This window comes from Megascapheus bottae, chromosome 6 (assembly GCF_031878675.1).
Source record: "Megascapheus bottae isolate mThoBot1 chromosome 6, mThoBot2.hap1, whole genome shotgun sequence".
NCBI classification, from domain to species: Eukaryota; Metazoa; Chordata; class Mammalia; order Rodentia; family Geomyidae; genus Megascapheus; species Megascapheus bottae.
In genome coordinates, this window is record NC_143514.1 from 45762216 (window position 1) to 45834304 (window position 72089).

General features: G+C 37.6%; 1 protein-coding gene across 3 annotated transcripts; it reads left to right on the plus strand.

Moving 5' to 3' along the window:
• The first annotated feature begins 6687 nt into the window (after window positions 1–6687).
• Mysm1 (Myb like, SWIRM and MPN domains 1) lies at window positions 6688–51949 on the plus strand. Of its 3 annotated transcripts, none has more exons than XM_090334741.1 (20): window positions 6688–6762; window positions 10745–10820; window positions 12400–12470; window positions 14709–14786; window positions 14880–14903; window positions 16486–16564; window positions 19231–19329; window positions 21941–22686; window positions 26339–26469; window positions 27485–27588; window positions 29398–29475; window positions 32062–32150; window positions 34777–34831; window positions 35274–35324; window positions 35970–36044; window positions 37210–37398; window positions 38311–38443; window positions 42944–43049; window positions 43228–43285; window positions 50832–51949. In XM_090334741.1, exons 1-20 carry the CDS (start codon window positions 6701–6703, stop codon window positions 50862–50864), a joined length of 2337 nt encoding a protein of 778 aa, XP_090190867.1. In that variant the 5' UTR covers window positions 6688–6700; the 3' UTR covers window positions 50865–51949. The 3 variants fall into 3 exon arrangements, with proteins under 3 accessions (XP_090190867.1, XP_090190864.1, XP_090190865.1); XM_090334738.1 differs by lacking the exon at window positions 50832–51949 and adding an exon at window positions 44882–49277; XM_090334739.1 differs by lacking the exons at window positions 14880–14903; window positions 50832–51949 and adding an exon at window positions 44882–49277.
• The last annotated feature ends 20140 nt before the right edge of the window (window positions 51950–72089 follow it).

Below are 72089 nucleotides of genomic sequence, written 5' to 3' on the forward strand. Positions count from 1 at the left end.
AACCATAATCCTTAGAACTCAGCCTCCTGAGTAGTTAGGATTACAGGCACCTTTTTCAAGATGGCTCAAATGTTGCTTTTCCCCTGAAGACTTACCTGGGATATTTAATATTGGAAGCCTCTACTATGTGAACACTAGACTCAATGATCTTTTTTCCCTAGAAATGGGAACAACAATAAAAACACCAAGAAATGAACAAGCTGTCTCCCAAAGGATTCAAAACAAATGCAGTTGAGATATGAGACATGCACTTTATTGACTGAATGCTCCCTTACAGCAACTGCCAGGGTTTATAGGCTGTTTATGGTGCCTCCTGCTAACTTTGTTTTAGGATCAGTGTAGGAATGAGAGGTTATGGATAGCTACATAAAGAAGTTTGTAAACTCATGACACGGATCTCATCCTCAAAATACACTTTCTAGACTCCTTATCCTATTGCATATTTTCTTTGTCCTAACATGTAAGCCCTTGCACAAAAGTATAAGCAGTCTTGTGTGTCTACTCTTTATTGTCTCAATCCTCTAGTAAGTTGCATTGGAATATATATAGTCAATGAATACTGATATGGAATTAATTGATTATCTTGAATCTTGGAGACAGTTGACTTCATAATGTAGAAGATATGCCAGTCATTCAAACACTGATGAGATATCTACTAAGGATCAGGAATGAATCACTTAGATATAATCCTGGTAGGCTGAAAAGATGCTCCAGCTCATGTGGACACATGCAAGGCCTCAAACAATCACCATCTAGAATGATGAACACCAGTCGGCACATGTTCAGTGACTTAGGGTCACATAGGAAGGAGAAGAATCACCAAAGGAACCAACACGAGTGTTAATTTTTTCACAGATAAAGGGTTGTTGTGCTTTTAAAAAATTTTTTAAGATAAAGCATGCTATTTTCTATAATAGCTGCACCAATTTACAAGGATTCCAATGTTTCCATACCTGTTCAGCATTTATCTTCTGATAATTTTTGATAGTGGCAATCCTAATGGGATAAGATATCATGGGTTTTATAATATATTTTTATTATTTGAATTATTCATTACTTGTGTATTTATAAATAAGTTTTCTGTTTTAAATTTGAAAATTTATGGTCTTATTATTCCCCACTGACTCATTAATCCAACAAAAGTAAATTAGATAACTACTACATAACAAGCATTGTGACAGATACCACAGATAGAGAGACGCAAAGCCATGTTTTCCAAACTTCTTATTCTCAGAATAGTGGGATAGACAGGCATATCAGACCATAAAAACAGTGACACCTAACATGTGGAACAAGAGAATGGAGGTCAACAATGAAAAACTGCAGGTCAAATGTAGCCCATTGGAGTGTTTGATATAATAGGTTTCTTTCTCTTTTAAGTTTTGAGCTGATTTTCACAATTAATCATGATTTCTAGCTTTCTTTACAAGAAAAATCAAAATAGCTAGTAACTTTGAGCCAGAGTTTCAGAAGGTCAGTAATAGGTCAAAGCTGAGTCAGATATTGTGGCTATTCAGAAATAGTGTGATCGTGTGAGATAGTGTCAGCCAGAATCCCCTTGAAAGTGTGGATGGGCTGGGAATGAAAAACAAGGTAGGGATGCCAGGCATTCTGACTGTGATTCCTACTTTAATAACCAATGATCACATATCTATGCAAACTCCAACACTGCCCTACCCTGTGGTGCTCAACAGATGTCAATTTATTCAATAAATATCTGGGGTATCAATCCAAGAATTTTACTCTTGGGAAAGATTATTTTATAAGCCATCTGACCATTTTCATTTTAGAAATGAAGAAACAAGAATCTACAGTGGTTGAGTAACTCATCCACTGTAATACTAAGAGAAAATGACTAGCCAATAAATTAGAGGAACAGTGGGAATCTGAACATACAACAGCGCAGTGGGCATTGTTGTTTTGCCTGTCCAGCATTCTTTCCCTCCTTTGTAAAACCATATACTTTGGTTTAAAAGGTGTCATTCTTCCTTAGTCTATGTGGTCCAGTTAGAACAGAGTCCTCCTGACTTCAAAATTGGCAAGGATTCATATTTGGTTATGCCTATCCACCTGGAGCTATTGGGAATGAAATATAAACCCTTTACTGGTGACTGAGAAGTCTGAATGATGCTACTGGTGCCCAAGCTAAGACAGCATGATAGATAAGCCACATTTCCAAGCTACCCACTTAACTATTCTGAGTCTGTTATCACATCTGTAAACAGAATAACAATTTCCATCTCAAAGGCCTGATGTCTGACTTTAAAGAGAATAAAATGTCTGGGCACACAGTAGGAGCTCATTAATGCTGGCATCTTCTTTTGCTCTTCCAAATAATGTCAGATGGATGTAGCATTACTGTAATTAAAATGTAAAAGTGCATTGGCAGACTTTCCTTATAACATACTGAGAACAGCTTTTTCAGTAGCTACCTTATGTGATTTCAGGGAATTGGAGAGGGCAAGGCAAATAAAATGCAGCTTGATTTCCTGGAACAATTCAAGGCATATCCAATGCCTGCCAAATGTAGCCTATGAATCTATGTCTGCATTCATTTGTTCTCTCACCTCTGTATAGATAAAGTGGTTTATCTCCATACATATTAGCTATTGTACTTTTTAAATTCAAACTCTTTTGAATCCCTGGCAGTCATTTAGCTGACAGTTTCAGCTCAGAAAGTAATAATAACATTAGGAGCAGTTGTACCACACTTCCTGCTTTTAAAGCACTTTACAAATCTGAACTAATTAGCATGAATACTAACATGCCAGCTTTTATGGATTACTGTTGCAATTATACTTTGTCTTTTCAATAAAGAAAACACAATGATCTTTTTTTTTCTGCCTGGAAATAGGGAGAAAACCCAAGAAGTGAATAAGCTGTCTCCCAAAGGATTTGAGACCAACGTAGTTGAAATATGAGACATGCCCATTATTGACTGAATGTTCCCTTACAACAAAGGTGAGAATTTAAAGGCATGGCACCTCCTGCTCACTTTGCTTTAGGATCAGCAAAGGGAAAAGAGCAAGGCAAAGGGATAGCTATATAAAGGGATTTGTAAACTAATGGGACAAGGCTCTCATCCTTAAAATATACGTTCTACTCATTTCTTGACTTCAACAACTTGAAAGATCCAGAAAGTCACCTATTTGTGATGTATTTTTCAACCAAATGTAAGGATACTAGCTCATGCAGCATTACAAAAATACCCTTTTTTTTCCATTGCAATATGAAAATACAACAGAGTAAGCATAGAAAGCCAGAAAGACTCACATGCGAATCCCAGACCTGGTAGTCATTAGCCATGAAACCATAATACTCTGAATTTTATTTTCCTCCCCTTTAAAATGGGGGAGTGATAATGCTTTCTTAGAAGGATTCTCTTTTTTTGTCAGCCCTGGGGCTTGAACTTAGGATCTGGGCACTGTCCCTGGGCCTCTCTGAGCTCAGGGATAGCACTCAACTACTATGACATAGTACCACTTCTGGCTTTTTCTGTGTATGTGAAACCCAGGGCTTCATGCACGGTAGACAAGCACTCTACCACTAGACCACGCTCCCAGCCTCTTGGAAGGTTCAAAAATGATACCTTCTTACATATCTGTGAAATCTGGTAGGTGGCAATATTGGCCCTTATATGCCCTGTCTGTCCATAAGACACTGTCTTCCTCTTTTATAGGACTATAGGTATGTTATACATTTTTAAATATATGATTATAGTTAGGGATAGAGCCCAGTGGTAGAGTACTAGCATAGTATGAAATAGGCCCTGGGTTTGATACCCAATACACCGTACACACACACACACACACACACACACACACACACACACACACACACACACTTTAAGGGGATTGGAACTAAAAATAAGGGTTTGTTTTATTGAGAAAAAGCTAAATATGCAGTCATCAGAATACCTTCTGAGTTTAACATGGTAGGGAGTTAGAAAAAGACCTAACTTGAATTTGGATCTTTTACTATCTATCTTTAGTACAAAAATGAAAAATGAAAGACATGGTACATGTACAGCAGTGGGACACGTGCGTGGGAAGTCTGTAGCCTGGCTGGTCCCCTCAATGTGAGTGGCCAGATCTCAAGACTTGTCAGGAATGATATGGCCACAATCCTGACAAACTATTCTTTGCATCAAGAATTATAACTGCCATCCAGGAGCATGGAAGAGAGCTTGCCCAGCAGGCATAAAACCCTAGGTTGGAGTCTTAGGTACCACATACACAGAAAAAAGCCTGAAGTGGTGCTGTGGATCAAGTGGTAGAATACTAGCCTACAGCCTCTAGTACAGCTGGGAGGCTATGCACACTCTACTATAACTGATTTATTGAGATAGGGTTTTCCTAACAGGGCTGGGATAACCAAGAAATTGGCTTCCCAACCTCTGCCTACCAAGTAGTTGGGATCATAGGCATGAGCTACCATAGTACCTGGTACATTTTTTTTGTAGGAAGACAAATCATAACATCTGAAGGTTGGCTTTTCTCAGGGTGTGGTGTTAAAAAAAACAGAGTATGTTTCCAACACAATTGTTTTAAGCCATTAATCATGAATTTTTGTGTACATATGCAACAAATATTTATTGAGATTTCTATAGTCAGGTCTGCTAAAGTCATAGGAATAAAGAAGTAAATGTTAAAAACAGGATCCTATCATAGCATAGATAGTCTGGCTAATGAGATGGAAAATGTTAGGATCTCTCTTCATACAAGAGCCAGAAATCTGTGATTGCCCTCCAGTTGTAAAGAAAAGGATATCACTTTTTGCTGTGAAGTTAGGTGCATTAATTCAGTTGTGAATTCATGTGGGAACTTCCAGTTACTTGAATATCTTTGCTCTGATGAGATGGCCTTCTGTGTTAACTCTGAAGACAGACAGACAGACAGACAGACAGACACACACACACACACACACTGGAAAAATATTTGCCATGGGAAAAATAACCACCTCTGAAGTTAGTTTTGGTTTGAATTTCTGCTCCATTGCTTGCCAGGTTTATGTATATTGGTAACTCTGCACCTCCTCTTGTTACCTTTAAGAAACTACAGGTAGCCTTTCGGAAGTGGCATAGGCCTTTCCTTTCTTCCACATATATTTCAGTGTCACCTGATGCTGTGGACCAGAGAAACCTTTACTACTGCACTGCAGGAGACACTGTAGACATTTTATGCTTAATTATTCTCTAGGAGGTGCTCTTCTCATTTAATATGATAAACATTTAGATGGTCCTGCCATGGCCCCAATCCCTGTTTGCTACATAAACTCTGTGGAAAACATACACAACAAATAAATCCTTGCTCTGAATTAAATTTGAGACGCTTCTTAAAATGCTTTGTCTGAACTATTCAGTTATTGTTGGGAGTGGCCATTGGATAAACCCTTTAACAACAGAAAGCATGTAGGTTCACACAGGGTCCACTTTCTGAAAATTGGCTCTCCCTTTTAACAAATCTTGAGCTTCATCTTCTGCCAGAACATTCAAAGTACAGCCCTGGGAACACAGGTGACTAGTAACAGACAGGAAATTATAAGAAGCTCATTCATTCATTGTTGCATTCATTTACCTTTTGGATGTTTATTGAGCACTTGTTGAATGGTCGTGTAAGAACTAGAGGACAGTCTTTGCCTTTCAGGAATTCACAATCCAAGGGAGGATGCGGACAAGTGAATCAATCATTTCAACAATAGAGTGACAGATGCTAAGATCAGGAACAGTAAAAGGCAATGCCTAATTTCTTAAAAAGCACAAATTCTTTGGCACATATGATGGTATTACTCAACCGTCAAAAAGGCCTGCATTCCTAATTTCTAGGAAACTGTCAGCTTTCTGAGCCTCAGTTTGTGTGTGTGTGTGTTTTAACCTGTGAAGTATAACTGATACTTATCAACCTTACTGGGGTACTATTGAAGGATCCATATTAATGAAAGTGATTGTGTGTGTGTGTGTGTGTGTCAACCATGAGGCTTGAACTCAGGTCATGGGCACTGTCCTTGAGCTCTTTTGCTCCAGCCTAACTCTTTACCACTTAGAGCCATACTTCCACTTCCTGTTTTCTGGTAGTTAATCGGAAATAAAAAGGGACTCTCAGAGACTTTCCTGCCTGGTCTGGTTTGAATCACTATCCTCAGAAACTAGCCTCCTGAGTAGCTAGGCTTACAGGTGTGAGCCATCAGAGCCCTACTATGAAAGTGATTTTTAAATTCTAAAGATTTCTATAAAAATGACAGAAGTTAAATTCTTGTACGTTTGTGGAATTTTGAAATGTAAGTCCTTCCACACTCACATCCACGTTAAAAAATTGTTGAAAGATAAAGAGCTACCGAGTTAAGAGGCAGAGACACTGACTTACAATTTACAGGCAAGGGTCCCTCAGTGCCACCTGCACACAGTTCACAAAGTAGATTTGGAAAGACATTGCTATGTATCTGCATTTTACACAAGAGAAAAGTATCTGTCCAAGAGCATTAAGAAATCCAGTCAAGGCCACTTTCCTAAGTTTTCACAGGACAACAGATTCAAGATAACCCAGACAGGCCTCTGGAAGAAATCTTTCCTCCGGAAGTCCCGCCTCCCTGGCTGGTGCTGGAGAAGGCTCAAATTCTCCTCCCGAGACACATCCGGTCCCGCCCCCAGCCTCTCTTTCTCTCGCGAGATCTCTCCAGAGGCCGGGCGAGGTCAGGTGCCATCATGGCGGCAGAAGAGGCGGATGTAGATGTCGAAGGGGACGTGGTGGCAGCCGGACACCTCGGGTGAGGCGTGGTAACTGGGTCTGGCCGGGGCGGGGAGGGACACAAGGGCTGGGAGAGTCGCCGGCGTTCTGCCGGGATCCCGGAAAGATCTCAGGTCGTCCCGGGACTGTCAGCGGGGCTCGGGTTTGGGCCCGGAAGTCGCCCCGCCGATCCAGGCTGCCGGCTTCCCGGAGCCCTAGGGGCCGGGCCTTGGGCTCCGGATGGGGGCTTTTCTCATTTTACCTCCTGCGAGGAGGGCAGTCATTCGGTCCCTTTCGTTCACTCCGTCTCAGCACCCACACCCGACGGTAACTGGAACCAGGCGCCGGCACGTGTGGACGGGACCTGAGCTCAGGAACCCTGTGCCATCGCTTGCCAGCTCCTGCCATCTCGGGCGGGTCGGGACATTCCCTCTTTCTACGTGAGGCTGGTGGTGACCGACGTGGAAAGGGTCAGGTGTCCGAGGTGAACAGTTTTAGCTTCGCCCTCCGTCTTCGCCGGTCCTACCGCTTAGCGGTGTGACGGGCAGCCTACCGGTCTTGAGTCTCAGATCGCTCAGCTGAAAACGGAATCTCACCAGGATGTCGTCCTCAAGTGAAATGACGGCAGACAGCTTGATCTTTCATGAAGATTTCATACCCAGTCATTAAAAATTACCGAGTAGTTGTACAGAGATGTCAGCTCCATAAGTCAGGGTATGGGTTACAGTACTTCTTGGTCAGTGCCACTCCTTCCATCGTCTCCTCAACACCCCCGCCCCCTACCCTCAAGTTACTAGTTCAGATCGAATATAATGTCTGTGTTATTTTAGATAGAACCCCCTTGGGACCACTTTCTTTTTTGTGTAAGTTTGTTTCCTTTTGGAAGAGGTCTGGACTGGGTAGGAAGCAGAAGACCTAAGTTAAGCATTGCCTTAAGTTACTTAGAACTGTCAATAACATTAAGTCCAACCTTACGAAATTCCTAATATTAGATTACTTTTTTATATGTAACTTTGACAAATTCACCCTGATATGAAGGTGACTCTAAATCGAGACGAGTGTTAGACCTACCCACGAAGCATGAAGGAGCAACAATTCTCGTGGCTCATGCCTATAATCCTAGCTATTCAGGGAACTGTGGCCTGAAGGATCATTGTTTGATGCCAGCCTGGGCAGAAAAAGAACCTTGTGATTCTTATCTATAGTTAACCAGGCACAAGCCATACTGGAAGGGTGGCCCAAGTGAACTGTTAACTATTTTTTTTTTTTAAATGTGAGGGATAGTTAAATTTTCAAAGTCATTTGAGTCTTTAAATAACATCATCCAAAGTTATGCAGGTCAATAGGAACTTTTAATAACAATAATTGCTTATATTTAAAAAAAACCCTTTGAATTTTGACAAAGTATTTTTGAATGCTTGATTTAATTTTCACAAGTCAGATAAGTAGGAAGGAATATATAATTTTAGTCTATAAAGAAGTAAATTTGCTTTGGAAACATAGTCATTGGATGGCATTAACTGTCTGCTGCTTCCATAAATTTATTGTAATTTTTCTGGCTTTACTTTTCTCCTTTTTTTCTATTGAGTATTAGATAGTGCTGATATCATAAAGGAAAATTACAAAGGTTATTGTTTCCTCATGGTCAGAGTCTTGTTTTATGCAATTTCAAGGAGCATCATTTACATTACGTTCTGGCAAAATGACGTCTGATAGTGTTGGAGCTACAGTAAATGATTTAGTTTGATTTGTTCTTCTTGAGGTGTATTGTTACAGCACAACATAACCTTTGCAGAACTCTTGAGAACTACTATTAGAACATACTATTTGTAAGATCTTGCTAAGTGCAAGATACCAAAGTTCAAGATGGCATTTGAACTTTTCCTTCTACCATTTCATCTCATCTTTTCTTGTTTAACTCATGAAATTGAGGTTTTTTTTTATAGAACTACTTACATATTGACCAACCTGGAGATAGCATTTCTTAAGACTTAATTTTGATATGAAATTTTACCAGTACTGTAGTGTTGCCAGTGTTCTGCCATTCTGACCTACAAAAAATGTCAGTTACCTAAGTTCAGCCTAATACTTGATACTTCCCAGATCTCTTTGTCCTAAGCATCAGACCCATTTGCTAACTCTTTGAATCTGTCTGTACTTGGGTATCTCACAAGCACCTGAGTCTCACTTTCCAACATTCCCAGCCAAACCTGCCTCTCTGATGTTCCTTGTGCAGTGAGTATTACCAACATACATTCAGTCGTCCAGAGCACAGACCTGAACTTTTTTTTTAAGCAGCTAATGGTAAAAATTATCTATAGGTTACGACCACCTTTTTTACCTTAACCACTCCTACTTTATTACTCCTTGGTTCCTTTTATTATTTCCTGAAGTTAGTCTTTACTACATGCAAATTTGATCATGATATTACCTTCACTCTCCAATTGGTTTTGTCATAAAATCTTCATTCCCTACCTACAGAAGACCTGTGTGATCCCTACTCATCTTCTTTGCTCATTCTATTAACACATGTTAATACCTTCTGTATTCCAAACCCTGAGTATATAACAGTTATAAAAATGCATGTCCTTGCTCTCACAAAACTAATATTCTTTATAAAAAAAACCATAATAAACTATGTGTGTCAGATGGAGGCAAATGGAGAATGATGAAGAAAGAAGAATAGCTTGTGTTTATCTCTTGCCCAGGAAAATACTAAAACCTGAAATTATGGGACCTCATTGCTAAGTATGGATATACCATAAGGGTTGGTAAAAGTGACAATAGTATTAGCAACAGACTCTAGGTTATATTTTAGGCTTATATTTCTGGGTAGGGCAATGAGAAAAATAGACGTGCCATTGGCTAAGACAACTTTCATAACAATGGGGACATTCTAGGTTTTGGAGGAGAGGTGATGTAGGCTTACACCTGTTAACTTGTGGTACCTACAGAAATTCAGATTGGTGTCCCTATGTATGCACCATAGCCCATTATAGTACTAATTAAAGCTAAAGGTATGGGTATGTTTATTGATAAGTTTTTGCTGTCTTAGAACTCCAAGATTCTTAGGTCTAAAGAAAAAATAATAAGTAATTTGACTCAGAAACTGTTGTTGGAACCTAGGACTCTCCTGGCAGAGGATTACAGTAGCACAAAACCTAGATACATAAGACCATATATGACAAGGTTAAATGAAAGGATCTCCAGGATATGGAAACAAGAGCTTTATATCATGTGATGTTGTTCTTAATGTACTATGTTATTTCTCTTCTCTATTGTTGCCCTTTGGTTAATCTCATATTGTAACTGACTTTATTACCTGGCATATTGTATATGCGTTTATTTGTTTACTTGAAATAGGAAAAGGAAGGGGGGAAACAGGGGAGGGGTAGGGGGAAATGGGGACAAAAACATGAAAAGGGGTATCAATGGGTGAGAAGTAATGCATCTTCTATCTGGCAAATATAACTGTAACCCCTCTATTAATTACCAAAAAAAAAAAGAAAAAAGAAAAACTGTAGTTGAAAACATGCAGAAGCAAAACGCTAAGTTATATCATAGATAGGGACCCCCAAAACTTAACTATTTCAATCTTTTATTTTTCATATAAAGTACACATTCATGTGTATTAGTTCAATTAAGTGAATGAAAGAATGAGATTGACTTCCTGTCAACGTAGGAATCCTCCAAATAACCCAAATTTTAAAATTTTATGAGATGGCATTAAGACTTCCTCACTACTTTCTATTTTGATTCTTCTAATTTCATTTTTTCCTTTGTTTTGAGGTGGTATTGGAGATGGTAGATGTTGTGGCTTAGATACAACTGAAGAATTTAGTAGCAGAGTGGAATGAATTTGTGATGGATCATTAGGGTTTTTTTTTCCCCCTCATAAGTATTTTTGTAGTGTTAAATCTGTTGAGGAGAAAGAATTATTAGCAAGAACAGCTAGCTGGTTCTTTTGTCGACTGGTTCTATTTACTAATATATTATAATTTTTTACTCCTTAATTATTACAGAAATGATGGAAATACAGCATCAGTTTTACAAGCTGATCACTATCTTGATTCATGGAGAAATGAGAATGGCCATATTGTAAGTATTTTGTTCAGAATTAGGTGACTTAAACTGTTATTCATTGCCTAAGTTCTTGTTCTCAAAAATTACAGAAGCAGTATCTGGAAATAAATTTATTATTTTAAGAATATGAGAACTGGCCTTTTTTTTTTTGACTTAAAAAAAAAAAGGTCTATTAAAGGTTATTCAGGGTCAGGGGACTTATGTACAAATAGTTACCACTTCTCAAGTTTGCAAGCCTTGGTTTCTTCAGTTTAAGAAATGGGGAATATCACAGGATTTTTGTTGTTGTCATTGTTATTATTTCACAATTATTTACTGAATACTTACCATGTGCCAGACACTGGGCCAGGTTTAGAGAATATAACTATAATCAAGGTAGGAATGGCCCTGCTTTCAAGGAACTTTTATTCTGTTCTAAATAACAGTCAGATGAAAAGCAGGTAGACAACCCTGTTACAAATTATGAAGGAAAAAAAAATCAAAGTATTGGCAAAATACTGAGCAGAAGGGGAATAATTGAGGTAAAGTTGTCAGTGAAGAAAATGTTGAAAAAGTAAGTTGAAAGTCATGGGAAGAATGGATAGATATTTGAAGGAATGAGAAGTGAAATTCTAGGCAGAATAAACAAATGGAAAAGCTGTAGATGAAAGAACTGTCATCTGTGTCCAGAAAGTAGTGACAGTTGAAAAGCGAAGTAAGATCTCTGCCATACCCAGCTTATGGTTTAGATCATGTCAAAGCATTTAATTTTTTTTATATAAGTGAACTGAAGCATTGATACATTTCATAAAGACTTTAATGCAGATATAAGCTCATTTTTATAACATTTATTTTGGTTGCTAAGTGAATATTAGATGGGAGGGATACAGAAATAGAATTATAATGATCAGTTAGGAAACATTTTCAGTAATCTAAACAGGACTTGATTGTGGCTTTGTCTTGGGTAATAGGAGAAAAGATAAAGATGGATAGATTTGAATTATATTTTAGAACTAGAGCTTTATGTTAGATTGGATATCAGAATTGAGGGTAAAGGAAAAAAAAATCCTATCTTTATAGATTCACTTAGTGAGTATTAGTATATTTTGCTAAGTTAAAAAGCTGGGGAAAAAGTAGATGGAGGCCTGATGAAGAATTGTCTTGAATGTGTTAGCTTTGAGAAGCCAATTAGATATCCAAGTGGAAATTTTTAGTGAATAGTTGATAAAGTAGTCAAGAGCCCAGAGAAGCACAAGATGAAAATATGTTACCTTAAGAGTTGAAAATATGGTGATTCATAGAGATGGTTGCTGAAGGAAACAAGTACTGAGTTTTGGACTGGGTTAAGTGTTTAGCAAAATGTCTAATGACATGTTCCTTTGTACATGATATCAGCCATGTGCCCTGGAATCCAGAAGACATGCCTCTAAGTCAGGTCTCTTTCACTGGAAATTCTAGCAGGGAGATGGATGTGGTAAAATGTTAATGCTTGTCTCATAATGTTATTGTGAGAATCAAAGGAATAAGCTGTTAATATTTGTTATTATAGCACTATGTGTTTTTACTTAACAAAACAAAATTAATAAAAACTAATAAAACTTTTGTTTTTAACTAGCCTTGGACTTTGGATACCTCCATCAGTGAAGAGAACAGAGCTGTAATTGAGAAAATGTTGTTGGAAGAAGAGTATCCTTTAATGATTATAAAGAAAGGAAAAGTTTCAAGGTTAAAAAAATTCTGTCAGTGTAAAAGTTACAGAATAGGGGCCGGGAGTGTGGCCTTCTGATAGAGTGCTTGCCTAGCATGTGCAAAGACTTTTATTTGATTCGTCACTACCACATACTCAGAAAAAGTTGGAAGTGGTGCTGTGGCTCAAGTGGTAGAGTGCTAGCCTTGATAAAGTCCAAGGACAGTGCCCAGGCTTTAAGATCAAGCCCCAGAACTGGCAAAAAAAAAAAAAAAAGACTGTAATTACTAGATGAGTTTTAGCAACTTAACTGTTATTATTACGTTACTCCCTGATATAGCAAACACCATTGTATTCTTCAGGTTCTACTTTATTGCCGGCTCTAAGATCTGACTCATTTCAGTTTTTGTTCTCTGTCAACTCTTTGATATAAGAGTTACTAAGGAGAAATGATAAAATATTTAAATCAGAACCTAAGTCTACACTTTCATTTTTTTTTTTTTGCTTAGAGAGCATTTATTTATTTATTTATTTATTTGTCTTTAGACAGGTTTATTGCACTTCCCCAAACCTGTTCATTTCCCCTTTTATCTTTACAAGTTTTTAAGGCATAAAAGTTGTTCTTTTTCTTTTTTTTTCTTTTATATATTTATTGTAATTAATAGAAGGGTTACATTATATTCACCAGATAGAAGGTGCATTACTTCACATACATTGATACCCTTTCTTAAGTCTTGGTCCCCATTTCCCTCCCCCCACTCCCACCTCTCATCTTGTTTCCCCCCCTTCCCTATCCAATTTCAAATAACCAAATACAAATATATCCGATATATCAGGTAATAAAGTGAAATACTGTAACAATATGAGATAACCAAGAGACAGCAAAAGAGATGAGAGATAACATAGTACCTTAAGGACAACAATCACTCATATGGCTTTAGTTTTTATATCCCAGAGGTTCTTTCATTTAGCATCATACTGTATGGCCTTATGTTTCTAGGTTTTGCTCTATTGCAAATCTCTGCTAGGAGAGCCCAAGGTTTCTACTGATTGTGACAAATGAGGGAAACCATTAAGCCTATGTTCCTTTGAGTCTGGCTTACTTCACTTAATATGATTTTTTTCTAAGTCTTTCCATTTCCTTACAGATGAGGCGATGTCGTTCTTTCTGACAGAAGCATAGAATTCCATTGTGTATAAATACCACATCTTGTTGATGCACTCATCAACTGAGGGACATCTGGGTTGGTTCTATATCTTTGCTATGGTAAATAGTGCTGCAATGAATATCGTTGTGCTAGTGGATTTAGTATGCCCTTGTTTCTGGACGGTTGGGTAAATGCCAAGTAGTGGAATTGCTGGATCATAGGGGACCTCTATGTTTAGCCTTTTGAGGCACTGCCATACTGCTTTCCATAGCGGTTGAACAAGTTTGCACTCCCACCAACAGTGTAGTAGTGATCCCTCCTGGCCACATCCCCTCCAGCATCTGTTGTTACTAGATTTTTTGATCCTGGCCATTCAACTGGAGTGAGGTGGAATCTTAAGAGTTGTTCTGATTTGCATTTCTTTTATGACCAGAGATGTTGAGCATTTCTTCATGTGTCTATAGGCCATTTTTGTTTCTTCTTCAGAGAAGACTCTTTATACACTTTCATTTTTAAAGTTATATTAGCTAAAACTCTTTATTTGTCCAAGGACACAAAATTAGACTTTGCAAAATTCTCAACTAATTCTCAAGTCTTAAAATTTATCAGTCTTATGTGGGAAGTAAATATTTGTGAATAATGTTTCAGGCTAATATAACAGTATTGTAGGTTCCTTTGAAGAACTTTGAGAAGAAATTTCTGTTAATTTTACAAATGAGAAAACAATTGTCCAGAATACCTTAGAAAACCAATTAGACTCACCTACTCTATCTCTCATACTTTAGAACAAAGATTTTAAATGTTGAGAATATTTTCCTATAAGCTACTTCTAATAAGAAAGATGAGAGAAACTGGCATTTCTGTGGCATCTGTTCTGTGTAGGCATAATGATGTATGATTTTCATGTGTAATTAACCCATTACCGAAACTGAGACATGTACACAATTTTATCATAAGGTTTTACTGACCTAGCAGCAGTTTTCCTAGAATGCAAGTAAGAGTTTTATGAGTCTGAGAATGCCCATTTTATAAATCACATAAAGGTAATCTCCAGTGACAATTTTTGAAAATTCTTTAATAATTGCATAGATATTATTTATCAAGCAAATCACATCCAGGAAAATTATGGCTTGATCAAAAGGAAGATGATAAAAAATACATGAGCAGGTAAAATCAATTTCTAATACTATTAAACATCTGAGTTGTATTTTTAGAAACTCCTTCACGAGCTTCCTTATTTTCTTTTTGCATGTCGTGCAGTCTGCAGAAAACAACAAAAATCATGTATGTATTTGTTTTATATTTTTAAACATTTGTGATTGGTTGGCATTTATAAGACAATTTTTTAAAAACTATAGTTGGCTAGTGGTAAAGTTCTTGTGATTAAAAAACAAATATCAGGGCCAGGAGTTTGGCCTAGTGGTTAAAGTGCTTGCCTAGCATGCATGAAGACCCAGGTTCAATTCCTTGGTACCACTTACATAGAAAAAAGCCGGAAGTGGGGCTGAGGCTCAAGTGGTAGAGCTCTAGCCTTGAGAAAGTCCAAGGACAGTGCTCAGGCCCTGAGCTCAAGCCCAGGACTGGCAAAAAAAAAAACAAAACAAAAAACAAATATCAAAACAGTGTTTGGTACAGAAGTTGGAATGTGTAATTTTAGGTTGATTGCTGAATTTTTTTAATGACTTTTTGAAGAGGAATACATATTATAGTAAAGATAGCTTCCTAGAGATATGTGGGAACCTTGTTAAAAAAATGCTTATCTACTATGAATTGGTTTGATTCCTATTCTGTCACCTAATTTTAAAATTTCAACAAAATTAATTTTGATTTGTGGCCTAGTGATAGAGTGCTGGCCTAGCGTGCATGAATTCCTGCATTTGATTCCTCAGTACCACATGCACAGAAAGAGCTGGAAGTGGGGCAGTGGCTCAAGTAGTAGAATGCTAGCCTTGATAAAACTCAAGGACAGTGCCCAGGTCCTGAGGTCAAACCCCAGCACTGGCAAAGACAAGTAAATAAATACAAATTTTATCCACAGAAGTTGCCATGTACCTTGTTATTCTAGGTACTTAGGAGGCTGAGATCTTGGGATCACAGTGCAAAGCCAGCCTGAGCAGGAAAGTCTCCAATCACCAAAAAGCCAAAAGTAGAGCTATGGCTCAAGAGGTAGGGTGCTAGTCTTGAGCAAAAAAGCACAGGGATAAAGCTCAGATCCTGAGTTCAAGTCCTGTGACCAGCACATACACATGCACAAAATTATCTACAGAAACTTTAAAAAATATCCTTATTCTATAATTGTATAAAATTTGAAATTATTTAATATTTATAGATTTTCAAGTTTATGATGTATTTAAGGGTAGATTTACCTGTTTCTAAATTCTTAAGAGTTTGAGTGCTAAGCAACCTTTGGTATTTGTATTTTCCTGAATAAACAAAATGAATGGAAAGGTTAATGGTGATATTTTTGTTATGGTTGTTTATTTCTTAAGACATTGATTTGTAAGAGAAATAAGTGTATTGCCATAATTTGAATTTCCTTTTGGGGTCAATATTTATGTGAATTTACACAAATGAACCAAAGAGTTATTTCTGGAACCATTTTAAGCTTCCATGTCCTTGTTACCCATTGACTTCCTTTGATGGTTTTTAGTGTTATACTCACTCACATATTATGAGTAGAGATATATAACAGAGTAAACCTATTTCCCTGGGTAGAGGCTGCAGCCTTTATTTTGTTTTATTTTTTAATTCATAGACTCAAAACAGTATTGATTTTAGCCTGTGGCTATCTATAACCTTTAGTTGCATAAATATAGAATGTTCTATTTCAGAAAAACTTTTTTGCAATTCCTCTTTTTCCCCTCAGGGTACACTCTCCTACAAAACCAGCCAGTTACTCAGTAAAGTGGACGATAGAAGAAAAAGAGCTGTTTGAACAAGGGCTGGTAAATAAAGCAATTTTTAATTTATAGTAAAATGATTCTAGAATCAGGTATTGATATAGTTATGTTAAATTTATTTGTAGAAACAAACTTTTTAATTGCTATTAATCTTACCTTTCTTTTTTTCATACTTGTAGTGTATGCACAAGAAAATTCCTTTTACTCTATTTCTAAGTTACTAAAATTGGATCAATATTTGACAGTTATACTTTTTTGGTAGTGATAAAACCTGAGAAATTGGCTGTTTCTATATATGATACCTGAAATAAAAGTACCTGAATTAAGGCAAAATTAAAAGGCCAAATATTTAATTGTTTTCTCTCGGAACAAAAACAAGTAAAAATTTGTGAATTTGAGAATGGTCAGTTGAATTCTTTTTTCTTCAACTGTTTGGCATGTATTTCACTGCACATATTTGAAAACCAGATACATTTATTTATTGTATAAATGTTTGACATCTTTTACATGTACACAACTTATATATAATGGAGGGAAATGTGGTATAGTAATTCTGAAAATACTCCTAACTATTAAGAAATCCTTAGCAAAATATTCAGATTTCTTTTTTCTTTTTGATGGTACTGAGGTTTTAACTCAGGGCCTTGCACAGGTGGGCTGCCTATGATGCTTTAGTTATTTTTGAGATAGGGTCTCACATTTTTGTCTGGGCTAGCCTGCATCTTGACCTTGCCATTTATTTTTTCAGTATGCCTGGATGGCAAGTACATGCCACTACACTCCCTGTTGGTTGAAATGGGATCTTATTAAACTTTTGTTGGCAGGATTGGTTTCTAGTTCCTCTAGATCTTTTCTCCCTGAATAGGTGGAATAATAATTATTAGCCATTATGTCCAGTTTCATTTTTTAAATTATCATTAATATTTGTAAATTATCAAGACTTCATTGTATACACTGTATTTACTCAGTATTATGTTAATTTTGAGATTTTATATATGTATTAAATAGAGCTTATAATTTATAGAAGATTTGGAATGTAAATTCAACGTTTTTATGAATGAGAAATACAATGCATTTTAAGACCATGTTATATATACTTCATGATGTTCTTAAATAAAAGTAGAATTTGTTTTTTGTTTGTTTGTTTTGTGGGTCTTGGGGCTTGAACTTGGCCTGGGCTCTGTCCTTGAGCTCTTCAGCTCAAGGCTACCACCCTACCCCTTGAGCCAAGCCCCACTTTCCCGTTTTCTAGAGGTTAATTGGAGAGAAGAGTCTCAGGTTCTTTTATGCCCTGCTGGCTTTGAACCAAGGTCCAAAAATCCTTAGATTTCAGCCTCTTGAGCTAGGATTACAGATGTGAGCCACTGCCCCCAGCCTGTTTTCAAATTTAATCTGTTTGAAATTTTTTTTCTATACTCTTGACACTTTTTACATCAGCATTTTAATATATTGCATCGTAGTCTTAACTTTAGCCAGTTATTTAAAGTTTCTGACAATTTTGCACAAGATCTTTAGTCTCTGTGTGACGTTAGATATATGTATGTTCTTTATGCAAATGACTTGTGAACTTAGGGTTTATTTTTTGTTTGTTGTTGGTATTGGTGGTAGTAGTAGGGACTTAATTTACATGTTCTAAAGTCCAAATGACAAGCTAAAGTTAACTAGATATTAAGTCTCCTTCATTTCTGAGATAAACAGTGTCTTTTCTTCTTCCTGTATTCTTTCAGAGATACTCTGTTCATATATAAATAAATGGGAATTTATTTACATGGAGATAAATAGAAATTATGTATTATAACATTTTAAACTTAAAAGGTTTTCTACACACAAAACCCAGTGAATTAGCGGTAATACATTCTTTTACCTTAGACCATTGACAAACTGTGTCTGAAGGGAATGCCTTCTTTTTGATATAGGACTATCTTACTCTGTTAAACATTTTGGAAGATTTTCTTTACTCAGTATCTCCCATTTTCTTTTCTAAGCCCCTATCATCCCTAGTGCTCATATTTACCCAGTTAATCTTGTCTTTAGAAGTGTTCTATGCTATCCTATTATTTACCTTCTTTTAACTCTAGACTAAAAGAATTGATTGTTCACTAAGTTAGTCATCTCTAAAATTGTCAAGGTGACTTTTATAGTTCAGAACCATATGGGAACCCTGTCATATTCTCTATTCTTCCCACTACTGTTTCAGGTGTTAGTAGATACGTTGAAAAAAAGATATTGGTAGTGATTCTGTTCCTTTTGTGAGTTGGTTTATTGTGATATTAGTATAAATAAAATTATTTGCTATGGGTTATTCTGTGGAAAATATTGATACAACTAGCATTTAAATAAAATGATTGCAATTAGTGTACATCATATTCATTTGATCCAACAAGTGGAAAATGTACTTTTCTTTTAGGCACTGGATACCTTAGATTTGGAACTTTAGAATGTTTAATCTGAGTGCATAGAGAAAGGTAATATATGATGTGTCATTTAGGTAGTTACAAAACATTGTGAGTAATTTTGTTCAATTTGGAATTCAAAGTTCAATGGGGAAAGTGAACTTTGATTTTAAAAGCTGATTCTATAGGTGGGGTTTCATTTTTGCTTTATAAAATAGTGGAAATAAAATTTTCATTTGTTGTTTTTTGAAATGTGGCAGTTGCTTGAAATATAACTAAGCCAAATGAAAGTAATATTTTTCCATTTTTGTATCACAGGCTAAATTTGGCCGAAGGTGGACCAAAATTGCAAAGCTAGTTGGAAGCCGTACTGTTTTACAAGTGAAGAGTTATGCTAGACAGTACTTTAAAAATAAGGTAAGCAGAATATAAATAACTTAGCTAACCTCAGTAATAATAGTTAAGATAAACTGATGAACAAAAATATTTAATGTAAGCATTCAAGTCCTATTGTTAAAATTTTACCAGCCAAACAAGCAGTCATCAGTATCCTATAAAGCAAATAATCTCCCAAAGAGAAACTCTTAAAAGTCTTATCTATGTATATGGTACCTAGGAATCAAACCCAGGTCTTTGTGCATGCTAAGCAAGCACTCTACCACTAGGCCAAAGTCTTGGTCCCCCACCCCCTTTTTTTTCCTGTGTGTGTGATACTGAGGAGTTGAACCCAGGGCTTTATGCTTGCTAAGCAAGCAGCTTACCACTAGGCCACACTCCTGGCCCTATAATCGTTTTTGTTTTGTTTTTTTCTACATGCCAGATAGGAAATATCTTATTGCCAGTCCTGGGGCTTGAACTCAGGGCCTGAGCACTGTCCTTGGGCTTTCTCAAGATCTACCACTTGAGGCAGCACCACTTCTGGCCTTTTCTATGTATGTGGTATCAAGGAATCAAACCCAGGTCTTTGTGTGTGCTAGGCAGGCATTCAACCTCTAGGCCAAACTCCTAGCCCCTAAGTATATATATTATTAAAACTTCAGAATAAATTTTTAGAGCTTAGAGAACATAAATGATAATATTATTGAATCTACTTAATGACAAGTTTTTCAATTGTTTATGAAGAATTAAAATTGTAATTACATTGATTAGAAAGACATAGTTGTAGCTGGGCATAGTGGCTCATGCCTATAATCCTAGCTACTCAGGAGGCTGAGATCTGAGGATCACAATTTAAAGCCAGCCCTGGCACTAAAATCCATAAGTCTCTTACCTCCAATTAACCACCAGAAAACTGGAAGTGGTGCTGTGGCTCAAGGGGAAGGGCAGTAGCCTTGAGCTGAAGAGCTCAGAGACATCGACCAGGCCCAAAATTCAAAAAGAAAAAAGAAAAAAAAAAGATGTAGTTTTGTTTTAATTCCTTATATATTCAGCTGTATGATTTTGATATATGGAATTTTTTTATATTTTCGTCATGGGGCTTGATCTCAGGGCTTAGGAACTGCCATTTAGCTCTTTTGCTCAAGGCTAGCATTCTACCACTTGGAGCCACAACTCCACTTCCAGATTTTGAGTGGTTAATTGGAGATACTTTTCTGCCCATGCTGGCTTTGAACCATGGTTTTTGGAATTTAGCCTCCTGAGTAACTAGGATTATAGGCATGAGCTGGTATATGGAATTTTTTTAATAAAAGATTTTGAGTTCTAGGTACAGTTATATACAACTTGGAAATATCTTAAGTGGAATGCGTTCTAATATAAATGTATTGTACCTTGTATACAAGATAGATCTGGCCTAGTATTACCTAGGAATAAGTAGTAAGTACTGGAATAGATTCATTATATTCCTCAATTTTCAACTACCAAAAGCAGTTTCAAAGTAGCTTAACAAGGTTGAGGTATTAAATACAAGAGTAAAAGCTTAACTTTGTTATTTTTACCCCCATGGTCCTCAATTATACTTAGAGACTAGGGGTAAAGGATATACTTGAGTATTATAACCAACTTAGTATTTTATGAAACCGAATGCAAAATTTAATCTGAAATTTTAAGATCGTAAACTGGAAGACTAAACATAACTAGGAAGGTTGTTAAAGCCTATTTTAAGTTGTATGTGCTAGTTTTCCTTTCCTTCTGCTACCTATTTATTTTCTACATAATAGGCTAGTTAACATCAAATACAGCATATTAGAACTTGATTTGGTAAAGGATCTATAAATAATTTCTTACTGAAAGCTACCATATTTCTTGATATCATTTACAAGGCTTATCAAAAACTTTATTATAAATATTTTTTTTCTTTTTTTGTACAAGTCTGGGACCAGAGCTTGGCACCTGACACTTTTGCTCTTTGGCTGGTGACGCTCTACCAACTGAACGTCAAAATTTTAATTTCAAGTTGTATTCAAGGATAGAGATGTAACTCAGTAAAAGAACACACTTCTAACATGACAAGGCTTTGTTTTCAGTCCTCACCAACCCATTCACAAATCAATGGGAAAAAGTCATGCTTCCTATTTCCTCTCATATTTTTCTATAGGAAAAAAAAATGGTATTTCAATCTATAAGAGGATAAATGTTTCTATAATAGGACATAATACAATGTAATTACACTGAAACTGCATTCAGTGAACCTAAAAATTTGGTTTATTTCTTTATTTAAAAGATACGTCGGGCCAGGAGTTTGGCCTAGCGGTAGAGTGCTTGCCTAGCATACACAAAGACCCAGGTTCAATTCCTCAGTACCACATACATAGAAAAAGCCAGAAGTTAGCACTGTGGCTCAAGTGTTAGAGCTCTAAACTTGAGAAAGCCCAAGGACAGTGCTCAAGTCCTGAGTTCAAGCCCCAGAACCAGAAAAAAAGAAAATGATATTCATAAATTTACTGAAAATATATGTCAGATTAAGGATGATGTACCATTAACATGTATTCAGTTTAATATTCTTATATCTAATTATGTATTATGTGTGCCAGGTCATTAAATTTCAAAGTCTTAATATTATAACGATTTTATTCTGATTCTTACTCAGGTCAAACTGGGTCTGGAGACAGAAATGTCAACTCAGAAGAGCAGCGCTGATCTACAGGTTAAAAATGAAGATAAAGAGACAAAGACATGGACACTGTCATCTCTCAGGGGGCGTGATGATCCCAACTTGAATGCTATAAAAATTGAAACATTATCTGATGACGAAGAAGTAGATATCACAGATGAAGTGGAAGAATTGATCCCGCTACCACTACAACAGAATTCTAGCAGTGGTCCCTCATCAGACATTGCTGATAGTAAGATGAATGAAAACAGTCATGGAGAATTCATACGCACAGAGTCTGGTCCCTTTCCGAAATCTTCCAAGGAATATTTTCAGAGTATAAAGCAAGATGATGTGATAGAAATGACATTACAGTCTGGAAAGCAAAATGACAATGACAAAAGTTCAGTTAAATTAATTGATCAGAAATGCACACAGATTAAAAGTTTTGATGGGCAAGGTGAAAATGGAATGCTAGATGATGCCAGACAATGGCTTTCTCTAGAGCCTTGTGAAAAGCAGAAAGATGTGAGTGATAATGAAATGCTTTTTCATTCTCTTTGCCAAATGGCAGAGGAAAGTCATGAGGAAGAAGAACTTAAGCCACCAGAACAAGAAGTAGAAATAGATAGAAATGTCATTCAGGAAGAAGAAAAACAAGCAATTCCTGAGTTTTTTGAGGGGCGACAAGCTAAAACACCAGAACGCTACTTGAAAATTAGAAATTACATTTTGGATCAGTGGTAAGAATTACATTTTATTTAGATGCTGTTTTAAAATCATTATACTCAAGTATTTTAATCAGGCCTGTGCAGAATTTAAAAAGTAATTTCTTGGGCCAGGAATGTGGCCTAGTGGAGCCCTTGCTTGCCTAGCATGCACAAAGCCCTACACAGAAAAAGCTGGAAGTGGTACTGTAGCTTAAGTGGAAGAGTGCTAGCCTTGAGTTTGAAGACGTTAAGGGACAGCAACCAGGTCCTAAGTTCAAGCCCTAGGACTGGCAAAAAAAAAAAAGAAGAAGAAGCAATTTCTTAGGGCAGTGTTGAGAAGCTATAAATATATAATAACACCTCTGTCCTAGGTGACAGTGTCTTTCCAGGTTTATTCATATGCCTTCACTATAGAGAAAGATACCATTTGGTGTTGAAGGCTTGTGTCATGAAGTATAAGCTAGATTGCAGAACTCTCATCCAACTTCATCAGAAATTTTTTGATGGATGAAGTTTGCCCTCTAAATTGTTAGTACATTTTACTGGAACTACATGAGAGAGTAATTTGAAGTTTTCTTAGTAAGTTATTAAGCAATCATTAAACACTCATAATTACTATTACTGTTGAAAGAATTGAGTTATATAAGGGCATCTTTACATAAGGATTCCCAGTTCCTCTGTAGGGATTCTGTTTTGTTTCTTGTTTTTTTCTTCTGTTATATCAAGAATCTTCCTAGCCAGGTGCCAATGGCAAACCCCTATTATCCTAGGTATTTAGGAGGCTAAAATCTGAGGATCACAGTTTGAAGCCAGCTTGGGCAGAAAAGTCAGATTCTTATCTCCAATACACTACTCAGAAAAGGCTGGACATGGCACTTTGGCCCAAGTAGTATTGTTCTAGCCTTGAGCATGAAGAGGCTCAAAAACAGCACTCAGACAGTGAGTTCATGCCCCAGGACCAGTAAAAAAAAATTAATAATCTTCTTATCCTATTACAGCAACTTTCTGTTGTGACCTCCAACTATTACCAAAAGAAACAAAAGAATTTGTTAAATCAATCACTGTTAATATAATTTAGACATTTGGCTTTTGAAGATGACTGTATGCTAAAAGCCTTTTGTTCTTGATCTTGATTCATGGTCATCTGTACTGATTAAAGTGCTAAAAGTGTAACTTTTGGCTAAGGATGATACCATAGTAGAGAAAGGAATGACTGCATATGTTTACTTAAGACATCTGAGATACAGTCTGTATATTTAAATTTATGATTATTTATTACTTGAAATTTTAGATTCTAAGTAAGGCAAAATAATTTACATGGATAATCCTGAGTCTTTATCATAGCTCATGAAACCATCTTAGTATTGCTGTTTAAACATGCTGATTTAATAGAACAGTGTGAAAGTCAAAAGAAATATTCTTCAACAGAATTCAAATATTTTCTCTTCAGAAAAAGGGACTGAGAGTAATGATTTACAAAGAGGACAAATGGTGAGAAGATTTGTTTGTAGATGAAAGTATCGTTCTACAAAAACAGATGCAGTAGTGTCTTTGTCTAGGGCATTTTTTAAAATTAACTGTTAAAGCAGTAACCAATGCTGTTATTGAATTCTTACCAAATGCCCTGCATTATATTTAAATTTTCTCTAGTCCTCTTGACAACTTTGTCCTCATTTTACAGATGAGGAAAATGAGATTCACAGGATAAGAGGATAAAGAACTTGTTCCGGGTCACCCTAGGTGAAGGTGATTTCAGAGTCTTTTTGTTGTTTTTTGTTTTGAGACAAGGTCTCTCTGTACAACCTAGTTGGCTTCACATTTATTGTGTAATCAGGCTGGTCTCAAACTTACGATTTTCTGGCCTGAGTCTTTTAAGTAATTGGAATACTGTCATCTACCACCACTGCCACTGAGTCTGCCATCTTAATTTGGTATTTCCCAGTCTTGATTTTGTGTTTTCATACTTCCAGTTCAGCCTTATTGATTCTGCCTTGTATCTTATATCCCTCCAGATCTTGCTTTCTTAACTCATTCAAGTCTGTTGAAGAGAAATGAGAGGACTTTGGACACTATCTCTAAAATATATCTTCTGGTTTTCTTTCTTCATAACCCATGTTTCATCTTCTCTCTAGAGTTTATTACCACTGAAAATGTATTGTCTTCTTACTTTGAGAATATTGGCAGCATAAGGACAGATTTTTGTGTTGTTTATTGGTACTTTTCTACTACCTAGGACAGTGCTTCAAATAGAAGCCTCTCTGTTATGGAGAAAAGATTATTGAATGTATATTTCATCTAGATGTCTTGATGAATAAAAGTCTCAATTTGCATAATCTTTAGATAAATCCAATATACTCCTATGATATTTTTTAGTAGACATGTTCTTTCTTGCTTTGCTGTTTTCAACTGTACAGTTTGTTTTCTTTTCTTTCAAGGCATCCTGAAATCTCAGCTTTTCTATGAAAGTTTCTGTCTTCTCTGGACTTCATAAAGTTTATTACTTTAAATTTGGTCTGTGACTAGAGATCTGGTTTTTACATTCTAGTCCCTTTATTATTCTTACTTTTTCATTTTAGCACTATTTCAGTCTACCATCTCTCTTACTGGATGAGAAGGTCTCTAGAGTCAGGCATTTAATGTTCATCCCCATGGCCCTATCTCTAGAACAATGCATGGTGCACAATGCACAAATGCACATAGTATAAAATAGATAATATCTTTGTCATATGATATATCTGAATACCTATTTAATAGTATCTGTTCTTAAATCCTGATTCTGTCACTTGGTTATGTAAGAGTGTTTTAATCTTGAACCCACTGGTTCTTTCACTTCTAAAATGAGAAGTTGTAAAGATAGTTGTGTAACTCACAGTAACTTATATGGAAACTCATTTCTATTAAGTTCTCTGTTACTATTAAACCTTAATTGTGCTTCCTAGCATGACTCCTTACATTTATTCAGTAAATACATGTCTTATTATATGAGCCTCTTTATTTCTTTCATAGTCTGTGAGTCTCTTGATTCTACTGGAGGTGCCTTGTATACCTATTTCTGTTTGTTGCAGGCAATGAGAATTTAATATTTATTTGGTATTATGATTCAAAATGAATATAAAACTTGCAGACATTTATGAGCTAGCTAAATGTTTCTTTGGCAGAGGTACTATAAAATGTAAGTAGTTATATTAAAAGTTAGAAAAGTGTAGAAGCTGAGGATATAGCTCACTGGTAGAACACTTGTCTAGCATGTGTGAGGCTTAAATTTTGTTTCCTAGAATCATAGTGGGGGAAGAAGTTACAAATGTCTTAATATTACATTCTTTCAATGTATTATTAAATACCCCTTTTATCTGAGGATTTTGACTTGAGTTTAGATCTGTGAAGCTTCTAAGTTCAAAATCCAGGAAAACTGGAGCTATAGAATTTAACATTGGGAAAAGAATGATATTTGTAAAAGAAAATCACACAATACATATACTTGGAAGTTATTGAGTCATTTAAAGAGATCTTATTTCAGAAAAGTGCACTTCGATACTAGATATTTTATTTACTACACATTTACACATTGAGAGGGGTAAAATAAGGTTTTCTTTTTAAGGTTTCTTTTATATTAAAAGTTTTCCCCAGGAATCTTTTTTCCTGATTTTATTCATCCAAAATAATTTTACTTCCATCTTTTAATTAGGGAGATATGCAAACCGAAATACTTAAATAAGACCTCAGTACGTCCTGGCCTGAAGAACTGTGGGGATGTTAATTGTATTGGACGGATTCATACATACCTCGAGTTGATAGGAGCAATCAATTTTGGATGTGGTAAAAATAAAAACCCAACAACATTTTTTTATCCTGATAGCAAATCTATGGTGGTTACAGTTCAAATAGATTTAAGTATGTAAAATTCATAATATACCATAGTTTTTTTGGAATAGATATGTTATACTAAGATTTTGCTGTAAAATTTCTCTTGGTTGAACTATTTCTTTTTATCTATGGTAAAAATTGAAAGTGTAATTTTAATAGAAAAATGTTTGATCTAAATAGAAATAATTTGGGAACATAGTTCTTTACCAAGTGAAAATAAAATTTTATGAAAAGTAGCGAAAACCTACTTAATTTGCAAATAAAGCCTGAGGCCAGTATAGCACTTTAAAAGATTCATTTATTGGGATCATTTTATACAAATATTCTAAAATACACAAAATTCTGAAATTTGAAATGCTTCTTGTCCCAAGTGTTTTTAATGCTTACTCAAACTTGTGCAATGTTCCCTCTAGAAATGGTATCTAGCAATGATTAAAAAAAAGGAAACAGTATAAAAGTCATAAAAAGCACTAAAATATTTTCATTGAAGAAAGTTTCTTTTACCCTAATCTTTTCAAATTTGGAGTTTATTAGTATGCAAATTTCAAAATGTATTCCACCCTTTAATTGATCAACATGACAAGAACTCCTAAAAAGCTAATAGCCATAGTTGCATATAGTCATAAGGTAAATGGAACCCTACCACTCATAGTTAAAGGAAAGGATTCTGTGTTTGTCTATGAAAGTGAAACAATAACTACAAAACATCCTGACAGAAATGATTTCATATTATATAGAGAATACACTTCTGTCTTGAGGTCTGCTTTTCAGTGGCCTGGTTTGCCTAATGCCCTGAATATTGAGACTATTACATTTTTTAATGCTTTATTTGGGAACTGCAGAATAGCTCACCAAATGTATGATTGTGAAATAAGAATCATAGGAGGTCAGCTATAGATGTATCTTCCTGCTTATAGAACAGATTTCACAAATGATAGCTTGTTTTATCTTTTTTGAATTTCAATAGAACAAGCTGTATATAACAAGCCACAACCTGTTGATAAAATACGAATCAGAGACAGAAAAGATACAGTAGAAGCTTACCAACTTGCCCAGCGTCTGCAGTCTATGGTAAGCAGTCAGCTTTGTTGCTTAACAATCTCTTCACTCTTTACTCTAGTAAGGTACTCTTATTTTTTTATATCTGCTTATAAATGACTATTGAAAGAAGCTGTTTTTTCTCGCACTTCACTTTTCTTGTTTCTATTCCAATTTCTATTAGGTATACAAGACAAAAGAAGCCATAGAGTTCTCAAAATTGACTTGCAAACCATTTAGAGCCATTCTGTTTTTTATATGGCCTTCAACTGTCCCATTTGATTTATAAATCTGTCTTTTAAAGCTATATGGTTCAGTTTCCTTTTTGCTTTCATTTTGGAATAACTGCTCATTGTGTTTCATATGCTGAAATCAGTGAGTTTTATAATGTTTAAAAATTAGTGAATCAGCCAGGCACAGTGGCTCATGCCTGTAATCCTAGCTACTCAGGAGGATGAGATCTGAGGATTGAGGTTTTTTGCCAGCCAGGGCACAAGAGGACCTGAGACTCTTTATCTCCAGTTAACCTCTAGAAAATGAGAAGTGAGGCTTGGCTCAAGGGTAAGGCGGTAGCCTTGAGCTGAAGAGCTCGGGGACAGCGCGCAGGCCAAGTTCAAGACCCATGACCAACAACACCAAAAAAATTGGGGCTGGGAGTTTGGCCTAGTGGTAGAGTACTTGCCTAGCACGCGCAAAGATCCAGATTCGATTCCTGGGCACCTCATATACATAGAAAAAGCCGGAAGTGGTGCTGTGGCTCAAGTGGTAGAGCGCTACCCTTGAGAAAGCCCAAGGACAGTGCTCAGGCCCTGAGCTCAAGCCCCAGGACTGGCAAAAAAGAAAGGAAGGAGGGAGGGAGGGAAGGACGGAAGGAAGGAAGGAAGGAAGGAAAGAAGGAAGGAAGGAAGGAAGGAAGGAAGGAAGGAAGGAAGGAAGGAAGGAAGATAAATTAGTGAATCAAGCTGGGAGTTTGGCCTAATGGTAAAAATGCTTGCCTAGCGTACGTGAAGACCTGGGTTCAATTCTTTGGTACCACATATGTAGAAAAAGCCAGAAGTGGAGCCTAAGTAGGCTCAAATGGTAGAGCTGTGAATTATAGTACGATCTTGTTAGTTTTGCATGTAGGGTAAGAGAAATAGAATAAAATTATAGATGGTTAAGTAGCTGTTTTATCAGTATTAATAATTTTACCTTGAATAGCTGTTTTTATCAGTATTAATAATTTTACCTTGAAATGCTTATCTAAGAATGTTTTAAATAACTAGGTAGAGATAGTATGAGTACTATAATGTCCTTTGATAGCTGGTCCATTTCCAACACCTCAATAATGAGGTTTAAAACTGAACATTACATTACATTAGTAAATGTAATCAATGAATTTTATAGTTTTTCATTATTTGTGTTAACAGGCTCCTGTTAACTTGTTAGTCTCACTTCTAAAGCCAGAAAGTAATTTTGCTTCTAGTTTTCAATATTATTCCTTTTTCTGTGTATTATTACAAAGTTGTTTTTACTGAAGAAGGTTGGAGGGAATCCATTTTGCTGATTATCTGTAGTATTTTATGGGTGGAACTGAAAATAAAAGAAGAAATGAAAGTAAAGTACAGAAAACCATCACCTGATCTAAATAAATGAATAAACCGTGCTGTTAGTTCCAGGCCTACACGTTGCCTTTTCTTCAGTCCTCTTCCTCTTAACTCACTATTAATGATGTTATTTTGAACACAAATTTGCAAGTTTACATAAAGTGATCATTTTAGATAATCATTGCTTTAAATTTTGTATGTTAATGTACTATTAATTCTCCAGGCTAATCTTTGCTTTATTTTAAACTCATTATAGCGTACAAGAAAACGGAGGGTTCGGGACCCCTGGGGAAACTGGTGTGATGCCAAGGACTTAGAAGGACAAACATTTGAGGTAACTTTGACCTATCACATGGCTCATCATTGAAACTATTTTGTTTGGTCAATATTTATTGGCAAGATATTTGTGTATTTTAATGTCATATATATTCCCATGTCAATTTGTCTATTTGGAATTTACCAATAAAAAATTAAATGGAAGGCATTGGTGGTGCAGGTAGCTAGGAACTTGCCTCATTTTCTCAACTTTGTCTTAATATATGCCAGCCAAGAAGTTTGTGTACCCACTTCATTCTATTAAATGCTTATTGAATAATATTGAAACACTAATTAAAATGATGTTCCATGCATTTGACATACAGAGCTCTAACTACTGAAATGTTATTAATGCTAATAAAAACTGGAGTCCTGGGGCTACAGGCATAGATCAAGTGATAAGTACTTGCCTAGGAATAATTGAGACCTTGAGTTCAAACTGCAGTCCTGCAAAAAAAAATTAAAACCTAATGTAATAGGAAAAGGCATGACAAGAAATAACTGTGCTGTTTTTTTTGTTGTTGTTGTGGTTTGGTTTTGCCAGTTCCAGGGCTTGAACTCAGAGCCTAAGAACTGTCCTTGGGCTTTCTCAAGGCTAGAGCTCTACCATGTGGTACCGAGGAATCAAACCCAGGGCTTCATGTATGCTAGCCAAGCACTCTACCACTAGGCTAAACTCCTGGCCCTGAATGTGCTTTTGTATGTATACAAACATAAACTCTAAAAATATAATTTGTTGTAGATTGCAGCATAGTAGAAAGAAAAAAATGTGTGTATGTTTAACTGGCATTGTTACTTTGGATGACTATTTTGCCTCACTGAACCTCATATTTTAATTTATGAAATGTGGGTAATGCCTCCTAAAACACATTTTACAAGAAATAAGAGACCAAGTATATAAAGGTATTCAATAAGCTTGTATGTACAGGTACTCGATAAATGTTACTCTCAATACTTTCCCATTTCCTATTCTTAACCTTATCCTTGGGCAGTCTTCAAGCCATATTAGTACATGGTGTTGTTCATAATAAATGTATATTTTCTAGCAGGAAAGACAAAACCTATGGTAAGTTCTAGAACATTAGTCCAACACTTAAAAGATTTCCAACTGGTGGCCTATACCTGTAATCCTAGTTACTCAGGAGGCTAAGTTACGAGGATCAAAGTTCAAAGCCAGACCAGGAAGGAAAGTCAGTACTTAATCTTCATTTAAGTACTAAAAAGTAGAAATGGCTGTGTGGCTCAAAGTGGTAGAACACTCATCTTGAGCACAAAAGTTTAGAGACAATACCCAGGTCATAAGTTCAGTCCTTGGGACTGGCACACACACACACAAAAGAGCTCCTCAAAGAGTGATCAGGGGGGCTGGGAATTTGGCCTAGTGGTAGAGTGCTTGCCTAGCATGCATGAAGACCTGGGTTCGATTCCTCAGTACCATATACATAGAAAAAAGCCAGAAATGGTGCTGAGGCTCAAGTGGTAGAGCTCTAGCCTTGAGAAAAGTCCAAGGACAGTGCTCAGGCCCTGAGCTCAAGCCCAGGACTGGCAAAAAAAAAAAAAAAAAAGAGTGATCAGGAAAGGTTTACCAAAGAGTATCTGCAAAAAGATCATTGCAAAGCAGGTGGAAGCATCCCAGGCTGAGAGAATGGCACAAGCAGAGAGGAATATGAGGAGCACCTAATACATTCTGGAAAAGGCACATGGTTCATTCTGACTAGACTATAAGGATGGTGATAAAAGGAAATGACTAGATTTAAACATGAACTTGTTAACTTTACTGTAACACCATGAAATTTTTATTACTATTTTCATTTTAAAGGTGAGGAGACTGAAGTGTGAAAGCGTTAGATCTTATCTGTAGTCATCAGCTAATAAGGAATAGAGCCAGCCATTCAGAAGGTTCCAGAATCTGTGTGATAGTGTTTCCTCTTTGCTCATTGTGCTGGGGATTAAGCACAATGATTCACACATGCTAGGCAAGGTCTTTATTATTGTAGGATTTTTGTCATAACCATTACATTGTTGTTTATTCATTGTGAAAGAAAAGTCAACATCTCAGTAACTTAAACTAGGTTAAAAAAGTACTTCTGTGATTATAAGTCAATCAGTAGGATCAATCATCTTATTGATTGACATGGACAGCTCAAGAGCAGGAACATTTTTTTAAATATGGTCATGTAGTTTAATAAATTAAAATATATGTTAGCCAGCCAGGTGCTGGGTAGCTCATATCAATAGTTACAGCTACTCAGGAGGCTGAGATCTAAGGATCAAGGTTTGAAGCCAGTCAAAGCAAGAAAGTCTGTGAGATTCAGCCACCAAAAAAAAGAAGAGGTATAAGTGGCTCAATTGACAGAGAGCTAACCTTGAGCTACAAAGCCAGAGGCAGTGCCCAGGTTCTTGAGGTCAAGCCCCAGGACTGGTACATATATATGTATAATTTCCAGTAAATTCTTATTATTCATTAATAGCAAAAGAAGGAAACCCTCTGTAGCATTTAATCTGACTTTCATACACCCTTAAATTTGATTTTAAAGACACAATTTTATTCCAACTCTTACTATTTGATAGACTTTTTAATGAGCTGATTTTTTTTTTTAATTAGCATCTCTCTGATGAGGAGTTTGCAAAACGAAGGGAAGAGGAAAAATGTAAGTCTACTAAATCTTCAAAAGTGTCAAGACCAACAAAAAGGTATGGCTTTACATTGTATAAGGGTCCTTTTTTTTTTTAGGGGTGGGTCATGGGGCTTAAACTCAGGGGCCTGGGTACTGTCCCTGTGCTCTTCAGCTCAAGGCTACCACCCTGACCCTGGGCCTGGGCATTGTGCCTGAGCTCTTCAGCTCAAGGCTATCACTATAGTGACCCTTGAGCCACAGCCCCACTTTTCGTTTTCTAGTGATTAATTGGAGATAAGAGTCTTTTGATCTTTAGTGCCTGGGCTGGCTTTGTACCACGGTCTTCAGATCTCAGCCTCCTGAGTAGCTAGGATTACAGGTGTGAGCCAATGTGCCCGGTAAGGGTATTTGTTGTTTGTGAGTGTTTTTGTGCGTGTGTGCTGGATCCTAGGGCTTGAACTCAGGGCCTGAGCACTGTCTCTGAGCTTTTTTGTCAAGGCTACCACTCTACCACTTGAGCCATAGCTCTGCTTTCAGCTTTTAGTGGTTAATTGCAGGTAAGAGTCTCACAGACTCTCCTGCCCAGGCTGGCTTCAAACCTTAATCCTCACATCTTAGTTTCCTGAGTACCTGGGATTATTGGTGTGAGCCACGTATAATTGTTTTTAACTTAGCACATGTGGTTAGAAAATGTGTGAGGAAATATCCAATAGCTTTATTATATTATTCACATTAAGAAATATTAGTTAAGATTTTTCTAGTTGGAAAAGTGAAAAAAACTGGTTAATATTTAAATTCAGGTTCAGTGAACATGGGATTCAACCAGTACGTGTTACAAAGAATTACTGTTTATGACAAGGGGCCATTCACCTCTAGACTTCTTTTTTTTTTTGCCAGTCCTGTGGTTTGAGCTCAGGGCCTGAGCACTGTCCTTGGGCTTTCTCAAGGCTAGCACGCTACCACTTGAGCCACAGCACCACTTCTGGCTTTTTCTATGTATGTGGGGTGCTGAGGAATCGAACCTAGGTCTTCATGCATGCTAGGCAAGCACTCTTACCACTAGGCCAAACTCCCAGCCCACCTCTAGACTTCTTTATTTGTGATCATTATACACAGTAGTTATAGGGCTTGTTGGTTTTCATGTGTATATATTACAAATGTAATTTGTAGAATTAAGGATCAAGTAGGTTAAATAGCTCGGTTTTCTCATTTCCTGTAGTTGCCTTATTAAATAGACTACAATTTTTTAGTGCTTCTTTTAAAACAAGATGTCCAAGTAGATCACTTTGTTAGTAGTACTGTGTTCTTGGGTAAGCCCCGAGTTGCCGTTTATAAAATAAAATTAAGTATTGCTGTGTTTTAAACCCTGCACTTCACTTATAGTAACCCATTTAATTTCAATCCTCTGTAGTAGTTAACATTATCACTCCATATTACAGGTGAGAAGATTGAGAAGCAAAAAGAGGTTACAGTAACTTGTTCCTGTTAGTGCTCATAGTAGTGGAGCTATGAGCCAGGCCAAGCTTTAAAAATCCTTATTCTTAGCCGGGCGAGGTGGCTCACGCCTGTAATCCTAGCTACTCAGGAGGCTGAGATCTGAGGATCATGGTTCAAAGCCAGCACAGGCACAAAGTCCATGAGACTCTTATCTCCAATTAACCCCTAGAAAACGGGGAGTGGGCTTGGCTCAAGGGGTAGGATTACTAGCCTTGAGCTGAAGAGCTCAGGGACAGCGCCCAGGCCAAATTCAAGCCCCATGACCCACCAAAAAAAAAAAAAATCCTTATTCCTGGTAATATGTAATCTGTTACCTTATATACTGTCTCTCCAAAACAAATTAAAACTTACATTCTGGTAGAATGGGATCCAAATACCGTATTCTTGTGTTATATTCTGTTTATTTCTTTTTCAATGAATATGGCATTACAAAAAAAAAAAAAAACCTTTGTATTATTTGTAATACTATCTGAAACCTCAGTTCTTTCCTGGCTACAGCTTTCTAATGTTTCTTTGGGGTTTGAATCTAACCTTGCTTAGGTTTCTTATTTTCTATCTCTTTACATTTTAAAATTAATTTTGTCATAGGACTTTGTGTTATTTTCTGAACATTTTTTTGTTATTCATTCAGTATTGAATGGGTCTTTGCTCTGTGAGGGGCACATTATTATATTGACAGGAGTGTTTTTGAAAAACATCTTTCTTGAACTTGCAGATCTCATGTCAGAGAAGTAGTTGAGCTTCATTGAAGTTTTTTTTTTTTTTTTTTTTTTTTGGTCAATTGTGGGTTTTGAACTTTGGGCCTGGGCGTTATCCCTGAGCACTTCAGCTCAAGCCTACTGCCCTCCTACCCCTTGAGCCACAGCGCCATTTCCAGTTTTCTTGTGGTTAATTGGAGATAAGAGTCTCAAGGACTTTAGTGTTTGTTCTTTATAGGTCATATCTAATTATCATGTTTCTTTGGAAACATGTTAAAGGAAATTAAGAGAGAATTACTTTTCCAGAGTCTCTTTCTGCTGCTTCTTTGTTTTTGTTGTTGTTAAATCTGAACGTTATAAAAGAATTCTATGAAATGTCCTGAGAAATTCCTTTAATTTTATCATTTTCTTATTCATACAAAATGTGATTTATTGTTGATAACACATGTTCAAATCTGCTTTCTTCCTAGTCTTATTATATTAAATATGTTTTTTTTCCCTTTTCAGCTCATTTGATCCCTTCCAACTGATACCTTGTAATTTTTTCAGTGAAGAGAAGCAGGTATTCTTTATATCAATAAATGACCATAAGTAATACCTCCATCAGACAAAACATACTCATTCTTTTTCTGGTGTGTATGCCATGTATGTATAAAAGGATGGGAGTTTGAAAAAGGAAAAGGCCCTAGGTTTTGTGCCCAGCTCGTGTGCACATGTGTGCATGCACTTGTACACACACACACACACACACACACACACACACAAATCAGACAAGACAAGGTTTTAATAGAGATGGAAAATTGAAGGAATTTCTTTGTATTGGGGCTTAAAGAACAACTTAACAATAACTCCAAAATAGTGGGATCTTGCTTGTGTTGTTCCTTGAGTGGTATAAGAACTTATTGGGAGAGGTGAAGGAGAAAGGGTGGTTACTCTGCCTAAGAACAGAATCTCTGTTTTTATGCTCCCATTTGTTTTGTTTTTGTTTTTTTTTTATATTTCAGGAGCCATTTCAGGTGAGAGTGGCTTCAGAAGCACTTTTAATAATGGATTTGGTAAGGATAATCTATTGTGTTTACTTAGTTATTCTGATTTCTATTCTTGTGTATTTTTATTACAGGCATAAGAGTATGGAAGACTATCCTCTTTTACAAGGAATCTAAAATAAGTCTTTTCTTTTGAAGAAAAGCCAGACAATTGCATGTTTCCATATTTTAGAGAAAATAAATTAATGTGAGTTTTGCAGACTGTTTACCATCATTAACCCTGTTTCTATTTCCTAATATCCCGTGTCTGCTACCTTTAGATTATTGAAACAAAGCACAACCCCTGTAATTTGGAGGTTCCTTGTTTGCACTAAACCATCAGTATCTCTGACAGTTTTTTTATGGTACTTTTCTATAGAAGATTTTTACTGAAATATGCAAGTTGTTTCTTCATTTTGTAAATGAAAAGTGGTACCATGGAGTCATAAGTGTGTGGTTCAAACTATTATCAGTTATCAGTAAAGATAAACTTTAAATCTAAGTCCCAGTAGTTGAGTCTAGCAACTAATTTCATTCCTATGTTACTTTATTGAAGAAAAGCATGTTTGCCATACTTAGAATATCTATCCTGTGATAGCATTATTCTGTTTTTTTTGTTGTTTTTTGTCAGATGAGTTTGCATTTGGTCTAAGTCCGTCTTGTATTTTCTTTTAGCATGCTCATGTTTCTATGGCAGAAGTAATTGGTCTATTAGGAGGAAGATACTTAGAAGCGGATAAAGTGGTTGAAGTAAGTTCAGTCTTTTAAAAACTGTTCAGTTAGGACTGGGAGTATATCCTAGTGGTAGAGTGCTTGCCTAGCGTGCACAAAGCCCTAGGTTCTATTCCTTGGTACCACATACACAGAAAAAGCCAGAAGTGTTACTGTGCCTCAAGTGATAGAGCCTTTAGCAAAAGTACTCAAACAAGTTCAATTAGCCTGGCACTGGTGGCTCATACCTGTAGCTTCTCAGAAGGCTAAGATCTGAAGATAACAGTTTAAAGCCAGTCCAAGCACAAAAGTTCATGAGACCCTTCAGTTAACCTCAAAAAAATGAATGTGGGGCTGTGGCTCAAAATGGTAGAGTTCAGGGACAGTGCCCAGTACCAGAGTTCAAGCCCCACAATTGATTAAAAAAAAAAAGTTCAGTTACTGAATAATCTTGCTACTATACCAAATATTTTTATAAAATTCCATGAACATAATTAAAGTAAATAACCTAAGATGTATGTGAAAGTATGCAAATGTAAAAATACTCTGAAGTTAAATATTTTCTGAATATTCTATGTATTGTGCTTTTCTATCAACAATAGAATATAGTCAGGCCTTGGCTTTTGTTTACCTTCACCAATATAAAGCTACAACTAAGAGGCCAAAAATACATGTTAATTCTTACAGTTAAAGTTAGTATGCATTTTTCTATTGAAATAATTGTCACTAATGAAGCATTCATTAAAAGAACACCTTTTTAAGCCAGGCGCAGTGACTCATGCCTATAATCCCAGCTACTCAGGGAGCTAACATCTGAGGATTGCAGTTCAAAGCCAGCCCCAGCAACTAAAGTCTATAAGACTATTATTTCCAATTAACCAGAAAAAAAAAAAACAACACAAAAAAACCCAGAAGTGGCGCTGTGGCTCAAGGGATAGGGCTGTAGCCTTGAGCTGAAGAGCTCAGGGACAGCGCCCATACCTAGAGTTCAAGTCCCACAACCCCCCCCCCCAAAAAAAAAAAAAAAAACTTTTTACCATTTTATGTTATAATCTGAAAAAGTAAGTTTTACTGTTATTACCCAATTAGAATAGAAAATGCATACTAGCCCACAATCATACTGTTGGAATACAGTTGATTTGAAAATAGAAATGATAAAATGATAGTACTTCAGTATAAACATATAAGGATGAATATTTTGTAGGTTTGTGCAGCAGAACCATGTAATAGCCTGAGTACAGGACTACAGTGTGAGATGGACCCTGTATCACAAACTCAAGCCTCAGAAACCTTGGCAGTAAGAGGCTACAGCGTTATTGGATGGTATCATTCTCATCCTGCATTTGACCCTAATCCTTCTTTACGAGATATTGACACACAAGCCAAATACCAGGTATGCTTATAGGTTTTAATCTGTGAATTATTATATACACTACTTCTCTTTCTGAGTGTTGGTGGCTTTCACCTGTTATTCTAGCTAGCCAGGAAGGTGAGATATGAGGATTGTGATTTGAATCTAGCCTGGGCTGTGAGACTCAATCTAATTAACCACCAAGAAGCCAGAAGTGGAGCTGTGACTCAAATGGTAGAGCACTAGCCTTGAGCACAAAGGCTCAGCACCCAGGTCCTGAGTTCAGCCCCAGGACCAGCACCAGAAAATAAAATTAAACTATATTTCCTCCTTAGATTGCTTTTTATTAAATATGCTTTTATTGTGTTTAGCTTCCAGTATTTTAGAGCTGAGACTTTGATACAATTTGCTTCCTCCTACCCCAAATGGTGTGATACATGTTTATGTAAACATTTGGAAAGTCAGCAGTATTGTTGATTATAGAAAAGTCATGAATGGAACGTGGATAGATAATTGCAGGATCTTTAAAAACTGTAAGGAGGAACAAGAACAGGGATTGAGTGAATAATTAATAGAATGTAAACAATATAGTTTGCACTTACAGGGAAAAAACTTTATTCTGCCTCTTTTTTGCTGTAGGTTGCTATTTTATTACTATGTTAATAAGGATTACAGCTAAATGTAGTTAATTATGTTAACTAATTATATTAGTAAATATATTTGTGGCAAATACAGATAGTTCAATCCATGTGATTTTCTTCTTTTTTTTAAAGGGCCTATTCAGATTGTTGACATCTTTTGAAAATTTTACAGTGTTAAGTGAATAATAAGGCATTACATTTAGTTGTTGTTGGAATATGAGATTCTTAATGTAACTTGACTTGTAGGATGTTGTTATGGATAAAAAATGAACTTAAATATGTATGGCTAAAACTACTTTTCTTATAATTGTAGAGTTATTTCTCCAGAGGAGGTGCAAAATTCATTGGAATGATTGTTAGTCCCTATAATCGGAACAATCCTTTACCATACTCCCAGGTGACCTGCCTGGTAATAAGTGAGGAGAAGAGCCCAGATGGCACCTATCGTAAGTTTTTGGCAATAACAACTTCTTACCAATCCTAAACTCATCTCTTTGACTTCAAAGCAATTGTGCAAAGCACTTGATGGAAAGGTGATACTGATGCGACACCTAATGCAGTCACCTTTCTCTGTCATCATGGCCACAGGTGTTACCATGCCACTTGGCAAGAGGATGAATATGTGGAAAAGCAGTAGGTGTGCTGAATGCTGGAAAAACTATAGTAAAAACAAGACAGAATTTTTTTTTTCTAATGAAAACCTTTTTGTAAATGTAGACTGACTTTCTCTGTAATGTTATATAAATGATTCCAGCTTTCCTTCACCTCCCAGTGATATTGGGCTTACTAGATACTAATTTTTTCTTTTTTCTTTTGGTGTGCATTGTGGTGCTGAACCCAGGAACTGAGCTTTTGTGCTCAAGGCTAGCGTTCTACATTTGAGCCATATCTCCCCTTCCAGCTTTGGTAGTTAATTGGAGATAAGAGTCTCATGGACTTTCCTGTTAGAGTTGGTTTGGAACTGCTGTCCTCGGGTCTCAGTCTTCTAAGTAGCTAGGATTACAGGCATGAGTCACAGCTGCCTAACACTAAGGTCTGTTTTTACATGTCTTAATTCCCATTCTAACTCAAGGATAAATTTGGCATAGCTTTTCATCCAACTTGGTTCCTCTTAGGTTGTATCTATTCATAGTGCAGTGACTTTTAGAACATATTAGACAGACTAGGAGCATGTATGGAAAAGAGAATTGGCTGCTACTCTTCTTTTTTTTTTTGGGGGGGGGGGGGTCGGTCATGGGACTTGAACTCTGGATCTGAGCACCGCCCCCGAGCTCTTTGTCTCAAGGCTATCACCCTACCTCTTGAGCCACAGTGCAGCTTTTGGTTTTTGGGGGATTAATTGGGGAGAAGAGTCGCATGGACTTCAGTGCCCAGGCTGGCTTTGAACCTAGATCCTCAGATTCTAGGTTCCTAAGTAGCTAGGATTACAGGCATGTGGTACTGGCACCTGGCTTTAATGCTACTTCTTGAGTTGAGGTTTCCTCTCTACACCTCACTGCAGTTACCACAGTATACTCCTCTTTGTTAAATCATGAGATCTTTGTGCTCATTCTGTATAGGCACAAGATCTCAGATAAAGTGGGTTACACATGAATGTTTGCTTAATAGCTAATTCCTCTTCATTTTGAATTATATTCCTTAGATGCCACATATTTGATAAACACTCCCAGCACTAGCCACACTATATTTAGCAAATCTTGTTAAACTGAATACCCAAAAGCACCAATGGATAGTTTTCCTAATCCACTGCCTTCTGTCTGGGATCAGCCAGCCACAGTAAGTTTTTATTGAGTGGACAATGGCAGCATTAGCCTTAGTCCAGTATGCCAATCTGAGCATGACACCTAATCTTTTGTATTACAATAACTTTACAGTTATAGAGAAAGAATACATGAAAATTAACATGTTTTATATCTAAATCATTCCTTTTTCTCAGTCTGCTAGGTTTTGGTTATAAGCCTCTGTTTTGCTTGTATCTAATATAGTTGTCACTAGGTACATATGACTTTCTTTAAGTTTAAATTCATTGGAATCAAGTGACCTTTATCATTCAGCTTATTTGATTCAACTTCTGGCCAAAGTAAAGTAACTAACAGAGACCATTCTGAAGCAACCACAAACACTAAGGAAATAAAACATTATTTAGAATACAACTTCAGGCAGCAAAGGAAGGTGACTGCTGAGAGATGGGAGATGAATCAGTTGAGACTCACATTACCCCTGACTTGAGTTTTCAAGAGTTTTCCAGCTAGGCAAGCATGCTTATAAACCCAGACACTCAGGAGGCAGAAGGATTAGGAAGACAACCAGGACAAAATTAGAGAGGCCTTGTCTCCAAAGCAAAATGCAGACAAACTGCTGAAATGCTGCTTAAGTAATGAGAGCATTTGCCTAGTGTGCCCAAAGTCCAAATTTAATCCCCAGGAACAACAACAAATATGTATATAGTTTTCAGGTATGACAAATCAGGTATGGAGAAATCCAGCAAGAGCCCAGCAGACTCTTGAGTGGAGGACACAGAGCTAAGACCAAGGGAGCTAAGTTCCCAGAGAACTAACAGTATATGTGGAAGATACACCTCATGTACTTCAAGTATACCTTCAAGACTAGCACATGAGTGTGAAGAAACAGCCCAGGCTGTTTATCCTTGGAACCACTTCAAGAATAAACTATTCCTACATAGGACACAGATATTCATTGCTATTGTCATTGTAGAAAGTTCTGTTGGACACTTGCCTGGAAACATCTATTGTTAGAACTTAGTTTTTTATTTAAATCTTAGGTTTTTTTGTTTTGCTTCTCCAAACCTGGTCCAAGGATTGAGCTTTTCCAAACGCTATGAGAGAGTATGTAGCTACAAGAAAGCTATGAGATAGCATGTAGTACTTTTAACTCAGGTCTGTCTTTAAAATGCCTTTGATGGTTCAGTGTCTTGAACTTGTGTAAGCCAAGAAACATATTTAGGAATTGGTTTAAATTTATATTGTAGTGAATAAAAATTGTGTACAAATAGAAATTACTACTTTAATTCCTCTTCAAATTTTTAGATTTGTTTCTTAATATCAAATAGGGCTGTATATAGTTTGTATATGTATGTGTTATCTTTTTCTATCAATCCTTGCTGAAAATATATCATTTGCCTCTTTTTAATCCCATTTTAGCTTTCATTCAGAAGGGAGGTCACTCAATTATATTCAGCTATGACATTTTCTAGTTGTTTTACCTGGAGCAGATGAGTTCACCTCTCTCATGTCCTTTGCTACTTCTTTAAAATTTGAAGAAAGTATTAACTGGTTTACAGGATAGATAGTTACTAGGATTGTGAGTGATGAATGTGAGGTATTTAGCAAATAATAGTTATCCAAATAGCTGTGATTATAATTGGTATTGTACATAGTAGGTAATCAAAACATGTCAGGTAAATTATTATTATCACCAAAAGAAGTTTCCTCAATAGCCACATGAACTACAATGTGTTTATTATTCTTAAGTTTCTGAAGGGGAGAAGTAAAACAGGAGGGAAGAAGTGAGAAGTAGGAGAGGAAGCAGGTGATCATCAGAGGCTTCCTTCTGGAGAACTGGAAGGAGGAGAAGGAAGCCTGTTCATAGCACAGTATTGGTTTTACTTGGAATGCCTTGTAGACAAACAAAACAAGAAACACTGGAGAGGCAGTGTAATGTAAATGTTAAGAACATATATTTTTAAATTCAGTGTGCCTAGGGGTTCAGCAGATTTACAACCCTTCCTTGGCTTTGTGTCCTTATCTTACAGAGAAAGAGAGAGAGAGAGAAAGAGAGAGAGAGAGAGAGAGAGAGAGAGAGAGAGAGAAAGAGAGAGAGAGAGAGAGAGAGAGAAAGAGAGAGAGAGAGAACACGCGCGCGAGCGCGCAGAGTGGTAGCTATGTCCTTTAAGTGATTTCACATTTTCACATATGTAAAGCACGTTAGGCCTGATACTGGTAAGCATCATGTAATGATGAGTAATGAAGAGTCCCTCCCCTCTTAGACAAAACTGGGGTTTGAACCCCTGATACTTTACTACTTGAGCCATGCCTCCTTCTTTTTGCTGGTTAATTAGAGATCAAGTCTCATACTTTTCTGCCTGTACTGGCTTTAAACTTCAGCCTCCTGAGTAGTTAGGATTATAGTCATGAACTATGAATATCCACATTAAGCATTTTCTTTACTATTCTGCAGATAACTTTATATAGGAATGTGAAGGTTATGTGAGACGATTCAGATGGCTTACTGTGTGGTACTCTTCCTTTCCTAGCTACATATGTAATATCCACCCTTTGGTACATTCTTTGCTCTGGAGTTTAGATTAAAAGCTTTGACTTAGATGTGGTTTCTGGCTCTCCAGGGACTTAGATTGGTACCTATAGAAAGGTGGAAAGAGTATGGGCTTGGAAATCAAGCAGCTCGATAGGATCTAGAGTCTAACTCCTGCCATTTGCCACACATTACTTAGCTGTTTCAGCTTCGGTTTTCTCATCTGAGAAATAGGAGTAATGCTATCTATCATGTAAGCAATATAGCATGCTTACTAACTTGTGCTTATCACTAGAATGGCTGGCAATATGTCTTATCTTGCCTAAGACAGTAGCCTTTGGTTCTGAGATGGTTATTAATAGTGTTTTCTTCCATTCATAAAGTCTCTTGGTCTGGGTAATAAATTATATGATCATCTTACATCTCATAGTGCCTTGCATAGAGCTGTCAGGAAAGTGGCACTCTTCCTTTTTATTATTAATAGTTCAGCATTAAAATGCTCGATGGACCAAGAACATTCAAGCAATAAATATTTAACAAATGCCCAGTGTGTTTTATGGCAGCTGATCTGCCATACTGTGGCTGTAAAAACATTAAGGGATATTTTAAGTAATTAAAAGGAGAGTGGAGAGTTAAGAAATAGTTGATGAAAATGTTTCTTTATGGTTTTCTAGGTTTACCTTACAAGTTTGAAGTACAACAGATGTTAGAAGAACCTCGGTGGGGATTCGTGTTTGAAAAGACAAGATGGATAATAGAAAAATACAGGCTGTCCCGCAGGTATGTGCTGTGGTTTGAGATGGCTGCACATCTGCAGTGTTTCTCATTAAATTATGTTTCACAGAAAACCCAAGTTAAATATAAAATCATGATGTATGGCAGCAGTGATCGTTTATTACACAACTGATTGCTTTATAGTATTTGTTTCATCAGTTTGTTTTCATATTTCTTCTTACAGCAGCGTCCCCATGGATAAAATCTTTCGCCGGGATTCTGACCTAACTTGTTTGCAGAAAGTAAGCTGCTTTCATTTTAATTGGTTCCATTGTTCACAGAATCTATAGCTATTTATCTCAGTGTGTTTTCCCATGATGCCTTATGCTTTGTGGATACATTTTCTGGGTAGCTCTTTATTGCTTTTTTCTTCCTAAAATTAATTTCTAGAAGATAATTAGTAATGTGTTTTGCTACCCAAGCTTACACATAGAAATAATACTATTTTAGAATAAATTTGTCAGTGTTGACTGAAAAAATTTCTTACCAGGTTATTATTGTGCGCAGTGGAGATTTTTCTGATTTTAATTATTTTTTTATTTTTATTTTTTTTAAGATGACATTTCTTTCTTTATTGATTGTTTTTTGTTTTTTTGCCAGTGCTGGGGCTTTAACTCAGGGCCTGGCCACTGTCCTTGGACTTTCTCAAGGCTAGGGCTCTACCATTTGAGCCTCAGCACCACTTCCAGCTTTTTAATGTGTATGTGGTACAGAGGAATCGAACCCCAGTCTTCGTGCATGCTAGGCAAGCACTCTACCACTAGGCCAAGCTCCCAGCCTTTTCTGATTTTATTAAACTGAAATGCACCATGTTTCCTTGTTAGCTTTAACAATTAATCATTATTAAGGATGACAGTAAAAATCTAACAAATTTACATGGTCATTTAACTTTCTAAAGCAGCAAATAAGGGCTTTTAGTTCTTTCATTTCACTTCTTGTTTTGCTTCCATAATGAATCACAGCATTTGTCTTTTTTTCTTTTTTTTATTGTAATTAATAAAAGGGTTACATGATATTTGCCATATAGAAGGTGCATTAGTTCACATACATTGATACCCTTTCACATGTCTTAGAGCTTTTTTCTATGTATGTGGTACTGAGGAATGGAACTGGGGTCTTTGTGCATGCTAGGCAAGCACTCTACCACTAGGCCAAACTCCCAGCCCCTGTATTACTTTTATAACAATAAAATATGAAACTTAGGACTGGATCACAACCCTTGCCTGATCTCCTCTGAGTTCAAGATATTTGCATTTCTTAACAGCCAGCCAGCCAGTGTCACTTTGTGGGGTTGATGCTGCCTTTCTTCCTACAGATAGTCCAGTGGGTTTTAGGAATATTTATCATGACTGAAGTTCTTTTTTTTTTTTTTTTTTTTTGATTAGTCATGTAACTTGAACTCGGGGCCTACATGTTGTCCCTGAGCTCTTCAGCTCAAGGCTACCACCCTGCCCTTTGAGCTACAGCACCACTTCCTGTTTTCTGGTGGTTAGTTGGAGAAAAGAGTCACAGACTTTTTAGTGCCTTTGCTGGCTTTAAACCGTGATCCTCAGATCTCAGCCTCCTGAATAGCTAGGATTATAAGTGTGAACCACCACACACAGCTATGACTGCGGAATTCTGTCATCAGGAAAAGACCTGTGTCTTATTTTCTTTTTTAATCTAGACTAGACTTTGTTCTTTAGCAGAGTTTTCGTTGTTCCACCATAGAATTATTGAACACAAGTTAATCTTTAGCTGGTGTTTATTTAATTGTCAATGTGTGGTTAAGGAAGAGATAAACAAAAGCCTCTTATACTTTGTATGTATTTAATTATAAACTTTTTATTCTCAATTAGCTTTTGGAGTGTCTGAGGAAAACTCTGAGCAACGTAACCAATTGCTTCATTGCTGAGGAATTCTTGACTCAGATAGAAAATTTGTTCCTTTCTGATTACAAAAGCAAGCAAGAAAATGGAATAACTGAAGAGAACTATACAAAGAAATTGTTAATGTAACTAAAACAAAATGTTTAATTTTGACATGATAGATACTATTTTCAAAATTCATAACCTTGAAGGAATTGTAAGAATTGTAAGATTGTGGCACCACTTGTGCCACAATCTTAATTCACAAAATTCTAAACTTTGCCACATAAATCACTTGAAACAGTTATAGGTGCTATATAAACTAGGGTGCACTATAGTGTCCTGTCCTTTATTAAATAACTTGGTAGACTGAAAATTTATGCAAATAGTCTGCCTTGCTGTTGTATTCAGATTGATCGCTAAATAATCTCTAATTTTTACTTCTTCTCTGAACTAACAATTTATTATTTTCCATTTTGGTGTCTCATATCTCATTAGTTCTTCCATTCTTTGCATATGTTCTGATGAGATTTGTATTTTCAGTTTGGGGTTGCAAATAAGATATAGTTAGGTAGTCACTATGGTAATTACGAACTGATAAATCTAATAACATACTATTGGAGGCCAAGAGAAAACCTTTGAAATAGCCAGGGGACAGTCCCAAAGGAGAAAATTAAGTTACTGTTTTTTTTTTTGTTTTTTTTTTTGCTAGTTGTGGGGCTTGAACTCAGGGTCTGATCACTGTCCTTGGACTTTTCTCAAGGCTAGTACTATACCACTTGAGTCACAGCATCACTTCCAGCTTTTTTCTGTGTATGTGATACCGAGGAATCGAACCCGGGTCTTTATGCATGCTAGGCAAGCACTCTACCACTAGGCTAAACTCCCAGCCAAGTTACCACTTTTTTAATCATGGATATTTGTTCTTTTATAGCAACATTACTGTAAGTTATAACATTTTTCTCATCAATCTAAAACATTTTTTAATGAATTTTACAAATATAAGTACCTCTATCTACCAAGAGTTGTTTATGGTAATTAGACCTGGTAACTGTAATCCTCAAATACCTCCCTCTATATTAGTTACTGTGAGGAAAAAGTGACCAGCTGCAATGAAGTTTGAATGAATACGAAATTTAATTTTTAATATTTTACATTTTTAACTCAATATTTTGTGCTTTATAAATGGGAAGTGGAGGTCAACAAACTTGTTTTTATAGAGAATTCCGCTTTCAGGCGATTTCAGCTTTTCAGCCACACATGGTCTCTATCAAATATTCTTTTTGTTGTCTGAGACCAGGACTCAAGTTCAGTACCTGCTGCTTTCACTCATGGGCTGGCACTTTACCAACTGAGCCACGCCTCTAACCCCTCATATACTTTGTATATTGTTTTATAACTTGTAAGCACATAAAAAAATTATGTGATATGCTTAACAAAATGCAGATTACTGATCTAGAGAACTGAAAACATTAGAATTTAGTGTACTTTCTTGAGCGTGGGTGGTGAAGTGGTCCTAGATCATTGTGAAAAGACAATAGAACTCATAAGTTTGATCCATACATTAAGTCCATTTTCCAAGTAGTAATAAACATGCTACCTCTTTTATTAAAATTTGATAGGTTTTAGTTTATTCCTGGTAATCCAGAATAACTGATTTATACCTAAGCGTTCTTATTAACAGTCCTAATATATTTCAGTTGGAAGTGATTGTCCATTTCTGCTTTATGTGCTTGTAATCAGTAGCCAAAGAAGAACAAGACAGTGTGGGAAGAAGTAGCTTTGCAGTTTTAGGTAACCTGGGTCTGGCTCAACCTTGCTATTTTTGGAGAGAATGGTTTATTTTTCTGTGGGCATAAATTCTTTTGTGTACCTGAGGTTTAAATTACCTTTTACTGTCCTTCCAGGTCTAAAATTTTACCATTCATTCAGTTTGTTAGTGGACTTTAAATTCTAAGGTTGTGCAGACTTTAAATTCTGAGGTTATGCAGTTCCCATGTTAATATTTTTTTAAGACAATGAGTAGTTTTCCCATAACAACATAGTTTATAAAATTACTTTTAAGGGCTGAGAATATGAGTCTAGACCAAAAATCAAGAAACCTAAGCTCTATCATAATTGTATTACCTGCTTTACTTTGCAACCTCTATTCAATCCAGAGCTTTTCTGAACTCCGGGCTTTTTCCAGTGGAGAAGGACATTAAAATCCTCGAGCTCTTCTCTAATTCTGTGACTTTTATTATTGCACCCTACTGTAAAATAATAAGCTTAATTTGTTCCTTGTTCCAGCTTGGCTAATGAAAATTGATACTAGTATTTCTCTAATATTACATTTAGCTTAGTTAAAAACAAATTCAGAATAACATTCAGAAATGGCTCTCAAGCACTGCTCATACCAGTAGGGTTAAACTGTTTATGCTCTCTGTTCTAGCCTGAATCATTTTTGTCTTTTTAAATCTGTGTTTCCTATGTCTATAGTTGGTTTGACCATAAATTCAAAACTTTATTTTTTTTGTGAGCCTTGAGCACTTGTGCCTTCTTGGACTTATTCTATACAAAATTTAAATTATATTTTATGATTCAATTTGTGTAAAAGGAATTCATTAATATTTTAAATTGGAACATTTCCCTTAAAGATCCTTTTTTTCCTCTCCTCAAATTAAATTAAAACATTTTATGGGCCTTTCTCGTTACAAGCCTGAGGCACTGTGCCTCATGGAGAAGCTGTCCCTGCTGGATTCTGAAGGGTGTTTATTGGAAAGTCAGCAGTCACTACCACCACTACCACCCCACCCCCTGTAAGAGCACTGCCATCCCGCTGTTTCAGTCGCACTATTGAATCTTCATTTCTTTGCACTTTGACCAGAACTCTGGAGACTGAGATCTCTCTGCAGCTGTTAGTGCTGCCCCAACCTTTTCTGTTATGTTCCACATCTCCTGCCTTCAGGAAGAAGGTGAGGTTTATCACCTGCAAACTGTCAGGGGCTCTGAAGTTCTGGTCAGAAAGAGGCTGGGCTTTATCATGCCAACCAAGAATATCTCCTGCTGTTTCATTTCCCATGTATTTTACAGAGTCCTAAAGAGAGTTGGAGAAGCTGAGTAGTCAGGATTCCCTAGGAGTAGTGCTCTGTCCTTTGCCAACAAAAGAGCCACCTAAACCTGACCACCTTATTTTTGCAACAGCCCTTCAGTCTGGTTGTCTCCATGGGAATTGAGCCAGGGTACCCGCATTTTTTTTCCCCTTAAACTTTTCCTCTGCTAGTAATAAGCAGTGTAATAAGTAATGTGTCAGTCTAGCATGGCACATTATTGGCATCAAGGGAAACTTGCAGAAGCACAAATAAAAGCACTTTTTTTTAGTTCAAGTACTGGGGCTTGAACTCAGGGCCTAGACTCTGTCCCTGAGCCTCTCTGTCCTCAAGGCTTATTTTCTACCACTTGAGCTACAGTGCCACTTCCAGCTTTTCTCTGTATGTGGAACTGAGGAATCAAACGCAGGGCTTCATGCATGCTAAGCAGGCACTCTACCACTAGGCCAGATTCCAGGCCAAAAAAAAGCACATTTTATAATCATGTTCCATGAGGGTTCACAAAAAAAAAAATATCAAATTTGATCTGAATCTATAGCTTACCAGTACTTATAATCATGTATTTACAAATTAATATATTTTATAATATGTCCACAAAATCATTGTTAGAGAGTAATGTAATATACTTCAGTTCGTTATTTCCTGACCTTTTTTTAAAAATGTATGATGTAACCTGAAACTCTTGTTTTCTTTTTTCCATTTTTACCTATAATTATACTTACTGGTGTTTTGTAAATTGAACTTCTAAGCCATAGTAAGTCATTCCTAGAACCAAGTGGTTGCAGACATCAAGTACATCCTACATTATATAGATATGCATACATATTACATATATGTAGTAATATATGTATATGTGCATATACATGTTGTAGTATATGTGTGTATAGATATACATGATGTAGTGTATGTATGTATGTATAGATATATATTATATGTAATATATAATGTACACACATACACACATATACTATATCATGTATATCCCAGAGAAGCCATGAGTATGCCAAAGGTATAATTGCTATGATCTAAATTTCAGAAGGTAAATTAATCTCAGTATCTAGGTTGTGAATCATTTTCTTCCCTTGGTAATTTTTAGTATATTCACAAGGGCTTTAATTTCAACAGGGCCTGTTTTTTTCTTTCTTTTTTCTTTTTTTTGTAAGGGGGCGGTTTTGTAAAGTGTCTTGTGGTTTTTTGAAGTCTTTCAAATGTTTTCACATTTTAAATTCCTGTTTCATAGGTGACCACACACATTGGTTTCAGTCTGTTTAGATTTCAGCATGTTATAAATAGATCTATATCAAAAACTTGTACAGGATGGTTTGTATATGTTTACTGTATATCTTTACATGATTTGTTGATAAACTAGTTACTGTTATTTTTCCCACATGTTGTCAGTGTTGGATTTTTTTCCCTTACATTTGAAATATTCTATAACAATACAGTGATTTCAACCATTGTACATTTGTGTGTGCCATGTTGTATATACTGTTGATATTAGAGAATGGTGAATATGGGTGTCTAGAGCTAAGAAATATCTTACCCTAAAATGATTATGGTCTTTCTTCCATACTTATTTGTGACATATCATTATGTATATGACTTTAAGCCTTGGGATTTTATCTTAAAAAATTAAGGAGAAACTTGATAAAGGTTACATGAAAATAAATTTTTGAAAATAAAATGGGTGATAATTTTGTCTGAATTGTTAGCAATATGCACACTGAATTACAAAAAGAAAGCTACTTTAATTCAGCAAGCATTTATTGATAAAAAGTTGTTATTGCTGGGTGCCAGTAGCTCATGCCTATAATCCTAGCTACTCAGGAGCTGAGATCTGCGAATTATGGTTTCAAAGATGTGAAAGTCTATGAGACTCTTACGGCTGGTTTACCACCAGGAAACTGGAAGCGGTGCTGTGTCTCAATGATAGAATGCCTGCCTTGAGCTGAAGAGCTCAGGGACAGTGCCCAGGACCAGTGTTCAAACCCCATGTTTGACAAGTGGGGGAAAAACAGCCAACACAGTTTGCTAACAACACTGGGACTCAAGCTGGAATTGAAATGCCTTTAGAGAACATTAAGAGTAAAGGATGATTAGAAAAAACAAATCCATCTTTGGAAGAAGAACATGGCAGAGTTTCATTCATTGGCGTTTGTGAGGAGATGTCACACTGATAAGTGCAGGTGTGGAGGCAAGAGGTGAAAGTCCTGAGAGAATGCTAGAATGCTCTGTGAGTAGGCATGTGAAGATGTGAACTGCAATGCGGTCCACATTCAACCAACTAAATCAGGTTATAGAAAGTGTAGCAGAAGGGGCTGGGAGTTTGGCCTAGTGGTTAAAGTGCTTGCCTAGCATGCACGAAGACCCGGGTTCGATTCCTCGGTACCACATACATAGAAAAAAGTCAGAAAATGGTGCTGAGGCTCCAGTGGTAGAGCTCTAGCCTTGAGAAAGTCCAAGGACAGTGCTCAGGCCCTGAGCTCAAGCCCAGGACTGGCAAAAAAAAAAAAAAAAAAAAGTAAGTGTAGCAGAAATCTCATGAACAGATCATTAACTTTCTTGTCTTTTCTAATGAGTAAGAAACCCATACATTTTAAGAAAACAAACAAGATGGGGGCTAGGAGTTAGCCTAGTGGTAGAGTGCTTGTCTAGCATGCACAAAGACCCGGGTTCGATTCCTCAGTACCACATACATAGGAAAAAATGCCAGAAGTGGTGTGGTGGCTCGAAGCCTTGAGAAAGCTCAAGGACAGTGCTCCAGCCCTGAGTTCAAGGCCCAGGACTGATAAAAAAAAGAAAAGAAAAAAACAAACAAGGTCATATCTTTGAATTCTGTACTTCTCTCTCAGAACATCTTCCTGGGTTGCTTGCTGAGACTATAAGGCTCTTCAATCAGTCACCAACAACAAGCAGAAGAAACAAAGACAGCTTTTATGAGCATGTGAAGAGCTGGTCATCCTTTGCTCTAGGTCCATAGCACAGCATTTTGCAGTGTCCATCCTAAGTCCCTGACTGAACCTCATTTGCAGTAGAGCTTTAGAATACCATTTTTCCAGTTAGGGATGATTTCTTTTTCTTTTTTTCTAACCTCTTATCATGCTTTCAGAATAGATTTGTAGAACATTCGTTGCTAGGACAAGAACTTTGTATCTTTGAGATTGTGTTAGTTTTGTAGAGAAACTTCTAAGTCTCTTAAGCCAATTTTCTTCATAGTTACATAGGCCTGCTTCCTTGTAACAAATTTTAACTCAAGTAAAAATTTAAGTAACAACATACAAAGAAATTCTGAAGTTTTATTCCATGAGGCACTTATTTTACTGATATTGATTGTCATCCATTAAGTCCAATTCCGATGTTTCTGATGGGTTGGCTCTTCTCAATAGCTTGTTTCCAATGTTTTCATTTCTAGCCTTCAGTAGTATAGACAGGTGAAAAACAATGGAGAATTAAGCCTGTTTGGGTTTGGAAGTATGCACACCATTTTTGTTAGCACAAAATGAATCCTGCCTAGGTTCAGAGGAGATTGCTAAGTAGAGTCCTAATTGAATCACTACTATTGAATGTTTCATTGTTCTAAGTCTCTTCAGGTAAAAACTACTAATTCATGGTCCCCTATGGAAGAGGACCATGAATTAGTGACAAGAGTCTCTTTTAGATGGCTAAACTTTTTTAAAAAAAATGTCATAAATACAATGTTCTTAGAAACGATTATGCTTGAGACCCTAAAGTTCATTAAGGAAAATTTTAGTAAGGGCAGTTTCCTAAGGTATTACACATGCATCGAAATTGGGTGTGATGAGTCAACTTTGTAATTTTAACTACTCAGAAGGCTGAAATTGGGAGTGTCGTAGTTTGAACCCAGCTTGGGGGGGGGGGGGAAGACCCAAAAGATTATGGTGGCATGCAACTGTCATACAAATTAGGGAAGTATAAATTTTCCAAGCTAGCCCAACAAAAAGTAAGTCTCTTCAAAAAATATTAAAGGCAAAGGGGCTGGGACACAGCTCAAGTTCTAGAGTCTTGCCTACCAAGCACAGACTCCGAGTTCACTACTGCCAAATACTACTATTGATACATAATAATGTCTTTCTCAAAGCAAAGAATATTAAAACTGGAAAGACCTTACAAATGTTCAGGTTTAAAGTGCTATATTTTAACATGAGGAAACAAGTCTACAGAAATGAAACAGTATTCCCAGTCACATAACCAAATTATTAGCAGGGATGGGTCTGAAAAGAGTTCCGCTATTCAGCCTGAGAACTATTGCACATTACTTTTGGGGTATGCTAAATAATTTTCAATTTCACGACATACAGAACTACCCTAAAGGTTTTATGTGCAGTTCCAATGTTCAATATAATTTATGTTTTAATTTAAAATGCAATTTTCTCTTTTAGAACTGCAAGATCTTTCTTATAAATGCCTAGAACATGACTTTTATGGGAAAGTTGACTAAAGAATCACTATTAAAAGTGATATAATTAATGCTACTCTGCTAACTTTAAGATTAGCTTTATTAGATTTATCAAAGATTAACGAAACCCCAAATACTCCACATTTGCTTACATGTCCACAAAGGCACATTTGTTCTTCAGTCATTTTAGAGAAATATTCTCTACAGCCACTAGAGGGTGCTCCCTCATAATGAAAGAAGCCTGGAGATCTCCATTCTGTAATATTGGTTTGCCTGACACTAAAAAGATTGCCCATGTTCATAAGTACTGTAGCACATTTGCTTGTCTGATTCCTTGAAGGGCTGTGATCTAGGAGTGAGTTTCTTTGTCTCATAGTCTCTCCAAGTTAGCCATCTTTGTTTCAGATTCTTTTGTAACAGTGTCATCTGTCCACATATGGGTAGATAAGTGCCCATTGCTTCACATGTAGTACCTGCAATAGCCCTAGAAGAGTTTTCTTATTCCTGCTTTAAACTTAGTTTAAAGGCTGTAAATAACCTAATAGCCAGCAGTGATGGAGGCAGAATTCAAATAGATCTAAATGACCAGCTCATTGATCTGGCTCTCATGGCTTTCAAAACTGGAAGAAACCTAAGGAATAATTTAGTTCAATCACACTTTAAGAGAGGAAACCTAATACCCATGATAAATGACTTGTCTGGTTCATGGGCACAGTAATTGCCATATTGTGATCAGTCTACACATTCCCTATCTAGTGCCCTTAAATTATAGCTCATGGTAATCCCTGCCCTTCCCTGCGCAACTAAGGAGGTGATGTGCCATGGAATGACTGCAGTCCAGACAACAAAAGAAATAGACCTTTCCTCTTAGACAGAAACATTAGCACATATGGTTTCCTTCCCCGTTACAGCTAGCCTAGGGAAGTAAATTCATCAGAGGAGCCTCTTACATTTAACAACAACCACGTTGTCTCCTTGCTTCCATCTTCTCAGCACCACAGCCAAAAGAATTTCTTTAATGGAACACATATCTGTGTAACTTCTCTGCTTGAAACTTCAGTGGCTCATGGAGCTTTCTGTACTACTTCCTACGTGGAAGCATACGAGATTCAAATGTACTCTTTTTGTCTCCAGTTTTGTGTCTTGCCACTCCTTACTTCAGGTTGCACACATACTCACCCTTGCATTTTTTGCCCCAGTCATCCTTGAGATAATTGGCAAATCACCTGTACAGCCCCATCCCTACAGGTTTTTGCACACCTCTCCTGGTCGTTTCTCCTGGTCTGACCATTTTCTTCCTTCTATTCAACCTTCAAAATCCAACTTAAACATTTCTTCCTTGAAATATGCCTTGATTCTTTATCCTTTACTTCAGATTGGTTTAGGGTTTTTTACTCAGGCTCCTCCAGCACCCCAATGTCATCTCTCTGAGCCCAGTTAGACCAGCTCTTCTTTACTTTCGTAGAGTTTCATTTCACTAGAACTATGAGCCAAAGATCATGGCACCTACCCTTTAAACTCAGTACTTCCAGTGCCTAAAATGATACTACTGTCAATTATAAAGTTCAGTGAATGAACAAGTAACAGAGGAAACAAAGAGGAAAACATCTTGAAGATGGGATTGATTCTTATACACAGATACCACATTTGATCGTCTGTCTACAGTTGCTATGGTCTAAACGTATTAAGTGGGAGAGCACTCAGGAAGCTGAGGCAGGAGGATCACTAGTTTGAGGTCAATATGAGCTACATAATGAGGCCTGTCTTTAAAAAAATTTTAAAAAGATGAAAAGAAAGGAGGGAAAAGAAGAGAAAAAGGAAGGGGAGAGGGGAGGATACCAGGGGGTAAAAGGAGAGTTAGCAGGAATGAGGCACAGTGTTAGGTGCTGTAGACCTGGCAGCTAGTTCTGCTCATTTCCACTGTCATTTCCATCTCCCATCAGTTCAAACCTGATACCCAGGGCTAGAGAGCCATGATGAAGAAAAGATATTCAAAACTGAACATGTAAATTAGCACTTAATTCTCCCTTTCCCCCGATTCCAGCTCTGCAGGGCCTTAACCAGATACTAAAAAGAAGTAAACTCTCCCAGAGGTGAAGAAGAAAGAAGGCACTGAGGGAAAATGGCATCACTCTATCCCATTCTCACCCTCAATTGTAGAAGCCCCTAGTACTGAGAACTCTCAAGTTGGGGCTTGCACATCATAAATCAGGTTCCTTCCTGAGTTCCCAATGACAGGATCTGCCTCTTCTTTCCCAGCCTGCTAAGTCAGACCCCAGGAACACATTATTTTTATAAACAACAACAATGACAATGAAACTGAAAAAATTTTGGAGATTGATTTTTTTTTGCGAGCCCTGGGGCTACTTTCTCAGAGCTATCACTCTATGGCTTGAATCACAGCACCACTTCTGGTTTTTTCTGTGTATGTGATACCAAGGAGTTGAACCCATGGCTTTGTGCATGCTAGGCAAGCACTTTTACCATTAGGCCACATTTCTGGTCCTGAGGTTGATTTTTTATAAAGGTCCTGGAGTCTTCCTGCACACCACCATTGTGAAGGCCAGACAAGAAATGGCCCTAGCTCTGCCATGAATAGAAACCTGGAGTCAAATACCAGAACAAGTCAAAGTTCTAGCCAGGGTTTGAGTTACTTTATTCTTTTCTTTTTTTCCATTTTATTGTTAGGGTGATGTATAGATGAATCGCTTTATTCTTGGAGAAGAAATTCATCTTCAAGTTGTGATCAAAGGCCACATGGGCAAAGACAGACACTCCAGAGTAACTAAGGGCTATACATTGTCACTAAGGCCCTAACCCAGTGCCAGCGCTAAAAGCCCTTGACACCTTCCCTGCTCCTCCTTCAGACCTGCTGTTTCCTGTATCCTGGGATTAGTTCCCCCACCCTACAGCTCTCTGTGATCAAGAACCCATCTTAAGCTTCAGCTGTATACTTGCCCACACTAGGACAGCTGTTCTCTGCCCCTTGGTGGGTCTTCCACCAAATCTTAAAATCCAAGCTACAGCTGAAAACTTGCCCAGTTGTTGCTGCCAGTGGTCTCTGATGTATGCTTTCAAATTTTTTCCAGACATGCATCCAGAAACAAAACTCCTGCTTTTCCCAGGCACACATGGGCTCAGCTGAGACAGGCAAAACAGCCTACATCGTCCTTACCCCCTGAGGAGTTGTGGTAGATTTAGGAGTGAGAGAAATAAAAATACTTCACATGAGCAAGATTCCGGATTTGCCCATGGGTAATCCCGGGTCTGCCTTCTCTCTGAGTTCCTGGAGCCCTTAAAAGCCTGAAGTCAACAGACAAATTTTCCTGTTTCCCAACTTAGACCTAATTTAGGGAAGGTCCTATCTAGAACTTGTTGAGCTAGTTTTGCAAGTCAGATTCTGAGATGAGACTCTTAGTCATAATAATGAAATTTTGTTTTCAATGACCGTTGGCCCACTACTGGGGACTAATGGTGATTCTAAATGTTAAAGGTAGTTTGGGTGATAGAAACAGGACCTAAAAGCGACTCCTTTCCGGCCACTTATTCTGTAGCATCAGGTCTGAAAGATCCAGGGGTAATCTACCTCCACTACTAGCTAAATATGTGACCTTGGGAAATCTTGTGTCTCAGTTTCTTCTTACCTAAGTGGACTTACTGATATTACCTAATTTAGGTTGTTGGAAGGATAATGAGTCAACACATGCAGAAACACTGCTTGGAATGTAGCAAAGCACTCAGTAAATATCTGCTACCATTATACTGCTTTTATCATTGTTATTACCTTCATAGTGATGTTAATATTCTTACTTAAATGTACCAGTAGCATTTGGATGTAGGAGATAGAACCAACTGTATTTCATGCAGAGGGGAACTGAATACATTTAAAATTATTGGAGGCCCCTTACATTCTGGGTCTTGGTGAAGGCTGCTAGGACAGAGTGAGGACATTAGAACTTGTAAGCTAAGCTAGTAATAGGGCCTGCTGGAGTTAGTTATTGCTGCTACTGTGACTGCTGCTGCTTCAATTACCTCTGAACATGAGGGGAGTAGATGTAAACCACCTAAGCACAAGCCAAGCAAGCTCCTCTTATGAATGGATGCAGTGGGTTCCAGGAGGCAATTTTATAGATGACACATCTCCACTTTCATACCTAAGAGCAAAAATATCCAAACAGGTGAGTTTCTCTGTAAGCCACTTCATAGTTTCCTGGGACTTGGGAAGGGTAGACACAGTGGGGTGCTGGTGGATCATACCTGTAAATCTGGTTACTCAGGAGACATCTAGGATCATAGTTCCAAGCCAGCCTGAGCAGGAAACTCTGGGAGAATCTTATCTCCAATAAACTCCTCAGGGGAAAAAAAAAAAAAAAAAAAGCTAGAAATTGTGCTGTGGCTTAAGTGGTAGATCACTAGCCTTGAGCAAAAAAAAAAAAAAAAAGCTTGGAGACAGTGCCCAAGCCCTGAGTTCAATCCCTAAGACTGGCATGCATGTGCACACATGCACGTGTGCACACACACACACAAAATGGAATAGTAGAACACATGGCATTCATGTGTTGGGTTGGTGTGGAAATTTATTCCTTCTTTTTCCTCCTGACTTTCTCCAACAAGCTGTTCTGCCTTCTTTATCCCAACACAGTACTAACATGCTATACTTCCTGCCAGTGCATGCCACTTAGTTATAAAATTGTTTTGTCCTCTTTCCTGATAGCTGTAACTCTGAGGATTGAAATAACTTCTCTCTATCTCCAGGGTCTAACACATCACTGTGCCATTCCTACAGCAAATGCCTGTTAAATGTTGGATGGATGGATGGATGCCTATTCCAGATAACATGGCCATCAGATGTAGTGACAAGGGCTCAGAGAAAAGCTTTTCATATTCTTAATTCTGTATCATCTGGCTTTAAAACCAGTTATCCCACTTCCAAGACTTTCCAAATTATATCTACTATTGCACGTGGCTCCATTTGGGAGCTTCCATGGCTAAGGTAAAAGGCTGTCTCCGTGAATACAGAGGGGTGTGTGTGTGTGTGTGTGTGTGTGTGTGTGTGTGTGTGTGTGTTCTGAATTTAATGTTGCAGACCCAGCTAATGGAATCTACATAGTAATTAGGGACAATATTTCAGCAGCGGGTTTGGGAGAGACAGTCAATTGCCTAATTGTACTTTTCCCAAATATTTTAACCTAATGGTCTAGAAAAAGAATTGAGAATTGGATTTTTGTAATTTTTTTGGAGAGGTCTGATCAGAATTGTAATACCCATCTAACAGTTTTGAGTTTATTAAAGGTTAGGCTCTATTCTAAAGGCTTCACATGTATTACTGAATTTAGCTATCACAAAACCTTGTAAGGCTGGTCCTATCACTTGCCTCCGTTAATAGGTGAGGAAACTGAGGCTCAGATGATTAAAGTTACCCCTGGAAGTGTGGTTGAAGCAGAACCCCATTACTCATGGAAGTCTGACTAACATCAAGGGATTTAGTCCTATCCATTTCTGCCTGCCAAGTCCACAATTCTCAGTTGCATTCAATTACTCTAACAGTGTTTTCTTGTTAATTAGTGATACCATATTTCAGATGCTAGAGATACACTAGGGAACAGTGCAGAATCCTGTTTTCATGCAACATACATTCTGGGACAAGAGAAGCCAGATAATGAACTGACTCATACATCAGGGATTGGTAAGTGCCACGAATACACTAGAAGCACAATTTAGAGAATGGATGAAATTGAATTCCAGACCAGTAGAACCTCATATAGTGCTCCCTGGAGATGTGATCTAGTCTGGTATGGATATGGGAGGATGGGGAAGTAAGCACAGCATGGTTGGGCAGAAGAGAAGCTGAAGTACAGCATGATGCAATGGAGCTTTCAGTGGATGGTATCATGATTGTCCAGATGTTGACAGACAGTGCTAGGCCTTGGTAGCTAGCCCTGAATTCACCTGTTGCTTGGAGAGAAAGACACAGCAGTCTGTGGTTAAGGGTAATGCCCAGCAAGGAGGATTTTATTTTTAGTTTTGAATGTTGTTTCTCTGTGGCAGAAAATCTGCTGGGGCTGTCTTATAGGGTTATGAGCTAATGCTAAAGAATTATCTGCCTATGCCTCCATTTCTACCTTTCTAAGCTAGAAAAACACTACCTTTGCCCTCAATGGCATAGTGCTGGTAAATGACACCAAAGAAATGTCAACAAATTAGCTACGTGAAGGTGATCTTTACTATGGAATAGATCGTGATGGTGTCTCTGCTCATCAGCAGTCAGATGAGAAGAAGGAAAAAGAACACAGATGCATCCTGTGATCCTATTTATTTTTTTAAAGGGATCTTTCTGTATCCAGATAGAAAAACGGAAGTAGTATATCCAGCGTTGACTATGAGTGGGGAGCAGAGGCAAGCCTGGGATCACTCTGCTTAGGTGCAAGAAGGATGTACGGGCAAAGAGTTGCAGTGGGATGGGAAAGATATAGCTATGTAAAAGGCAAGGTTGGATGGGACCACCTTGCTGTTTAGGGCTCATTTTCTATCCAGATTTGCTTGTTTCCGAATCAACAAACGGGGGTTTAAATCCTTGCTCTATCGCTAACCAGCTCCAGTAGTGTAACAGCTCAGAAGGTCAAGGTCAATTAAAGAAGTTAGTGCCGGCTGGCAGTTTGGCCTAGTGGTAGAGTGCTTGCCTAGCATGCATGAAGATCCGGGTTTGATTCCTTGGTACCACATACATAGAAAAAAGCCAGAAGTGGTGCTGAGGCTCAAGTGGTAGAGTTCTAGCCTTGAGAAAGTCCAAGGACAGTGCTCAGGCCCTGAGCTCAAGCTCAGGACTGACAAAAAAAAAAAAAAAAAAAGTTAGTGCCTCTGAATTCCAGTTTCTTCACCTGAAGAATGGAGATCAAACCATTTATTTTATGAAGAGCTCAAGTCACGAGATTAGTGTGATGGTTGCAGGCACGTTCAGGGATCACATTCGTTGCTGTGAATGATTTCATGGCTTTCCTTGTACTTCTCAACAAGAAGCAAAGAGTTGGGATAATAACTTTCCGGGCTAAAACCTAGCTGCTCTCTGAATGGGTAAGATACTTGTCTTCTTTCATAGGTAGAAAAAGTCAACGCACCTAAAACTCCTTGCACATCAGTAGCTCACTAGTTTTTAAAAGCTTTCGTCAAATTAACGTATACACATAGTTTTTGTAAGTGTCACGACTTTTGTAAAGTAACACATCTAGCCTTTCTCTATCCTTTGTTTCTACTGTCTACTAGAAACCTATCTCACCAAACTATCTCTGGATTCCTAAAATCACCATTCCCTTTTCATCACATTGACAAAGATGTCATTCATTGTCTATGATGATCTGATCATTTAGCATTTTCTGCTACACTCTTGTTTCCCATCTGTCACATGTCATTGTTTAAATTTAATTGGGAATAAGGTTCACATAAGAACTGTGTAAATAGATGCTTTAGCTTTTATTTTGTTCATTATTGTTTTCCAACAGTGTTGTTCCTTTGTCTCATGGCCTCCTCATTTTGTTTCAACATGGAGACATCTCCACAAACCCTAGACTGCTTTCAAGATCTATTGCCCATCTGCCATCTGGGGAATTCTCTTGTTGCTCTCCTTTGTTGCTTGAATTTCAGGCTTTCAGTCTCACCTTTTTTTTTTTCCTGAGCAAATGCTTTAAAAAGTAATTTGGCTAAGTCCCAATGATTGTAAATAGAGATTCCCTCCTTGAACACTTGTATGTTAAACTTGTCATTTAAAATATGATGTAATAGTCAACATTAAATTCTTTAAAAAAATACAAAAAAAGTAATTTAGGGTGTGCGTGTGTCTGTGTGTCTGTGTCTGTGTGTCTGTGTGTGTGTGTGTCTGTGTGTGTGTGTCTGTATGCATTTAAGTCTTCCTCAGGATTCCCTTTGAGTTCACTATTGTCCACTAGTAAAAGATTGCTTTTTCTAAAATACTTCACACCTCCAAAGCCAAAGTGTTATTTATTAATTTATTCATGTAACAAATATGCACCCGAACTAAGCTCCCATCCAAGGCAAAGTCTCTGTCCTCAAGATGGTTTGGTTATTATTCCTGTCATTTGGCAAAGTGCACACATAGGCAATGACATCATGCTGTTAACATTACCGGAAAACTATCATAAGAAAAGAGCATCAAGAGAAGAAAGAAACCTGAGGGTGTCATCTAGCTTATGACTCTTGAGTCCGAACTTCCTAGAATAAGGATTTCCTAGAATCAGGGCTACCTAAACTGAATCTAAAAATGAGATTACATGTTTTATTTCTGTATTGTTATAAAGTTGCTCTGAGATACATTAAAAATGCTCATCACTGTTCTGTATGCAAACATCCTTTCAAGTCCAGAAACTCTGCCTGGGTCTCTTTGGCCTTGTATATTTTAACACTTCTCCTGGTGATTTCGACAGTGTCTGACATAAGATGGTTCTTAATACATAGGTAATGAATGAATGAATATCATATATCATGTTATAAATTAGTTGGGGTGAAGAAACTTTTTAGAAATGTACTGAGACAGTTTGTTGCACCCCAATATATATGTACTTATATGTATATAAACATTCATTTGTATATATAAAGTATATAATTGGTTCAATGTTTTACTTCAAGAGGCAATCCAAAATTTCATATGGAATAATAAAAGACCCCGTGTATCATTTCCAAAATCAAATCTAGATGGACTAAGGGAAAGAATTCCTTTAAAAATTTTTGCAGAAAATATGAGATCATATTTTTATGTTATCATAGTAGAGAAAGATCACTTAAATTGAGTATTCTGCATATAGCATACCATAAAGACTGATAAAATGGATGCTATCAAATGCAATTTTCTGTTCAATAAAAAGCACCAAAGACATTTATCACAAGGCACTGGCAAAGCTTTCTTGTTCCCTGGACTTTGAAGGCCATGTTTGTAGATCTGATAGACTTTGATTCTAAATGATGTGAAACTGCCATTTACTAGCCTTGTGAGCTTGCTCAGAACATGTGATTTGTCTAGGCACAAGTTTTGTCTTCTGTAAAAGAAAAATACTCATACTGGTGAATTTAGAGATATGGTGAACACAAAGCTTTTTTTTTTTTATCAGAGTGCACAGTTCACTTTAGGCATCCACTACACTAAGTGCTTCTTCTCTTTAAGAAAGACATTAACATCACCATATTATAAAAACCGGCTTCCAGAGCCAGCTTATGGGTTACTGATATTCCCTTATTATTGTATATGTGTGAGGTGATGAAACCTGGGCTTTTACTGTGCCTGATCTATTCCCATGCAATGAATTTTACTCCCCTCCACCCCCTCATCGTAAAGGAGAGGTATTTCACATTAATTATGGGAAAAAATTGACAGTGAAATTGTTTGAACACCTGAGCTGAAATATCATCATTCCCCACCACCCCCTAGAAGATCTTGGAGTTTAGTGAATAATTAAGACAAATGAGCAAACATTAACTGAAACTGAAGCAAAAATAAAATCTCCTCTGATGTTTCCTGAGGTATTTTGTCATAGTGATGAGAAGCTAACACAGCTCAGCCCCTTACCTTTTCTAGTCTCTGTTGCAATATTATTTTCTTTCAGCACATATTTTCCTGTTGCCCTATTTAAAGCAGATAATTCAAATGTGACCCTGTTTTCTCCTTTTGTATGTGTTGTTTTTTAAATACTCATTTTTATGATTATTATGTATATTTACCTCACCATGATGTCAGTTTTTTCTTTATTCTTTTAGCCCTTGCTGTGGCTTTTATATTTAGCATGGTTTACTAATTATAGTCAGGGCATAGTTAATACCCTAGCTTCACAGGATATTTTTATTAGAAATGTACATATTGCGGGGCACGGTGGCTCATGCCTGTAATCCTAACTACTCAGGAGGCTGACATCTGAGGATCGAAGTTCAAAGCCAGCCCAGGCACTAAAAAGTCTGTGATTCTTATCTCCAATTAATTACCAGAAAACCAGAAATGGCCCTGGGGCTTAAGTGGTAGGGCAGTAGCCATGAGCTGAAGAGCTCAGGGACAACACCCAGGCCCAGAGTTCAAGTCCCACAACCAAAAAAAAAAAAAAAAAGAAAAGAAAAGGAATGTGTGTGTGTGTGTGTGTGTGTGTGTTTGGGACTTCTACTAACTGAATCAAGCTTTTAGAGGTGGAAGAAGAACTCAGCATTAAAAATATGTGTTTATTATCTTTAAGCAGTTGTACAAAGGGGTTGCCACTCAACGAAGTAGTTTATAAATGCAACATGTCTTAATCTATGTGAAATTTGCATTTTAAATCAATTCCATAAATCATTGCAATGTGGTCAGCCCTGTTCTGATGTTTGGAACCAGTTGCTCAAGAGGGGAGTGTCCAAGATTAGAAACCAGATGACATGGATTTGAATTCTGTTTCATTAATATACTAAGTATTGAATTTTGGAAAATCAGTCATTCTCTCATTCTCTCTGATCTCCTCAATTTCTTTTTTTTTTTTTTTGGTAAATCTGTAGTTACAAAACAAAAATCTGTTTCAAAGTGTATTTATCAGACTATAGTACAATTGATAAGGAAACAGAGCAAGCTCAACCTGATATTGCCAGAACCAGCTTTTAAGCAACTTTTGAGAAACTAATGGTTGGTGTAAACCAAAATTCAGAACACCCATGCTTTCCCTGATAAAAGGATTATATTCTGTCAGTCAGGGCCCAGAGCTTGTAGTAGAAACTCCCCTGAGCCCACCAGTATAAATAAAACCAAATTCTCTTCCAGTGTTGCTTGGTTTCTCATCAGTCTGTTTCCCATAACACAACAGGTTTTCAAACCCTTAGTAAGTTGCATACTAGAGAAATGGTAAAATGTTCACGTGTTAAAGATCTCTCCTGAGGAGGGCCATTAACTCTAACAATCCAGCTGGCTCAGCCCACACTTCTCCACGTGGAGATAGGATCCCATTCTTTGTACTTCTGAAGAAGGCTAATGATAATAATTCAGCCCGCCTTCTGCTTTCCCAAGGTGTATGTCGCCCATCATTACTGAGATATCATCATAATACTCCTAAGCCTCACAGCCCATTTCCTGTTGGGGAGGAAACTGAGTCTAGGCATCTGTGGTGAAGCCTGGAGAAGAAAGAGGGTAGCCTCAATTCCACTGGATAGCACAGACCCGAGTCTCTGAAAAATGACAAATAATCAGGAGGACGAGAGACTCCTCGATGTATGAAAACTTCATTTATTTTTGAGTGGTGATAGAAAATGGATTCCCTGGCCGTGATGTAATGAAAATACAAGTAAACAAACCTTCCATCTTAAACAACTTGCAGTATGATCCGTGCAAATCCTGTCATCTCTCCAGCCCTTAGGTACTTTATATATGGAATAGGTGTAAGGCCACATGAAGGTATTAACAAGTGAATGAATCCACCTGTCTGAGAGGCAGCTGCTTAGGGAACCCTTATTTCTTTCTGGTTTGTAGTGCCAATAGTACACCCAAGTCTCTGAAGCTAGGTGCCTTTGTAGGGACCTGATTGGATGCTTCCATACAGATCTTTATGTAAGTCCTTATATCCGTCCTCACTTCTCAATTCCTACTGGATAGACCTCATGTATTGGAGTTTTCCAGAGAACAGGAACCTGCACAAAGATACTCAGAATAGATATATGACATATAGATATGGATGATAAATAGATACATAGATAAGTAATACAGAGGGAGAGGAAAAGAGACATTTAAAAATTGACTCACGTGACAGTGCTGTTGCAATTCAAGTCCAAAGGCATCTGTTGGAAGAATTTCCTATGGGAAGGTTAATCTTGCTCCCCTTGAGTTTTCTACTTATTAGATGAGGCCCGTCTAAACTATAGGGGTTATCTGCTTTATTCAAAGTCTACTGACATTCATGTAAATATCATCTAATCCCCCCTTGCAGAAGCATCCAGATTCCTGTTTCATCACTCTGAGCACAATGGGCCAGCCAAGCTGACACATAAAAATTCACCATCATAATTCTTTTACGTTTTGTATTTCTTACCTGGATTTTTCCTCTAACTCCTAACAGATCTGCCTGCTTTTACTCATTCATTTATCTATTCATTCACTCATCTGAAAATCACTAAATAAAATATGTCCCAGGCACCATGATAGTGACTAGAAATGTGGCTGTGAATAAGACAGAATCCTTGTTTTTATAAAACTTAAATTGCTGGGGAGATGACTGAAAAGCTAATAAGTAAGTACACAGGAAATGTAACTTAAGGTAATGGAAAGTGTTACTAAGAGAAATAAAATTGGGTAAAAAAACAAGAGTGACACAAGGGGAAAGCTCTGTCTTATTTGAGGAAGGCAGGAAGGAGCTCTTCAAGGACTATTTCAGTAGGAATCCGAAGTGAGAGTGGGACCATTGAAGATTAGAGAGAGTATATGCCTGGTGTTAAAAAGGAATGGATAGGGCCGGGAGTTTGGCCTAGTGGTAGAGTGCCTGCTTAGCATGCATGAAGACCCGGGTTCGATTCCTCAGTACCACATACATAGAAAAAGCTGGAAGTGGTGCTGAGGCTCAAGTGGTAGAGCTCTAGCCTTGAGAAAGTCCAAGGACAGCGCTCCGGCCCTGAGTTCAAGCACCAGGACTGGAAAAAAAAAAAAAAGAAGGAATGGATAATACATGTCCTAATGTGTCGACACACTTGGTATATTCCAGGAGTGGATTGAACAAGGGGAAATAATAGTCAATGAGTTTAAGAATCAGGCCTAAGCCACCATCCTGTGAGCATAAGAAGAGATTAAAGATGATTTTTTTTTTTTTTTGGTGCCAGTCGCACAGGCTTGAGCTCAGGGCCTGAGCACTGTCTTTGGACTTTCTCTACCACTTGAGCCTCAGCACTGCTTACGGCTTTTTTTCTATGTATGTGGTACCGAGGAATCGAACCCGAGTCTTCGTGCATGCTAGGCAAACACTCTACCACTAAGCCAAACTCCCGGCCCCGATTATCTTCTTTTAGATGGGAGAGTCTTAGGAAGACTGGGGGACAGTTTACAAAATGTCAAGGTTTTTTTTTTTTTAACCAATTTTGATAGGCTTACTAGAAAATGAGGTGCAGATGTCACACAGATGTTTTTAAAGTAAAGATGAAGGTCAAGACATGTAGGATCATTCTAGGAGTGTGAAGTTATCTGGTACTATTTAAAGCTGTGAGAATGGTAGGGAACTGTTGGTCCATTTCCTTTTGCTAATAACACAATAATTTAGACTGGATGGGTTATAAAGAAAAAAAAGATGTGTTTAGTTAGAAATCATGAAGGTACCATGTTCAGAGCTACATGTGACAATGACCTTCCCCCTAGTAGAATCCCATGTGGTCCCAATCACCTCCCAAATACCTGCCTGTCAGTGCCAAAGTCAGATTACCTTTCCACTTTTGTAGTATTCACAATTGCTGTTAATCCCCAACATGAGCCACTTAGAAGGACACCCACAAACATATCCAAACCACTACAAGTGGAAAGGTAGAATAGGTGAGAATGTTGAGCCATAGTTAGAGAATAACAGAGGTATCCAGAAAAGGAGGCTGAGTGGGGAAGACAGTGAGGTTAGAAGAAAACCCAAACAGGGCTGCAAGCCAAGAGAGCACACATGATAAGAAAACTGAAATGGTCACTGTGTCATGTCACTTCCTTTAATGCCAAGCTTAAATCAAATACGATTCTTGTGAATACTGAGGTATTTGGACTTCTTTTTTCCTGACATTTTATTTTGTATTTCTATTCCCTTTGCTTTTATTTTCTTTGTATCTTTATTTCCCTCCTGATATAAATTTAATTTGTAAGTGACTTATGGGAAATCTCAAATAGTTTAACATAAATATGAAATGGCTTTATGTTTATGTCTAAGAATTACTTTCAAGCTCTGTGTTGTCTTCTTCACACTGGGTAGTGACTCCCTAATGACATTGTGCCTGCATTACTTAATTTTCAACAACTTTTGGTTAACAATATAGTATAATTGTATCTTTTAAGATTCAACTTACTTGCTGCTGTTTCCCCTCCTCCCCCTCCTCCTCCCCCTTCTCCTCCTCTTTCTCCTCCTCCTCCTCCTCTTTTTCTTCTTCTTCTTCTTCTTCTTCTTCTTCTTCTTCTTCTTCTTCTTCTTCTTCTCCTCCTCCTCCTCCTCCTCCTCCTCCTCCTCCTCCTCCTCCTTCCTCTTCCTCCTCTTTTCCTCCTCCTTCTCTTTTTTCTCTTTTTCCTCTTCCTCCTCTCTACTTTCTTTTTCCCTCTCTGTCCTGTGATACTATGGTCTGAACTAAGGACCTCACACTTACTGGTTGAGATGGAATCTTTAGAATGTTTTCTCCAAAGTGGCTTGACCCATCATCTTCCAAATTTGTCTCCTAAGGTCTAGGATTATAGGCATGAGCCACCACACTCAGCCACAATTGTTTTCCCCCAATGGCATAGTTTTTTTTTTAAATTTAATGTGAAATTCCATATGCATGTAGAATCAAATACTGTGTTTCAATTGTGATCTATCAAGTACAAACCTCTCCACCCCGAGAGACTGGATAGGGAAAATGCATAGAAAAGATCTATGGTACGTGAAGTACAGATACTCCTCTAAGCTGCCTACACAAAACTGTAGTGCTTCTGAAGGAGATTCCATCATCTCTTCCTCTGTCCCCCATCAGTGGCATCCTGAAGTCTTCTGATGCCTGAGACTCTTCATCCTACTGACCCCTTTCCTAGCTCCTATTTACCAATATCCTGTTGAATCATCCACTGGATATTTATTGAGTACCTGCTACAGGTTAGGCATTAGCTGAAAGTGGTGAACTTCTGTCTTTATAAGGCTTTCAGCCTAACAGAGGAAATACATTGTTTATTAGTGAGAGTAAATTATGATGCTGCCTTATACATTTTACATACCTGATATTCAACCTTTAAATTCAACTTATATATCACCCCTCAGGTGGGAAATCAGGCCAGTTTTATCTTATTCCTCTGGAGGGTGGATTCAGCTCTTGACCTTTGTTGACCTTTGTTTTGGCCTAGAAAAGTTGCTCTCCAGTGCTCTCGGTGGGGAGAAGTAGATAGGGCTTAAAGGAATGGGAGGGGATGATAGGAGAGGAGCCTAATTGTTCACCTGACCCAGACATCAAACCTGAAAAGCAGGTATTACCTTGCCTTTCAGAAGAATGAGGATAATGGAACCAAACAACCAACCAGACAGTGAAAAGAATTGAGTGGATCATGATGTGGAAAAGTAGAAAGGAAGGATAAGTAAATACTTTTCCTCACTCTGCAGATATACTCCCCAACAGATGTCTGCTATCTTCCTTACCATATGGGGGAGGAAAGGGGACTTCTATATGTTGGCAGTCAGGGTGCAAAACTCATTATCAATGGAAAGGGTTCAAGGCTGCAAGAGATACAGGGCTGGACCCCAAGAATTCATGCCAAGCTGATCTCTGCATCCAGTGGAATCTCTTCTCCTAGTGACTTGTCTCTTGAAGTGTTTCCATGAAATACAGCCTCCACATCAACTGGAAGTTTGTTAAAAATGAGGAGCCCCAGGCCTCTTGGCCAGAATTTGCCTTCTAGCAAGTTCCCAGGTGACTAGAGAAGCTATACCCATGCCCATTATCCTAGAGGCTCTTCTGAGCTCAAGTTCTCTTCTCTCCACCACTGGATGGTGTGGCATTGTCCTCGATGCCCTATTTAGTTCTATTTAGTTCTGTGACCTCCTATAGAACACACAGTTAGATTAGCCTACTGGTCCCTTGCCAAGAAAGGATTCTGCCTCTTCTTATCTTGTTTCTACTACTAGCTGATGAACATGGAGAGAGTAGCAGAATGTCACACTATGTGCTAGTCATCCAGGAAATACTATCTCTTCACTGGTGCCTGAAGACCTCAGCTCCTTCATAAGCAACAGTGAATTTGAGTCTCTGTTAGAATAACTGAAACACACACACACACACACACACACACACACACACACACACACACACACACACACAGTGAGAGTGAACATGGATAGAAGCTGAGAGACCATTAAGAAGATCTACTCCAAACAAAGAAGGTGGTGGTGGGAGCCTCTTTAGATGTGGTAAGACTCATAGGTTCTGAAAATACTCTTAAGACATAACTGATGATATTTGCTAAGGGAGTGATTGTGACATATGGAGGATTCCAAGTCCTGAGGAAAAGGTGTGGCTGGATGGAAAAGGGGGAGGATCACAGGTGGAAATAACAAAGTGGAAGATGGAAAAGACATAAAGTGTTCCTTTAGCATTTGGATTTACGTGTAAAGATTTTGGGGGAGAGGCAATTGATTGAAGTGTAAAAAGCACTAAAAGCAATGAGATGATATTCTTTACCCAAAGAAGACTTTCGGGCAAAAAACACTATCCAATGGAACAATGGAAACAATGGAACAATGGAAATCTGATGGGGCTGCTACCGTGCATTTTCTGTAATTGAAACATTGCTGTCCCTGTAGAGATCTACGAGTGGGAAACCACTGAACAAATTGCTACTCTGCATACCTTGGAAAATGGGTCCTCCCATCTAAACAGTCAGATTGCTCCCCTGGAAAAGCTTTCCAAAAGTATAAAGTATATTTGGAAACGTTGGGAACCTGAGGAACTGGACTTTTGATTCAAACATCTAAATAGAAGAGTGATCAGTGGATCTGGTCTGCAGTATTAGACTTTCTAGCATATGAATCAATCAATAACTATCCAGCCAGTCATTCGATGACTAAAATATTCCCAGTGTCATTCTTTTCCTCTCTTGAATTTCTACATTTGCTAAATAGATTATTGCCCAATAAGATAAGAGAGGAAAACTACCTAAAATATCTGTGGAGTACCAAAGAAGGAGGATTAGAAATAGAGGTGTGACTGTCCAGACAGTAAAGGGGAGCAGAGCCATCTTTGACACTAGAGATGGGGCCAGTGGAAACAGAAGGAAAAGAAAATCCAATCAGAGGGATGATGTTTGGTGAATGAGATTTGGAGGCAGTGGTAAAAAACCATGTGTTTCTTGCTGCTCAAGGTCTGCTCCAGATTTAGCATGGCAGGAAATCCAATAGAGCCTGGAATGAGGAGGACAACGAACATAATTAAAGGTAAAATTACAGACGCTCATTATTAGCTTGAGATGTAAAGAAAAAAAAAAACACATTTCTGAAAGCTCCATGGCTGAGGCTAGGAAACAGGATCTTTGCAGTTGGAGGATAAAGCAGGAATGAAGCCGTCAGCATTTGGGGTGAATGATGGCCGGCTGGAGGACACATCAAGGACCACTACTGTGGGCCTCTTCAGTGGTCATGAACTCAGAAATCTACTTGGGGCATTTAGGCCCAGTGCCATCCCTGAGCATTTCCTTTTTGTGAGGCACTAGAGATATAGATAACTAAGATGTTTTTGCCCTCCAGACCTTAGAGATTGGCATGGGAGGCATTATTTACGATGCCAGTAAAAAGTGAGACATTCTGTAACAGAGACCAGGCCCAGTGGCCAAGATACACAGAGAGCTCTCCCCAACCCCACAGAATGGACAGACCATGAGGGCCTGTTCAAGGAGGGGGCACCTCACCTGACTTTCTAGAATGAATGCGAGCCATCCAGGTAGAACAGAACAGTCACAAATAGTAACGTTCATTCCTGTGTTCGTCCAGGCATTTAACTGATATGTTGGGCAGTTAGTAAATGACAGAATCTGAACTAAGAAATGGGGATACAATAATGAACAAAACAAATGAAATCTTTGCCTTTTTTCTTTTTTCTTTTTTTTTTTACCTGTCCTAGGGACTGAACTCACTGCCTGAGCACTGTCCTTGGGCTTTCTTTAAGGCTAATGCTCTACTATTTGAGCCACAGCACCACTTGCAGCTTTTCTATGTATGTGGTACTGAGGAATTGAACCTGGATCTTCTTGTGTGCTAGGCAAGCACTCTACCACTAGCCCAAACTCCCCACCCCAGATCTTTGCCTTTTGGGCACTCATATTCTCATAGAAGGAGGGAGACAGTAAAGAAACAACAGGCTAAAGGGACAGTTGGGAAAGGATAAAAAAAAATCTGCTCTTTGCCAATCTATAGTAGAGGTGCCTCTAGTACAACTACTGTTTTGTTTAGAGTAGAAAACAGTGTACAACTAAGACATCTATATACATTTCATTCAGACTGGGGTTGTCACTGGCTGTTATGAACAGTAAAATGTAAGCAGGAGAATCGGGGTATTTTTTGAGACAGGTTCACATACTTGATTACAGAATAAGTGTTAAAGTCAGTAGATAGGCACCAAGAAAATTGTGAAATCTTTGGCTATGACTTACAACTACCAGCACTACACTTACATGTCTATTCATGAGTATAAGTCCTAGTTGAAGCTAGGTGCTGGTGGCTCACGCCTGTAATCCTAGTTACCCAAGAGGCTGAAATCTGAGGATCGAGGTTCAAAGCCAGCCCGGGCACAAAAGTGTGAGGCTCCCATCTCCAGAAAATCAGGAAGTGGCCCTGTGGTTCATGTGGTAGAGTGCTGGCCTTGAGCCGAAGAGCTCAGGGACAGTGCCCAGGCCCAGATTTCAAGCTCCACGATCAACAACAAAACCAAAAAGCTTAGTTGAGGTTTTTTTTGTGGTTATATGCAGTCTGAACTGATATAGTAGACAAAGGCATGAAGTATCATTGACAAATGAAAATATGAGAGATAATTTGAATTTAAAGAATGACCAAATGAGGGGCCGGGAGTTTGGCCTAGTGGTTAAAGTGCTTGCCTAGCATGCACGAAGACCCGGGTTCGATTCCTCGGTACCACATACATAGAAAAAAGTCGGAAGTGGTGCTGAGGCTCAAGTGGTAGAGCTCTAGCCTTGAGAAAGTCCAAGGACAGTGCTCAGGCCCTGAGCTCAAGCCCAGGACTGGCAAAAAAAAAAGAATGCCCAAATGAAATGAGCAGACAGAAAGTACCTTAGCAAACATGCAGGGTATCTAGATACCATTGTGGATGTTCTAGGTAGTCTCTGGTTATTATATGTGGGAAGAAAAAAAGAACAGTCCATTTAGATGACTTGGGTAAAGCCCCCAAGGACATCAAAAAAACAGTCTTTGGATCTGATTAAACATTTTGTTCCCCTCATGGGAAAATGTTGTTGATCTATGCAGTACTTAAGAAAATTTAAGGACTCTAAATTGTAGAGAGTTCTAAGCTCAGGTTGGAAGTTAGAGACATGGGAAAGAAAGAACAAAGAGAGAATATGTCTGTAGGTAATATTTTAACTGATTATGTAATGAAGATCAAAGAAATATTGAAGTGGAAATAGCAGTAATAATACAAAGACTAAAATGCACAATGGATAATAGTGTGTTTGTGAGAGGCAATGGAGAAAAGCTTGCTAAAATCCCAGTATCTAGGCATATATAGTCATCTCTTAATGAAATTGCAGGTAATAAATGGGAAAAAAATCTTAAAAGAGAAGGAAGCTTCTTAGATGATTAGGGGAAGTTGTTTGTTTGGGTTTCAGACAGGATTTTGTGTTGCGGACCTCAAGCTCCTGATTCTCTTTATTTTCATGCCCTAGCTTCTTGATGGAAGAATCCTAGCTAATGAGTACAGAGGAAAGATCCATTTCGTAACTTTTTAACACAAGAATGGATCTAATTAAAATAATCAGTGAGAGAGAAACATCATT

Excerpts from the sequence above, each read along its gene's own strand:
- Mysm1 (XM_090334738.1), top strand. The coding sequence starts at position 6,701 with ATGGCGGCAGAAGAGGCGGATGTAGATGTCGAAGGGGACGTGGTGGCA. Across the intron at positions 14,787-14,879 it reads GATAAAAAATACATGAGCAG|TCTGCAGAAAACAACAAAAA; the intron begins GTAAAATCAATT and ends CATGTCGTGCAG. Across the intron at positions 22,687-26,338 it reads AATTACATTTTGGATCAGTG|GGAGATATGCAAACCGAAAT; the intron begins GTAAGAATTACA and ends TCTTTTAATTAG.